The sequence below is a fragment of the Buteo buteo genome, chromosome 4 (assembly GCF_964188355.1).
Source record: "Buteo buteo chromosome 4, bButBut1.hap1.1, whole genome shotgun sequence".
NCBI lineage: Eukaryota > Metazoa > Chordata > Aves > Accipitriformes > Accipitridae > Buteo > Buteo buteo.
Genome location: NC_134174.1, coordinates 15,241,884 through 15,313,972, shown reverse-complemented (window position 1 = coordinate 15,313,972; position 72,089 = coordinate 15,241,884). Strand labels below are relative to the sequence as shown.

The 72,089-nt window shown below is 41.9% G+C and overlaps 1 protein-coding gene across 1 annotated transcript; it reads left to right on the top strand.

Moving 5' to 3' along the window:
* Window positions 1-35,181: 35,181 nt before the first annotated feature.
* Window positions 35,182-65,627, top strand: NAMPT (nicotinamide phosphoribosyltransferase). The gene is made up of 11 exons (XM_075024847.1): window positions 35,182-35,340; window positions 46,340-46,496; window positions 47,796-47,899; window positions 50,440-50,568; window positions 51,059-51,217; window positions 51,578-51,714; window positions 53,733-53,958; window positions 55,148-55,267; window positions 60,516-60,656; window positions 60,807-60,941; window positions 62,711-65,627. The coding sequence occupies exons 1-11, from the start codon at window positions 35,281-35,283 to the stop codon at window positions 62,822-62,824; spliced, it is 1,482 nt and encodes a 493-aa protein (XP_074880948.1). The 5' UTR covers window positions 35,182-35,280; the 3' UTR covers window positions 62,825-65,627.
* Window positions 65,628-72,089: the final 6,462 nt, after the last annotated feature.

Here is a 72,089-nt window from a genome sequence, read left to right as displayed (position 1 = left end):
TGAAAGCCATCTGGATTCCTGCTGATGTCCTGAGCTCGGTATGGGGGGATTTCTTGAACAGGAGGCACTCAGAAATTTGGTGTGGCTAAACCCAGTGCCTGTGCTTGAAATTGAACCCTGACAAGGAAACGGGATTAAACTAAGTCAACTTTTTTTTGGCATATCACCTGGAACCAAATATTAATTCTCACTTAAAAGTTGTCTGCCTACATGTAGATAGTGCAGAAAAAACTAATATTGGACTACAGGTGGGAAAATACCTCTTTGCATGATATTTATTCTGCAACAACAAACCTGTCTTTCCCTCTCAGAGCACAGCCCGCTATGTCTGCACAGGGCTGCAAAGCAGGGAACACTCTTTTACTCCCCAAATCCCCTCTCCTTTCCCAGTTGGAACATGCAGCAACTTCTTCACTTCAGCTTGGTTTGGTGGAGGATAATACAAATGGCGAAGTGGCAAAAGCTACTCGTGGCCAGAGGCTCTGTGGCCATGTGGTTCAGGTAGCCTGGGCAGGCTCTAGCCAGCCAGAAGCACATTTGGGGAAGGAGGACGGCAGCTCACCCCCCTCTGTTTCCTAGCTGATGGCAGAAGCAATATTAACTTGAAGACTGTGTATCTGGGAGAGTCAGGGAACAAGCCTGGAGCTTGCTCTCGTGCAAGGCCATGTATTAAAAAGAGACACCCCTATTTTACTTTCATAGTACCTAACTGAGCAGGAGGAGTATGAACCTCAATCAGGTGTTGAGAAACGGCGGGTTGTTATAAAGGAGAGGTAGTAAGTGTTCGCTAGCTTGATAGGATGAATAAAAACAATTCTTAATTTATTCCTATCTTTGAGACTCAAGGGCCTGAAAAGTTGGGTGTAACCTTTATGATCTCTCGAAACCGACTGTGATTTCCCAGGGTTCGAGGAGAGGGGGGGTATCACCCTCTGGCAGTCTAACAAGCCGCCACGAAATCCCACCAAGCCAGCATGGTGCCTGGCTGCTCCTCCCTGAGCCCTTTTGTGACCCTGCCTGCTATCAGGGCAGGTCAGCCCATGCTGAGCTCCGTGCTGCCCATACCCATCGAGCACAAGCCCATGCCTCAGCACAACGCTGTCACCATCGTTTCTGTGCCACTGCAGCATGGGTTGGCCCTGAGTCCTGTTTACTTGTAAGCATGAGAAAGGGAGAGGATACTGCTATATTTGAAAAATTAAGAAATTGGTTTCTTTCACACCATTCATTGTTCCAGCTCCTGATTCGGTTCCAGGAGCTTGTCGCCCCTCAGCAGGGATGGCCCTGTGACAGAAACAAAGTCTCTTTGTTTGCTGTGGGTCCCTGGGCCCTTCTAGGACCCATCTCCCACTGAACTGGCTCAAATGCTTTTTGCTGCAGTAAGCTTTGAGGTGGTTCCATTTCATCCCACTTCCTCAGGGAGTTATCCTGCATAAAAATGCTGTAGCTCTTTCCCTGACAGGTCCTTAAGATATATTATAACTGTATTTCATACAGATGCAAAGAGGCTGGCAGCATTAAATTCAGATGGAGCCATTCGTCACCAGAGGTTAGCAAGGGTGAACATAATTTAACAGCTTGACAAAATACTTGTTCTGTTTTTGCTGGAACCCCAAAGCTGTGGGTGAGAACATTCCAGGCCTGAGATCCAGACCTTGTCACTCCTGAGTAACGGTGGACACAGCCCTGGGGGCACTGCTGGAAAGAAAGACTGATGTACAATGCTAGTCTGACAATTCTGGGGGAAGCTGTTATTTTCTGAAACTTTTGCATCTATTTTATTTTATGCTGATTAGGAAACCTCTGAGCTGAGACCAGATGGTACTGATTCGTTCAGGGTTACTGCTGGTCAAAACTAAGCAGTGCTGCACTCCATTCCCACAGACAGCTATTAAAATGGAGATGATTATTATTTATTCATTGGTATTTCAGTGGTGTTCAGTTGGGAGTGACGCCACACTCAGCTGAGCACTATTCACTTACACATGCAAGGGGTTACAGTTCTTCATCCCCAGAAACCTAAACCTGAAGTGAAAGTCCCAGATGCAGAGTGCCCTGACCTCAGGCTGTTATCAAATACTTCTCTCTGCAATTTCAAAACCCATTTCTCAACAATATGTTTCCGATTTTTCCTCCCCAACTTGAGGAGACTAGATGTCGTATTACAGCAACTGCTGACCGGACTGGCTGAGAAGACGCCCTTCAAGGCACTGCTGAGGCTGCTGCAGCTCTACTGCTGGGGTTTCTGGGAACGTCTACTTCTCTTTTCTGCATCAAAACATCCTCTGCCACGTTTTCATCCAATCTGGGCCTCCTGCACCCATTTGAGAGCTGTTTGATTTGGCAAAACATAGGCTAAATTGCCTGTGGACTCTCTCTTGGAGCTGTGGCCCCTGGGCAGCTTTTTTCTCCTTATTGAGGGAAAGAGAGACTGCATGAAGTAGTGTTGATAACTGAAACATTTCCCTGAAGCAGTTCTTGACAAATCCACTAATCTTCTCAAAGCTGATTCTGAACACTATGGTCTGGCATTGCTCAGAGGACCTCAGCAGCTCAGCATCCCATGTGGCAGGGCTGGGCCAGTCCTGGGCAATTCTTGGCAATGGGGGAAAACAGCACTTCAGAAAGACAAAGTGTCTCTGCGGACCTGGAGAGCAGAAGAAACAGAGCCATAATGCAACCTCCATTTACCTTTGCAAAAGAAATCAGCAGAGTGTAATCTCAAGAGGTTTTGCGAGGCCACCTTGCTTTCTCTGTTTAGCCTTGACTGCTTGATGAACGTATCTGTTGTGCTCCAGTGCACGACAACATGCAAATAGTGCAATCCACTGATGGTAAATATCAAGATGAAGAAAGGCTTGAAGTCAATGTAATGGTTGCCATAATAATTTACACCCAATTACAACTCATTATAAGGTTGTCTTGCTACAAATGTGACAGAGGCCAGTGATTCCGTTAAAATGGTAGAGCTAAGTCATAGGTTCGGATAAATAAAAGCTTATCTGCAACACTGATTGACTGTTTTAGACAATATTACAATTTTTCTTGGGAAGTTTTATGATCCAGAATGAATTGGAATTGTGTTCAATTTGAATAAGTTCTTTCAATCAGTAATCCAAGAACGGAGATTTCCAAATTTTGAAGACCAGGAAAATCTTGAAGTGGCAGGAGCTGTCAGACTTAAGTTCTAAGTATGAAACTCAGGTCTGTCCCATAGTTATAACTGTGGCAAAGCTGGGTATCAGGGCCGTGCCCATCTGCACACCCAGTGCACTAAAGTCATTAATTCCCTGGGTGATCCAGGAACACCCCATCTTGTCATCAGCACAGATGAGATGGTAGGGCTAGTTTGAGACAACAGACTGCCTTGAAAGCAGGTCTGAACCCCTTGCCACTTCTATAATTAAGTAATTGACACACAGGAACTCTCCAGGTGGAAATTTTGGACAGTTCTACATAATCCCCCAGGTAGCTCCTGCTGTAGCTCATCTCCTTTGTATGTCTAAATGTGTATGTGTTGATTAACATCCTGGGAGGAGTGGCCCTGAGATTTTCATACAGTTCTGCTGCTTCGGCAGTTGCAGGAAGGATCAAATTGTACATAGATAAGACTTTTGCAAACAGTCAGTACAAACTGTTCCTGAAGATGCAAAAATACTCATGTAGGACAGAATTTTATACACAGTTAAGACATTTAAACTAGTTTTGTATGTAGCTGCCACGGACAAAACAGTCCAGAATCAGGAAATTTTATTTGAGTTAATTTATTGCCAGGCCACACAAGCTTCTGATCCCTGATTTGGATATCGAGGGAAAGAAGAACACAAACAGCTAGACAATCACTTACATGAAACTCCATCCTCCCTCCTTCCCAACCTCAACTTCCCTTATTTTTGACGCTGTTACAACCAGTCTTTCAAAACTCCTCTGGCAAAGGGATGGGCGGCATAGGAAGTGGAAGCAGTGCATGTGATGGCTTTCTGTTGCCCTGCGTATAAGTGTGTCTGCCGGGCTGCAATTCGTGATTCCTGACACACTTTGTGTAATGGTCTCCGCCGTGCTGCACGTCATGGCCTCTGCTGCTCTCTTCCTCAGTGTCCCCGCTCTGGCATGGGTTGCCCACAGGTGTGTTTTTTCACCATATAGTTTTCACTTACTTCAGGGCAGGCTGGAACCATTTTCGACAGACGGCAGGTCATGGGCTCACCCCAGGCAGGTCACCACTGCAAACCGATGCTACATACAGCCTGCAACATCTGCCCATTGCAGCAGGTACGGTAATAGGGATGGATTATGCGTGGTCATGCGGGATGGCTTGCAACTGAGAACTTCTATGATCATTGCAGTGGGGAGTCCTGCTGGCACAGGACAGTGAGCAACCATTCTGAGAGATTTGATTCCCCCTGTGAGAGTTACCTTATGGTAAGATTAAAAAAAAAAAAAAAAAGGTTTTATTTTAAACAAACACTCTGTCATTGAGTGTCTATGCAACATTGGGCTGCATGAGAAATGGTTATTAAAATACCTTTATAGCACTTCCTCTGAAAGATGTACAGCTCAGCATCTCAGTATATCCCCAAAAGCATGAACATGAGGGTTAACTCTACCTATCAGCAGTTGGCTCACTTCAGTTAGAAGCAGTAGTAAGCATCTTAGCAGTAGAGCCAAAGATTATCAGAGCTGAGTCTTTTGTTTATGCTGCCAAATGAAGGGAGTCTGAAAAGCGGCTGTCTGTCCATCTCTCAGAAAGCACTGCAAAGGAGGAAACCTGACAGCCTGATGTCTGCTGAGTAGCATTCCTGCTTTAGGATGAGTTTCAGTCCTATAATTGCCATGTGTGTGTGTGTAATGGGAATCTGCTGAGATTGCAGAATGGAAGTCAAAGCCCTACCCGCAGTCAGACTGCATGTAGCTACCACCCTCTGTATGCTTTAAATAGAGATCTGGGACCACTGAAGCTTACATAAAGTGTCTCAAACAATTCCTCTGGGTACTTATACTCCGAGCTGGGAAAACAGTCTCCTCATACCATGTAAGAGCTGTACAGGCCTGCTCCAGCCGTGCCCATTTTGGGGAAGGATTAAGAGAGGTTTAAGCGTGTGGGAGCAGCTGCAGAGCTGGTGCATTTGGGTGGACTCCATCCTTCTCACTTCTGCTGACTGACTTGGAGTTTTCACGCTTGATTGTTTTTCACACCAATGCTGCTATATCTGAAGGTACAATGATTGCTATAATTCAATCACTTTATTGATCTAAATAATTTCTGACAGCTCTATCTGTACTCATCTAAATTTATAAAGAACAATGTCAACTCTGGTAGCAGTTATAAAGTCCTCAAATACCCTCAGATATTGCTGTCCATAATGAGTGCACTGTGAAATCTAAAGATTCTCTTCAGAATATGCTTTTAAATGAAGAAAGCCATGGCAGCTTCTCAAGGAGTGCTGTTTGCAGTGGCCAGGCACTTAATTTTAATGCTGATCCCTAATCCTACTTCAAGTAAATCAAAAGTGGAAATAAAATTGTACTATTACACAATTGCCAAGGCAGTCAATTCTGCTGTCAGCAGATGCGGTGGCTGAAGATCCCCTTAATCACAGACACAGGATGTCTGAGTGATACACCCCTAAATAAAAGAACAAATACCAATGTGAAAGTGAAACATTGGCAAACATTTCACGTAAAACCTAAGTTATGTAGTGTGCAAGAAGGTCTGAGTCATAGATACATTACACTGTAATATTACATGTTGCAGACTGTGAAAATGTCACCATTAGTACAAGTTCTGCCCCCCTCATCAGGCAGAAATAATATACATAGGTCAGTTAACCTGCCACATATTGCATTTTTTTACTATTATGGCAATAGTATCTCCACTGAATTCCTATGTGTAATTTATCTCAGGAACAGGTAGATGAATAAATATATATTTATTTTTTAAAAATTTAAAAAGCTATATTTAAAAATATATAACAGTATATTTCTATTTTGCATATGCATCTCACTTCTCTGGGCAGTTGCAAACTTCTACAATCACACCACAAAGATTTCTCAGAAGGACTCACAAATTATTGATGTTTACCCCAAGGTAATTACTGTCACTCTATGTGTATCTTTCATCTGTCAGATATAGTAAACTGAGATACAGTCTGCCAAATGATGAATGCCTGTTTTCTCAAATCCCTTTAAAGATGCTCAACCTTTAACTGTTCTTCTCAGACACCAGATGAAAGCAGCATTCAGCCATTCAACAACTGAGTTTTGCTGCATATATTCTCCCAAGGCCATGAGAATGAAGATTCCTTAAGGACATAGGAAGGTGATCTCTGACAACGCATTCTCAGCTGGCAGGTACTTCAGCACATAAAAAATACCTGGAATAAATCCAACTATTTTGGGGGGAGTTGTATAAAGACTAATCAGATTCAGAATTCCTGTGCAAATGTTGATAGGTAAAATGGCATAAGATAATTTTAAATACAGGCTGTCTTCCTCATTCCTTCTGCACTCCCCTTCTGTCATTTTTTTCCATAAACTTTCTTTTGGCTTTGAAATCCCCAATCACATTTTCATTGCACATGTTTACATATGTAAAAACCTGGAAAATGAAGGGTTGTTTAATTTCAGTGTATGCATATGGGCTACACTAAAGTCCATGTGAGTTAATACATTCCTCCTGGAAGTGCTGGAAACAGCAAAGGGCAATATGTTACTGCAACTTGTGAAAAGCTGCAGCTGTCTATTTAATTAGTCTGAGATTGCATTTTTCCGGAGTCATTTGAGTTAAGAAGCTGTGAGCTGTGGACTGCCAGCTGACAAGGCTGTCATACCATGGCTTCAAGGGATTTGAACCTCTGCATGCCCCGAGAAAGCAAAGCATTTTCAAGGCTGCATATGAGTAATGTCCTGTTACAAAAGAACACTTAACAGTAGTGTAGGTGGAGCCCTTATCTCCATCATCCGCAACAAAGCATAATTTTCTTTAAGAGACTGAGTGTCCAACAGTATTTAGATACTTCTCTGCTTAGTACCTGATGAGTACAAGTACCCTGTCCACATTGATTGTACTCTTGTTATAAGGCATGTGCTGCAGAAGATCTGGCTCAGATTTTGCTTAGTGCCCAATTTCCCCACTACAGACTTATCTGTAGTTCAAAGTAGGTTTCAGGCAATGTCAGGTCCCTCAGTGTTACAGAAAACAAATGTTCAGCTAAACATACATTCTTCTCTGGGTATGTGTCCTGGTTTCAGCCGGGATGGAGTTAACTGTCTTCCTAGTAGCTGGTACAGTGCTATGTTTTGAGTTCAGTATGTGAAGAATGTTGATAACACTGATGTTTTCAGTTGTTGCTCAGTAGTGTTTAGACTATGGTCGGGGATTTTTCAGCTTCTCATGCCCAGCCAGGGCACCTGACCCAAACTGGCCAACGGTGTATTCCATACCATGTGACGTCCCATCTAGTTTAGGAACTGGGAAGGGGGGGGGGCAGTGATCTGGCCGCTCGGGGACTGGCTGGGTGTCGGTCGGCGGGTGGTGAGCAATTGCCCTGTGCATCATTTGTACATTTCAATCCTTTTATTACTTACTGTTGTCATTTTATTAGTGTTATCATTATCATTATTAGTTTCTTCTTTTCTGTTCTATTAAACCGTTCTTATCTCAACCCAGGAGTTTTACTTCTTTTCCTGATTTTCTCCCCCATCCCACTGGATGGGGGGGGAGTGAGTGAGCGGCTGCGTGGTGCTTAGTTGCTGGCTGGGGTTAAACCACGACAGTCCTTTTGGCGCCCAACGTGGGGCACGAAGGGTTGAGATAACGACAAACCTGACCAGAGCTCGTTAAAACAGATTTGTTCTAAGCATTCATTATGTTGATTTATGTATTAGAGTTGTTGCTCTGGTTTTTAAGGCTCTGTTATGTATCTCCTCGCTTGCTGTATGTAGTTCCTCTTCTACTGCTTATCATCCGTGGGAGGTGGATTAAGGTTTTCGCTTTGATGTATGGTATAACTCTGGTTTATGGTATGATAAAGTCATCAGCTGTGGGATTAATCCGGTATTTGCACTTAGCATTGTCACCTTTATACTGTGGGAGCCGTTTGTGGGAAACTATTAATAATTATACCATTTACCTTTCCTCCATGGAAAACCAGTCTATGGGTGGGGTACCTTTCTTCCCCTCTCCTTTCTCCTTCAGTCCAGTTACAATGGTGTTTGAGAACTTTGAGAAATTTGAATACTCCTGGAGTGTTGGGACTAGCACGGTCCTAGCCCTACTGCTAGGAATTAGCATACTTCTGAATGTGGTTCAGCTCTCGTTTAAGGTTAAACAGCTATTTAAGAAGATCACCCAGAGGTGTGCCCCAAGGCTGGATAATTATGAGTGGCAGGGTGTGTGGGGTAGTATGGGCAGGTACCTAGAAAAGTGGGCACCTCCAATGTTTTGGAAATTCACCCCTGAACAAGTGCAGGATCCAGAAGAACTAGTAAAATATTTGGAAAAGGTATGCTGTCACCCCGGCAGCTCCAGAGAGATACAAATCACTGCAACGTGCTGGGGCCTGGCCCATGCCTATCGAGCCCTGTTCGACACCATTCAGTACCCTCAAGGGGAAGAGAAAGTCTCTGGACCTAACAACAAAATTATGAGCACCGCGGCCACTCAAACCTTGGCAACAGGCGCTGCGGCCTCTCCAGCCCCGACAAGGAGCATTGCAGGCACCCAGACCTTGGCGACAGGCGCCGTGACCCCTCCAGCCCCGGCGATGAGAACTCGGGCTACCCAAACCTCAACAACAGGCACTGCAGCCCCTCCAGCCCCGGCAAGGAGCACAGCAGCTACCCAAACCTTGGCGACGGGCACTGCGGTCCCTCCAGCCCCAGCGACGAGCACTGCTGCTACCCAAACCTCGGCGACAGACACTGCGGTTATCCAAAACCTGGCTAGCGATACTGCAACTGAACCAGCGGACCAACCTGCACCAGCATCAGTTGCCCCCGTACAGAAAAAGAAATATACAAAAAAATCAGTTCGCTTAGCGAAGGATGAAGATGAACCAGGGTCATCACGGGAACCGGAGGAGGAGGCAGAACCAGAGGTAATAACCCGGTCCCTATCCTTGAGTGAGCTGCGGGATTTGCGAAAAGACTTTGGCCGCCGTATAGGTGAGCATATTATCACCTGGCTCCTCCGATGCTGGGACAATGGGGCTAATAGCTTGGAATTAGAAGGTAGGGAAGCCAAGCAACTGGGATCGCTTGCCAGGGAAGGTGGCATTGACAAGGCAATTGGAAGAGGGACACAAGCCATCAGCCTCTGGAGGCGACTCCTGTCAAGTGTGAAGGAAAGGTACCCCTTTAAGGAAGATGTTATATGTCAATCAAGCAAGTGGACCACCATGGAAAAAGGTATTCAATATCTGAGGGAATTAGCTGTGCTAGAGACGGTTCATCATGACCCGGACAACCCACAATTACCCAAAGATCCAGACGAAGTCCAATGCACACGACCCATGTGGCGGAAGTTTGTACGGAGCGCACCATCATCCTATGCCAACGCATTGGCAATAATGGCCTGGAAGGATGAAGAGGCACCGACAGTGGAGGAAGTGGCTCGCCAACTCCGTCAATACGAAGAAAATCTCTCCTCCTCCCTACAAGCTTGCATTGCGGCTGTGGAGAAGCTGTCTGAGGATTTCCAGCAATTCAAAGAGGATATGTCCTACTCCACACGTGTAAGGACCAATGTCTCAGCTATTAGGAGTGAGCGTTCCTCTGCCCAAGAGAGAGAATATAGAAGGTACACACCGCGAGGTGCCCTGTGGTTTTACCTATGTGATCAGGGAGAGGACATGAGGAAATGGGACGGAAAACCTACCTCGGTCCTAAATGCACGGGCACGTGAACTGCGAGGAAAAACCACCACAAAAGGGGATTCTACCAGGAAAAATGCCGCTCCAGTTTCCAAACAGAGTAGAAGGGCTGATTTTATTTCCGATCCTCTTGAAGGGACTTCTGAGCCAATTTTACGAGAAGTGAATACTGAATACTCTGACCGGAATTAGAGGGGCCCTGCCTTCAGCCAGGTGGAGGAAAGGGATAACCGGGTCTATTGGACTGTGTGGATTCGATGGCCTGGCACGTCAGACCCACAGGAGTATAAGGCTCTAGTAGACACCGGCGCACAGTGCACTCTAATGCCATCAAGTTATAAAGGGACAGAATCCATTTGTATTTCTGGTGTGACAGGGGGATCCCAAGAGTTAACTGTATTGGAAGCTGAAGTAAGCCTAACTGGAAATGAATGGCAGAAACACCCCATTGTGACTGGTCCAGAGGCTCCGTGTATCCTTGGCATAGACTACCTCAGGAGGGGGTATTTTAAGGACCCGAAGGGGTATCGATGGGCTTTTGGTATAGCTGCCTTGGAGACGGAGGGCATTGAACAGCTGTCTACCCTGCCTGGTCTCTCTCAAGACCCTTCGATTGTGGGGTTGCTCAAGGTTGAAGAACAACAAGTGCCAATTGCTACTACGACGGTGCACCGGCGGCAATATCGCACCAACCGAGACTCTCTGATTCCCATCCACAAGTTGATTCGCCAACTGGAGAGCCAAGGAGTGATCAGCAAAACTCGCTCACCCTTTAATAGTCCCATATGGCCAGTGCGGAAGTCTAATGGGGAGTGGAGACTAACAGTCGACTATCGCGGCCTGAATGAAGTTACACCACCGCTGAGTGCTGCCGTTCCAGATATGCTAGAACTTCAATACGAACTAGAGTCAAAGGCAGCGAAGTGGTATGCCACAATTGACATTGCTAATGCGTTTTTCTCAGTCCCTCTGGCAGCAGAGTGTCGTCCACAATTTGCCTTTACTTGGAGGGGTGTCCAGTACACTTGGAATCGATTGCCCCAGGGGTGGAAACACAGCCCCACCATTTGCCATGGACTAATCCAGACTGCACTGGAAAAAGGTGAAGCTCCGGAACACCTGCAATACATTGATGACATCATCATATGGGGCAACACAGCAGAAGAAGTTTTTGAGAAAGGGAAGAAAATAATCCAAATCCTTCTGGAAGCCGGTTTTGCCATAAAAGAAAGTAAGGTCAAGGGACCTGCACAGGAGATCCAGTTTTTGGGAATAAAATGGCAAGATGGACGTCGTCAGATCCCAATGGATGTGATTAATAAAATAGCAGCTATGTCTCCCCCGACTAATAAAAAGGACACACAGGCCTTCTTAGGAGTCGTGGGGTTTTGGAGAATGCATATTCCAAATTACAGTTTGATTGTAAGCCCTCTCTATCAAGTGACCCGGAAGAAGAATGATTTTAAATGGGGCCCTGAACAACAACAAGCCTTTGAACAAATTAAACGGGAGATTGTTCATGCTGTAGCCCTTGGACCAGTCCGGACAGGACAAGATGTTAAAAATGTGCTCTATACTGCAGCTGGGGAGAATGGCCCTACCTGGAGCCTCTGGCAGAAAGCACCTGGGGAGACCCGAGGCCGACCCCTGGGGTTCTGGAGTCGAGGATATCGAGGATCCGAGGCTCGCTATACCCCAACTGAAAAAGAGATATTGGCAGCGTATGAAGGAGTTCGAGCCGCCTCAGAAGTGGTTGGTACTGAGACACAGCTCCTCTTAGCACCCCGACTGCCAGTGCTGGGCTGGATGTTCAAAGGGAGGGTCTCCTCTACACATCATGCGACTGACGCCACGTGGAGTAAGTGGATCGCCCTGATCACACAACGGGCTCGCATAGGAAACCCCAGTCGCCCAGGAATTTTAGAAGTGATCACAGACTGGCCAGAAGGCAAAGATTTTGGAATGTCGCCAGAGGAGGAGGTGACACGGGCTGAAGAGGCCCCGCTGTATAATAAACTGCCAGAAAATGAGAGGCAATATGCCCTGTTCACTGATGGGTCCTGTCGCATTGTGGGAAAGCATCGGAGGTGGAAGGCTGCTGTATGGAGTCCCACACGACAAGTTGCAGAAACCGCTGAAGGAGAGGGTGAATCGAGTCAGTTTGCAGAGGTGAAAGCCATCCAGCTAGCGTTAGATATTGCTGAAAGAGAAAAGTGGCCAGTGCTCTATCTCTATACTGACTCATGGATGGTGGCAAATGCCCTGTGGGGGTGGTTACAGCAATGGAAGCAGAGCAACTGGCAGCGCAGAGGTAAACCCATTTGGGCTGCTGCACTGTGGCAAGATATTGCGTCCCAGTTAGAGAATCTGGTTGTAAAAGTACGTCATGTAGATGCTCACGTACCCAAGGGTCGGGCCACTGAAGAACATCGGAACAACGAACAGGTGGATCAGGCTGCCAAGATTGAAGTGGCTCAGGTGGACCTGGACTGGCAACAGAAGGGTGAGCTATTTATGGCTCGATGGGCCCATGATACTTCAGGCCATCAGGGAAGAGATGCAACATATAGATGGGCTCGAGACCGAGGGGTGGACCTGACCATGGACACTATCGCACAGGTTATCCATGAATGTGAAACATGTGCTGCAATTAAGCAAGCCAAGCGGTTAAAGCCCCTGTGGTATGGAGGGCGATGGCTGAAATATAAATTTGGGGAAGCCTGGCAGATTGACTATATCACACTCCCACAAACTCGCCAAGGCAAGCGCTATGTGCTTACAATGGTGGAAGCAACCACCGGATGGCTGGAAACATATTCTGTACCCCATGCCACTGCCCGGAACACTATCCTGGGCCTTGAGAAGCAGGTCTTGTGGCGACATGGCACCCCAGAAAGAATTGAGTCAGACAATGGGACTCATTTCCGAAACACCCTCATAGACACCTGGGCCAAAGAGCATGGCATTGAGTGGGTGTATCATATCCCCTATCATGCACCAGCCTCTGGGAAAATTGAGCGATACAATGGACTGTTAAAGACTACATTGAGAGCAATGGGGAGTGGAACCTTCAAACATTGGGATACACATTTAGCAAAAGCCACCTGGTTAGTCAACACCAGAGGATCTGCCAATCGGAGTGGCCCTGCCCAATCAGAATTTTTACATACTGTAGAAGGGGATAAAGTCCCTGTAGTGCACATGAAAAACATGTTAGGGAAAACAGTCTGGGTTACTCCTGCCTCAGGCAAAGGTAAACCCATTCATGGGATTGCTTTTGCTCAAGGGCCTGGGTGCACTTGGTGGGTGATGTGAAAAGATGGGGAAGTCCGATGTGTGCCTCAAGGGGATTTGATTTTAGGTGAAAATAGCCAGAATTAAACTGTATGATATTAGTTGCTATATAACCCTGCTACTGTATGTTATCATTACTATAATTGTTATATGCTATATCCATAGTACTATAGTAAGAATCACTTGGATCAAGCAAGAAAGAACTGTGATAAAACTGAGCAAAGCGCCGTAGAGGTGGAACCAGAACTGACTCCAGCATACAACAATCCAACGGTGCACACCATCCTCCTGCTGCATCAAATGTCATCTGCTCCTCACACCACACAGAAGCCCAATTCTGCTCTACCGACTGAGAGGACTTCGCACCATCCCTCCTGCCCAGACAGACTGGTATGACAGATGGAGCCCAGAGTCGGAAACTAAATGAACTCAACAAACATTTTATGAACATAACCCATGAACTAAAGAACTGATATCTCTGTGTGTATATACTTTTTTATATATATATATCATTGTTCATATGTCTCAAAGGGATGGAAAGGTGGTGATGATTGATCAGAATGTAACTAAAGGTATGGGAACTGAGCATGACGTCAATGGTATAGAATAAGGGGTGGATACTGTCCTGGTTTCAGCCGGGATGGAGTTAACTGTCTTCCTAGTAGCTGGTACAGTGCTATGTTTTGAGTTCAGTATGTGAAGAATGTTGATAACACTGATGTTTTCAGTTGTTGCTCAGTAGTGTTTAGACTATGGTCGGGGATTTTTCAGCTTCTCATGCCCAGCCAGGGCACCTGACCCAAACTGGCCAACGGTGTATTCCATACCATGTGACGTCCCATCTAGTTTAGGAACTGGGAAGGGGGGGGGGCAGTGATCTGGCCGCTCGGGGACTGGCTGGGTGTCGGTCGGCGGGTGGTGAGCAATTGCCCTGTGCATCATTTGTACATTTCAATCCTTTTATTACTTACTGTTGTCATTTTATTAGTGTTATCATTATCATTATTAGTTTCTTCTTTTCTGTTCTATTAAACCGTTCTTATCTCAACCCAGGAGTTTTACTTCTTTTCCTGATTTTCTCCCCCATCCCACTGGATGGGGGGGGAGTGAGTGAGCGGCTGCGTGGTGCTTAGTTGCTGGCTGGGGTTAAACCACGACAGTATGTCTGCAGTACGTGTTTACCACCTGTTCTGGAGTGAACTAGTGGGCCCAAACTGCTGCTGTCAAGTTGCTATGTGTCACTGGAAGTTAGTGGGAGATTGGGGATTGTTATTTTGGTCTGGAACACTATCCAGATCAGGCATGTCTCCACTGCACAGTAGCTCAAGAGTCCTTCCATGAGCATTGCACCCAAATGGCATGGACACCTCTAATGCACACCACAAACCTCATCCATCTGCTGCACGTGGGTCTTAGTGGTGTCTTTAGTGGCATAGGATCTAGAAGTTGCAATGGGGTCCCTATGGAATAAGTGACTTCTCCAAGACAAAAAGTGGGGCCTCTGGAGCAGAAGTGTGAGGAAAGTGTTCTTCTAATGGCAGAAAACTCATTGGCTCTGATGGTTACTCCACAGAAAAAGGAAACCGGGCTGGAGGCTCACAAAGCGTGCTCTTGAATGGTCTTAAAGGATTTTTCAGTCCTGTTCCCTTTCTTTGGACTGCTGGTGCTACTCCATTAGGAGTGGCTGCTCTGCTACCCAGTTCCTATGTGGTCAACAGGCACACCCTTAGTGGAAGAGGTGCTCCCACGGCAGACCAGGTGCGAGTCAACAGACCAGTCCTGATTCAGGGTCCCTGACAGGGTAGGGTCACCAGTCTCCGTTTATCTCTAGGCCCTGGGCAGCATGGCAGACCGCAGTGCCTCTCCACCTGAGAACCTTGTGGAGAGAACACGTGTATCAATCCCTGCAGACTTCTGAAAACACACAATACAATGCACCGCTCATCTCCGCTCCCTACCGTGCCCTCAACACTGAGGTCTACATTCTCAGCAGCGGAACGAGAAGCCTCAGAGAGACTTGTTCATTTGTTGCCTGTGTTGTAAGAGGATTAGGCCATTGGGTGGCAAGGCTCTTTCAACACATTCAGCTCAGCAGCAGCCTATGCTTCAGATCACAGAGAGAGGAGTTGAGCAAGCACAGGCAAGGGGAGGGAATGGAGGAGTCATTTTATGCACAGTATATGAAGGACGCCACAGTAAATGCCCTCCTCTGCTGGTACTTTATAACCACCTCTAACTAGTGAGTGAACTGAGCACCTCTTGCTGATTCAGGTAATCCTTTCGGAAAGTAGATGATGTCTTTGAGCACAGAGACAAAGCCCTTCCCACACTTGCTGTTCACCTGCTGTATGCTATGCTGTGACCCATCCAGATGGAGAAGTGGTCTGGTCCAGTATGTTTCTGAACACTTTAACCAACCCTTATTGCCAGTCAAGCGGGGATTTGACTTTTAGAAAGGCAGGATGTTATTGGAGGATTGAAGACTGCTGGGGAGTGACAGGATATACCTGATGAAGTGGGGCAAGAGCACGTTTGTCAAAAGGCTGGCAATCCTGATAAGAAGGGCTTTAAACCAGAAAGATTGGGAAATGGAGGTTATGACCCACAGTTAGGTGAGGCAACAGAGGCTGGTAGTGGAAAGCAAATTATGCAAGTGAGTGGGAACAAGAGAGATGTCAGGAATGATAAGATAGGGCAAAAGGACACCCATCTCAAGTGTATGTCCACAGCCTGAAAAAAAAAGCATGAAGACTTAGAGCACTACATGCAGAACTGCAACATCACTGGAAAAACTGAGATGTGGTGGGACAGCTTGTATGACAGCAGTAATGTGAGAAGCTCTTCAGGAATGACAGGAGGGAAGGGGACAAGAGAGTTGTCCTCTATGTGAAGAGGCAGCTTGGATGTATGGCGCTTTCCTATGGGATAGATGACATACTAGTTGAGAGCTTGTGGGCTGGGATCAGAAGACAGGCCAATAAAGATCATATTGTGGTGGGTCTTTGTTACAGACCACCTGATCAAGGTGAGAAAGTGGATGAAGTCTTCTTCTAACATGGAAGTCTCTGGATCGCAGACTTCTCAGTACTTTTGGGGGGTTTCAGCCTCTCTGATATCTGCTGGATGGGCCACGCAGTGGGATGTAAACAATACAGGAGAATTTTGGAGGATGCCAGGGATAAATTCTTTACACAGGAACTGAAGGGGCCAAACAACGGTGACATACAGCTGGCTCTGATATTCACAAAGAAGGAAGAATTAGTTGTGGATGTGATTATCAGTGGCAGCCTTGGCTGTAGTGACCATGAAATAGCCAGCTTCGGGATCCTGAGGGGAGTAAGGAAGGTAAGTAGGACAGTACAGATCCTGGACTTTAAGAGAGAGAACTTTGGCTTTTTCAGGCAACTGACAGGTAGAATCCCATGGGAAACAGCTCTGAAGTGTGAAGTAGCTCAGGATAGCTGCCAAGGCCTTAAGTACAGCATCCTCCAAGCACAAGTGCAATATGCAGGATGTCAAGTAGACTTATCAGGAGACTTGATAGTATAAACAGGGAACTCATGACTGAGCCCCAGTGCAATCAAACATCATACACGAGGTGGGAGCAGGGATAGGCAGGAAATGAGGAGTTTAGAAAGATTGTGCAGGCACACAGGGATGGGCTTAGGAAAGCCAAGTTCAAGTAGAGTTGAAACTTGCAAAAGATGTGAAGGGTAATATGAAGAGCTTCTACCACTACATTAGTAGTATAAGGCTGAACAAAGAAAATATGGGACCACTGCTGAATGGGGTAGGCTATTTAGTAACAGTGGACTCAGAAAAAGCTGAGGTACATAGTGCCGCCTTTGCCTCTGCCTCACTTACAAGGTCTCTTGGGCACCTGTGTTGAAGAGCAGGGTTCAAGGAGCAGAACTACCAGCAATCAAGCCAGGAATGATTTGCTAGAATTCAATCCATCTAAGTCCATGGGACCACACAGGCTGCACCCAACAGTGCTGAAAGTACTGGCTAATATTGTAGTGAGGCCACTGTAATTTTTGAAAGGTTGGGGAAAGTCCCCAACAAGTGGAGAAAGGCAAACATTACACCCATCTTCAAAAAGGGGATGGCCAGCCTCACTACAATCCCTTGAGAAGTCACGTACTGCGGCCTCTTGGAGCACATTTCTGGGCACATGAAGGAGAAGATTGTGATTGGGAACAGTCAGCATGGTTTAGCAAGGTTTTTGACATGCCGTCTCACAATAATCTTGTACCCAAGTTGAGACGTTACAATCTGGATAGCTGGACAACTAGATGGAAAAAGCTGGTTGGATGGTCTGTCTTAATGGTTAATGGATAGTACTATACCTGGAGGCAAGTAACAAGTGGAGTACTGCAGGAGTCTATCATGGGCCCTACTCTGTTCATTAACTTTACCAGTCATCTGAAGGAGGGACTGTCAGAGAGTTTGCAGGTGACAGCAAATTGACAGGGCAGGAGGGAGAACCAGACAGTACGGTCAAGGGCATAGCAGCCATTCAGAGGGACTTAGGCAGCTTAGAGGAATGGACCAGCAAGAACCTTCTGAAAATCCACAAGGACACATGCAAAGTCCTGCACCTGCAACTGGAGAACCCCCTGCAACTACACAGGTTGGGCACTGTTTGGTTGGAGAGCAGCTTTGCTGAACAAGACCCAGAGGTCTTGGCAGAGAGCAAGCTGAACATAAACCAACAGTGTACCCCAGCAGCAAAGGCTGACAGCCTCCTGGGGGGGATTAACAGGAGCAGCGCAAGTAGGATGAGCAAAGTGATTACCTCACTTGGCATTCATTAGACCATGTCTGAAGTACAACATCACTATGGGGCCCTCCAACACAAGAGAGATGTTGATTAACTGGAATAAGCTCAGTGGAGGTTCAGGATGGTCAAAGGGCTACTGCACATGCCCCATGAGGAGAGGCTGGGCTTCTATAGACTGGAGAAGAGAAGGTTCTAGGTGATCCATGGCAGAAGAGCAAAAGATAACAGGCATAAATTGAAATAAGAGAGGTTGTACCAGACTGGATACTGAGAAAAACTTTTTCCCCATGAGGACAATCAAGCATTAGAACAGATTGTTCAGAGAAGTTGTGGAGCCTCCACCCTTTGAGGATTTCAAGACCTAACTGAATAAAGCCCTGAGCAACACAGTCTGATCCCATAGATGACTCTGAGACCTCCTGAGGTCCCTTCTAACCTGAATTATTCTATGATTCTATAAACTTCATGGAGTTCTCACTGCTGTTGGAATTTGCCTCTGTGGCCCATTCCCAGTGAGCCTGGTGACATACCATGGATTCTGTGTTCAGGTAGGGACTGGAAGAGTAAGTTCTAAGGGCTTTTAGTGGAAGTTATCTCCAACATAAGCTGGTCTCATGCTGATTTACAACTGCCTGTGTATCCTGGGGGTCGTTTATGTGAAGAATTAAGAGGTTCCTATCTTGCTTTGTTTTACCAGAAAGTACCTTTTTCTTCCAGCCTTTCCCTCGTCTTTTAGCATACCACTAGAATGGTTCTGCTCATGATTGCTTGAACTCTTGGGAATGCCAGTGTGGCCTGACAGCAGGTAGACATTTTCCAAGGCTAGTGGAAGATGAAGAAGGGACACTGTAGCCCAGGAAGTTCTGTAAAAGGAAAAAGGGGGTGTGCAGAAGACAGTGCTGCACTGATTTTTCCCATGTAAGGAGAGTAAATGTAACTGCAATAGCACTTTGACAGTAACACCATGACACCAGGCCAATGGCAGGAAATGAAAGCGGATGCTGTTCAGAGCAATTTTTCCTCCCAGAACTGCAATCACAATGTACACAACCAACACAATTATTGCAGATGGTCTTAACCAGAGTGACTGATGTGATGTAGCTGGCTTCTGCGCAGAAGTCGTCTCCAGCTGATGTCAAACAAGGGAAATTCCTGTTTAACAAACCCAGCATGCTCTACTGTCTGTATGTGGTCTATAGCGGTAAGAATAGCTGGGACAGCTTTGGAAAACACTTGCATTCACAGTCTGTTGCACTCATGCTCCCTTGTCCTTTTTCTTAGGATTGAAGCAACTATACAAAGCAAAGCAGTCACAAATTTAGGCTTCTGGGTAGTCAAGAACCATGGCATGAAGACTGAGGATGGTGATGACAGAGGAAGGAAGCTGTGTCCTGATTCCATTGGACGGACTTCACTTAGATCACTGTTCTTGACCTTGGATGGGAATGACAAGCCGGTGTCCCAGGTTTCCTCTACCATGACAGGCCTTATATGAAGGCCAAACTACACGTGGCACCATGATGAACTCTTAGTCAAAGCTTTCATCTTGATCATCTTCAGTGAGATTATTTTTGACAAGCCCTTGACCATAGATTTACTGCCCTAAATCTTGAACCAATATGCTGCCAATAAGCATCCCTTCCAGCACTGATGCTAGGAAATCCTCCTGACAGCAAAACCTGACGCCCTTCTTTCAGCATAGCCTCACACGAACAACATCATTTCTAGACCCAGTGTCTTCCTTCTGTAAGAGGATGAAGTCTGGGACATCTACCTTTGAGGAGAAGGAAGAAGCAAAAAGTAAAACCCTAAATTTAAACTGGATAAAGAAAAGGATTAAAGATAGCAAAAAGAACAGCAAAAAAAACCCAGAAGGAATAACAGCAAACAAAACAAAATGCAGTGTCCATGCCAATGGGCCCTAGCAGCAAGCTGCTGAGAGGAGGGCTTCTTTGAGCTACAATACAGGTCATGGAGGAACACCAACAAAGTGGAGTGATCAGAGAATAAGGTACACACAGTGATGAAGGCACCACAAAAAAATGCTAATTATTCCAGATGACGACATGGAATTGAAAATTCAAGGGCTAAACACAATTAAATGCCATAAACTGTTCTGAACCCAGAGCCTGGGACAAAGTCTGTCCCCCAAAAACCCAGTGGACATTTAAAAAATGGTTACACATTTGTATGCCTTAATTTCCCAATTTATTAAATGAAAATAATAAATTACCTACTTGATATTTTTTATAGATTTCATTCCTTCGATGTTCAAATGGCTCTAAGATCTTGGGAGGGTAGACTGATATAGAAGCACAAAACATATTCTTTTTGATTACCACCTTATTGATCAAAATTTCTCATATATTTGGAAATTCTCCCTGAATTGAAGTGACTTTTCAAAACCACATAGCAGTGTTTGACTATATGTGAAAAATAACCTGAAGACCTTTGTTCCAATTAAGCTGAAGAGATGGGAAATATATTCAGAATGTTGGATTAATATTCTTACTATAAAAAAAAAATCTGTAAATCTCTGTGAGATAATAAAACCTTAAAAAAACCACAGAGTATAAATTCTTCTTATCTCAAAACTCTTTGGGCTTCTGATCTGGCTACAGCAGGAGACAGAAAAATGTAAAATTTCAGTTCTTGGGGAAATAACCTATTAAAAAAAGCCTGTGTGAGGTATATAAAAAGGCATTTACCAAAGAATGTTTGTAATCAGCCTTCCATTAAAGAAAGGTATGTTTTCAAAATCTAACTGCATTGATGGCAAAAGCAAAACCTTCCAAAAATATGTACGTGACAATATAGTGATGTGGACACTTTTAATTTCATTCTATAATGCAAGACCTGCTGATAACAGCATAAATAATCAGTGACTGATACTTTAAAAGAAAAAATACAGTCCATTTAATATGAGACTATACCTTTCATCTTGTCCACTGGCTAGTCCATAGAAGATAAGAATCTACTAGTGCTCCTGATGGTGTTTTTAATACTGAGAAACCCAGTGCTTGTGAGCTTAATAAGATTAAATGTGACAGGCTTGATATTGATATGATATACAGTCACGCTAATGTGACATACAGCAGTTTTATTCATTATTTGAATATCTGGTTTTATCCAATAAGTTGAAAGAAATTTGTTAAGAGTACAGGTCTTTATTGATCTTTGAAGGATTGAATTGTTATGATTCAACCAAACTTGAAACGGATCAGAAAAAAAGACATTTTGAAGTGTTGTGCTAATGTAGTCTTATGCCTTTGTTGAATCAGAGTTCACATCTGATAATCCATTTTACTTAACCCAGAGGAGGGGAAAATATCTGCTTAAATTTGCCTAATTCTGTAATCATTACACCCATTTTACATAGCAGTAACTACTACTGATTTCAGCATGTTTATGCCTATTTTATACCAGGGTAACAGAGAATGAAACAAGGCCCAAGGATTTTAACTTGACTCTTCTTAACCTTCCCTGTTCACACAGCTAAGTTGTATGTAATCAGTATGTATGAAATGAGTAGAAGTTTATGCTCCAGCAGTGCCCTTAAAAATTGGAGCATCTGTACTTGCATGATTGCCACTAAATGCCAGGTAGAGCTGCACAGACCTGAGCTGTAGAAGATTAAAGCGCTTCAGGTGCACAGCTTCTGTGTTAACTGCTAAGTGTTGCTCAGAAAATGTTAAGTGAAGTCCAGGTTTTCCCTAGGCACTTATAATCAAGAGTATTAAATCTATGCAGGAGTTCACTATGATATTCTAGATAATCCAGCTGTAGATCAGAAATTTCACAGAAGATAAAATACAACATAGTCTTTTATACATTAATAAATCACAGTAGTATTTGCAGAAGTATTAAGAGGAGTACTGGAAGTTCTTGGCTCCTTATGACGAATTTACAGACTTTAAAATCTTTCTCAAGAAGTACACAGAAATATCTATATGGAGAAAGATTTCAGTATGCGTTGCTTAAACAGACTTGTCCCACCATCGTGAGCTCACCTCCTGAACCAGAACTGTTCTGAATTACTTTCATCTGAAGTCGACAATCAGAGCAAATAGTGGCTACAGCAATTGCTCAAAGGCATTTCCATCGCTTGTAGTGTCCTTCATGGGGGACACCTACAGTTGCAATCTACATTCCTTATTCTGATGGGTCTTTCAATCAGCTCACTTGAAGAAGAGAGTCATCAAGAAGAGTCAGCTGTCTTCATGAAGAGGTTACCATCTGTGCACAGTAAAAGGGGAACAGCTGATTCACATACTGCACTTTAGCCACCTTCCTTCACGGTCGGCATAACATTCAGGGTCTTCCATAATCTCTGGTTGGGATGACAGGGACCACCATTTCCTGGGTTCCCAATAGCCTGCATTATCTGAGCAACAGTGCCGCATTATCTGAGCAACCGGTTGGGGAATTTTCTGACTTAACAGGTAGGAAAGACTGAGTAGCTAGAACTAACACATCTCATGAATACATATAGGCTTTAAAGAGTTTCTTATTAAAAAGAGAAGCTCAAATAAAACCTTATCTTGCTTGTTTCCAACACTTTTATTAGGCTAGAGCGTGCTTGGGCTTCCAGGAAACCCCAAAGGTATGGATGACCCAGCTTTATTTAGTGCTCTGACAGAGAGTGAGGAGCCCAGAAACCCTGCAGCCGTTGGTTCCAAAGCTTCCAGGTTCATTGACTCTTCCCAGGGCTGCCACCCTGCCAGTTCCCTTCATCCTGCTCAGGCTCCAACCAGAGCATCCAAGTTGTGCACTGCAGTTGAGGCACGTGTCTTGAAGCTGAGCTCCCTGCCTCAATTTCAACATTTTTTAAGACTGTGTTTCATAAAATGTTTGTGTTTATCTTAAAACCATTATTAATAAATCCTTCCACAACAAATATTGACATTTCTACCTTTGTTTCTAACATAAAGAATTTCATCACACACACAAGTTTCCTAGAAGGCAGATATTTCTCTTTTCAACCAGCTCTGCTCCCAATTATTTCATGTATTTATCATTATGATGTGCTGGTAAGACAGAAGAGTACAACCATCCCCATGTTACAGGGAATGAACAGGCAGCAGGCTTGTTAACTGGTAAAGAGGACTTCAAACAAGATACACCATCACAAGATGGTGAGAACAGCTTGCAGTTAAGCAAGGGAGGTCCTGGTGGTAAGTAGCTAAGACAAGGTGACGGGAGAAAGTGAGCCCTTGGGAAGGATAAAATAGGTGTAAAGGGGCTACCTCAAATGCCCATACACAAACACATGTAGCCAGAGAAACAGGAGCAGCTAGAGCTCTGCATCTGGATACAGCGCTATGACATCTCTGGAATCACTGAGACGTTATAAGACCAGTCATACCAGCAGAGTTCTGGGATGGATGGATGGATGGATAGATGGATGGATGGACAGACAGACGGGACAGACAAAGGCTTGCAAAGGAAATATTAAAACATTGCCCAGGCACTCAGGGATGATGCCAGGAAAGACAAAGCTCAGCTAGAGTTGAAACTTGCAAAGGACATCAGGGACAACAAGAACTTCTACTGTTACATTAGCTTTAAAAGAATAAACAAATGTGGGCCTGCTGCTGAATGGGGCGGGTGATTTAGTGACAGTGGGCACAGATAAAGCTGAGTTCCTCAATGCTTCCTTCACCTCAGTTTTCACCTGCAAGGTTTCCTGGGCTGTTGTGCCTAGAGAGGGGAGCAAACAACTATCTTCTCCTTGGAAGAGGATTGAGGCAAGTATCCCTTGAGAAATCTTGACCCATCCAATGTGATCAGATCACACATGCCCTGTGAGGTGAGGCTGAGCTTGTTCAGCCTGGAGAAGGGTTCAGGGAGCACCTCATAGCAGCCTTCCAGTGCCCACAAGGAGACTGAAACACGGAAGGTTCCAGCTGGATGTAAGGGCAGGGGGGCAGGAGAATCACTAGGAGGATAATTAAACATTGGAACAAATTGTCCAGAGACATTGCAGAACCTCTGTTCCTGGAAATTTTCAAGACCTGACACAACAGAGCCTTGAACAATATGGTCTGAATTCCTTATTGACCTGCTTTGAGCAGCAGGCCAGACTAGAGCTCTTCCAAGGTCTCTTCCAGCCTGGACAGCTCTATGAATTATCACAGAGTTTTTGTTGCCTGAGATCCAACAGGAAATGGTGGGAAAAGAAATGGTCTCAGGATTTGCCAAGACTTCAGCTCACCTTTTTCCCTTCCTGACGCATCTCCTCTCTCACCAGCTCAAAATAACATGTTTAGAGAGTCTACACGTACACCATTGCATCCAGGAATATCCTCTAATTTCCAGCTCTGAATCTGGAATGATACCACCTCCTGACTGCATCTGGAGGTCTCATATGAGACTGGAACTTCACAGCCATCCTCCTTGCCCTAACCCTGCCTTGCGTACCATACTAAATAATTTCAGGTACACCTCTTGGAAAGCTGATATGCTAGAAGAGATGCTCAACTGGATAACCAGCAGCCAGAACACCACTGTACCAACAGTGTGACTCAACACATAAATTAGGACACAATTCCTCTGTTGATTTCCTGATCTCGTGGACTCCTGAGAACCTCCCCATAGCCATGATTCATAGGAGGGGTGGGGAGGATTACTCCAGCACTGTTTGCATAAATGGGGACAACTGACCATTTCTTCTACATATATATTTTCACTGTTGTCTTCTGGATCGTTTATTTTCAATCTTTAATTTCATTCCCACTCTTTTCCATTGCTCCATGCTAATTAGTTGAGCCTCACTGTCCTCTCAGTTTTTCCCTTTGGGAGGAAAAGTTTTGACTCTTTAGTACTTTAGCATGAAATAGAACATTGTTTCTTGAGCTACACACTCAGACATTCCCCCACACACACATTTTCAGTGTTGCATTTCCATTGTCTCTGTAAAATAGACCTTTGGGATTAACAAATATTGCACAACATTTATTAGTTAATTGTTATTTAAATTTTAAAAGTCTTCTAAATTTAAATCTTTTAATTGGAATCAAGTTATTATCAAATGGCAGATCTTTGTGACAGTATAAGTTAGGTGACTGGATAATACATAAAAACTAATAAATATAAAGTGACACGGAAATAAATCCTCTTAACAGGAATATGGATTGATTTCCACTACTATGATCAGTTTATAAAAGAGAGAAAACATTACTATATAAACCACAGAAGAAGGTATCTGCAGAGAAAAACTACATCAGATACCTTCTGCCTCCCCGGCAAGAAGAAAGAAACTCCTGCCAGAAGCAGCAAAATGGGTGCTTTAGATAGAAAGACAAAATGAATGAGAAAACGAAAACATAAGGAAGGGGCTGGTTCAATATAGTAAAATTAACAGAAGCTATGGAAAGGTTCACATTTTGTTTGACACCAGGGATTGTCACAAGCCAACTATTCACCTCACTGGGTTCACTGAACCACAAATTTCCCCAAATATTTGTGGAATGATTATTACTTGCTACCCGATAAGCTAAATGCTGGATTTTTAAATTTTTTTTCTAAAGATTATCTCATTTCCCTGTTTAAAAAGTAATACTGCTGGAGATCTGATTATTGTTTCATCCCAGCTCCAGTGCTCTTTTGACACAAAAATCATACCTCAAAATCAGCAATCTAAAATCTCACTCCTGTTTCCACTAACTTTGAGATCTCAGGATCAAATTTACAGAGAGAGAAATATAAAAGACACCTTGCTAATGATCCCAGAGGAAGGACTAGCTATAAACAAGTGTGGATTTCAGGGGTGTGTTTTAATTATTTGGTTCATTTCTCAGAGCATTGAGGAAGGAATGAGACTATAGGCAGGAACTGAATTCAGGGAGCTTGGCAAAGCAGGAGGAGAAAAGAAGCTGGCAAGAAAACACTGTGTGCAGGGGGCCATGCTGTATTTCAGTTCAGTGCAATTTACCAGATTAACAAACTCTCCAAATGTCGCCAGAATGAAAGGGTAAAGCCAGACCCTACAGGTATCTGTTGGGTAGGTGCAATCCAAATCAAATAGCTCAAACTGGGATCCCACATTGATTCCCGATGCAGCACAAGCCGTTACACGGTATGCCTGCCATCTCTCTTCCTACTAGGCTCAGGCAGCTTTTCCTTCCACTTCTCAGCACATCTTGTAGCCTCATAATTTGAGGTAATGTGCTTTTTTAATTTATGCATCAGTCTGATCTGTATTGAAATTGATGCATAAATTTCATCCTTGTCTCCTCTTCTGCCACAGTAGGCTCTGATCTCCAGTTTTCATTTCATGTTTAATTACAAAGCACTAAATTAAAACTAGGACAAAGGTGAGTAAAGTAGAATTTAATGGGGAAAAAAAAGACCTAAATCCAAACATACCTTTCATAAAAAATTCTGAGTAATGTAGTAGGTGCCTATTTGTTCAGCCCAAAGACCTTCCTGGTGCCTATCGGTTTGCTACTGTGCATGCCCACAGCCTGACTGCTTGGGTGCCTTCCCCTCTTCAGCCCGTCAGCATCCGCAGACAACATCCCTCTGCTGACATCCAGAGAGCAGTTCCAGGCCGCGCTTCGTGCACACTAACGGGATTAAGCTCTTCGCAGAATGCAGCTGCAATCTTTTTCCGTGTGGAAAGTGAGAGCAGAAAACTGCCCAGGCGTTTTAAACCGCAGCACCGCAGAAAGGGGCCGTGCGGATGCTCCCAGCCTGTGCCCTCCAGCTGTGGGTCAGCCTAGGCTGCGTGCCAACCTAGGGAGAACTGAAGATGGATTGGGTCTGAAAGACAGCAGGAGAAACCTACATCTCACCTACATGGTAAGGATTGTGGGGCACTGCTCCAGGAGGGTGCCTGCTGCTCCAGTGACTCTGCATCTCACAGAGTAAAATCAGTCCCCAGAGATCTTGGGAAGCACAGTGCCCTGCACAGGGCAAATATTGTGTAGCACCACTTTGTTTTTAAAAAATAACACTTTTTCAGGGATCATTTCTGTTTGAGACATCAAAAATAAAGATCTCTAGCTCCGCAAATGAGTGCACACACACACTCTACTTCATCACTTCTGCAATTATTCACCAAATCTGCTGATTTTCATCCTGCTTAAGTCAATAAACTGCTAACATCCTAAATTTAAGCACCTGAGGTAGTTTTTGCTGGTTATGGGCTTAGGCTAATATTCTAAATTCAAGTCTTTTCCCTTCATTGTTACCTTAAGAAGCAACAGAATACAAACCGAAATATAAATTTCCATGAGAATTTCCCTGGTTTCAAAGGTGTTCTCCTAGACAATTCTATTTCCACCTCTGCTCAGGAAAAGCAAAAGCCATGACACAGTCCAGCAGCAGTTTGCATGCACCAGCACTGAGTGAGCAGAAATGATCCTGCATCTGTATGCCGGGTTTTCTTACCTACAGCTAGGATGACTTAGCAGAACATCCCTGCATCCTTATGCAGTATCACAGCTCCAGCCACAGTTACAAATACCCTTGCTGACTGAATGAAATGGTCTTAATTTGTCTCCTAGTCAAACTATAATCTGTGATGAACTGCTATGAAAATGGACAATGCTTGGGGCTCTGTCCTGATCCCTTTATAATCTAAATATTCACACTCCTCAGAAACAGCAGGAGCAAGGTCTTTCCCTGATAAACCTCCCAGTTCCCTTTTAGAAAGGGTGCAAGGGAAAAAATTGCATTTCTTGACACTTGTAGTGCAACAGATTTTGTAACCTTGTGATATTTTTTGCCAGAAAACTGTCTGTTCAGTACAGCTTGCCCTCCATACCATTCTTTCAGAGAGCATAAATAAATTATTCCTTTTTTTCCTCTCTTTAAAGAAACAGTATACAAGATCCTGAGTGTACTAAAGTCAGTGGCAGCTCAGAGGGCTCACTGGAGAAGCACTGCATGTTACAGGATCAACCCTAAGAAGAAAGTGTCTGAGTATGTTAACACAACCCCAGAGAAAAGACAATTCAAGGCTGAAGTTCATGTGAGGGGAACTGGTTGATGTCATAAGCTGTGAAACTGCAAGTCCTCTAACTGATGGGTTGTAGCAAAAAGCTGAGTGTCTGGCGCTCCACTGCTTTTTACAAATGTGTTCATTTATCTTGTTTTGCTTCAGGTATTCTCCTGCACAGACCAGCACGAATATTACAGAAACTGGGCAATCAGTAAATATGTATAATCTTTCATGTTGCCTACACAGTGAAAACAGAAATTCTGGGCAAGCAGCGTTTCTAGGGGGTTCCAGGTTTTTTTCTTTTCTTCCCGGGTAGGTAGAAATCAAATTAAGAGAAATATAACCTTCAGCTTGCTAGAATGAACATGGAGACCTGGATCATTAGAAAGTCATCTTCTGTCTTTCCAAACCAGACAACTGTCATTTGGTCCTCAGACAACCGTGGCAGTGTGGTTGAACTTTGCATGTTCTGCTAACTCAGTGGTGTAGTGAGTGTTGTCAACCTTGTATTTTTACCTAGATACACAACTGTACATCTCTCTCTCATATTTGAATACATACTGTGTATTGTGAAATACTCAACAAAAATCAATCAGTTTAGCTTCAGGTCTCCTATTCCTCCACCATACAAAGCTCAATCATGCCCCACAGACACTGTGTTAGTGCAGAGGCTCTAGTTTGAATCAGTCCTCACCACATCAGGTGACAAACAAACATAGAACTAGAAATGGTCTCAGTTCCAGAGGACTCACTATTTATTGTTTTACTCCAGAGGAGTAAAAACTGATTAAATTACAAATGTTATTCTAGACAGACAGCAGTAAAATCGTCACACTATGTCATAACATCGCAAATTCTCCACTGGCCAAACACTGCTGAAGAAACTATTTACAAGTACTTCTGAATCTTGAAATATATTTATTGGAAATATTTCACTCTTCTTCCTGTAAAAGCCTGATGCATTCATTATGATGAACTGCCTCAGGGCACTGTAATGAAGTGGAGGAAATTTGATTTGGGAGGCAAAGAAAATACTTTGTGCTTACTTGTTTTAAAAGAAAAAGAAACCCAGCTGTTTGGATGTTTGGGAACCTTGATGTGTGGGCAAAGCACAGACGATCCAGTCTCATATTCATGTCAGGTCCCTTCTTGCACTGTCCCCCACACTCCACAGCCATAACTTAAATGGCCGTAGAGGGTTATTTCAGTTGCACATTAACTGTGCCATGGACGTACTGAGGTTATTAATACAAAGTTTACTGGTTCAGGCGCAGCGCTGCACAAACAAGGTTAAACAGCCTTCGGTGTTGGTTCAGATCTGGAAGTGGTTTAGCCATTTTTATATGATCTGGAACATGAAGAATAAGCTCTACTGACCTAAGCCAGCTCCATTCACTGTATACCCAGACCACAGTACAAAACCAGGAAAACTCAGAAGGGCAACACCAGCACCTTTAACTTCATGGAGCCATGTTAGATTCAGCAAGCTCCTGCTCAGGTCTTTCTTGATCCAAGCTGGTACTAGACAGATGCACTCAAATATCCATGCGCAACACTTACTTGCCATCCAGCTCACGATGAATCTTAAAATGCAGAACAGATCCGCTTTGAGCGCTTCTTTGTGGCGGGAGCCTCAGGACTCAGCCAATGCTGGTAACCTGTGCTGGATCCACAGTGACTTTGGAGAACCAGTCAGGCATCCCTGTAACACAGGAAACTTCAGGGTGTCCTGTGGCATTCATTCACCTGTGTGACAGCATTTTCGTTATCTTAGCTTCACATCACTCCGAACAATGAAGTGTTTGAACTTCTGTTACTCTTTGAAGAACATGCAAAAACCTCAGTACTGGTTATGCAAGGCATGCCAAGAAATAAAAATTTACATGCTGTGACACAAAGCCATAATAACAATCTGAAATTCACCTCTTCCAAAAATCAAGGCAAGAAGTCTCACAGCATGTCTGGATAGCTAGTAACCCAGCTCCCAGCAGAAATGCATGCATTGACTTGCAAAGATAAGACCTAATGGCAAGATACAGTTCTTAAGAAGGTATAAAGAAAAACTGACTTGCTGTGACTCACACTCAGAAGCACAAAACCTGACCAACATTTGAAGGTAGCTGGGCTGAGGTGTGAGTCTTGCTGACCCAGGTTCTGCAGTCATATAAAAAACCTCTTGGTAGCCGAGTTCAAAAAAGGGCTGCTATGCCATGGACTGAACAGGAACTTCAGTAGACAGACCATCAAGCAGTATTTCAACAGAATATTAGGGGTTTTATATATATACACACACATGCACAGACAAAAGATCTAAATATCAAATTACATATAATCTAGTGTGACTGTTCACCAGAAGAATCTGCCATCTCCTGTAAAGAGAATCTTGCACTGGATTTAACCTCGTCCTATATAATGCATAAAGCAATTTCTCTTATTTTTCATACATATCATAGTCAGTTATTTAGACAGTCTGCATAGCACATAATTTTTAAAGAGAGACTTCTACACAAGCCTTTGGATTAACTACAAAGCAGAAATACTAGGCTTGCTTCATTCACTGAATATGACTTAAAATGATGTGTCAGGATTTTTTTATTCACTTCTATGCAAAATAATCTACCTCTCCGTGATTCCTTGTGATTGGGATACTATTTAACAGGACTACTGATGGATACTGTTTAGCAATGAGAATTAAATTCTTGAGCCCACTAAAATCTACTTAGATGATCTTAACCAATTACATACTGATTAACTCTGGAGTCCCAGCCAGGTATCCAAGGTGAAAGAACGCTACAAGAACGCAGAGGAAACCCTGAGACACTGCAGAATGGTGTAGGATGGGAAGCTTTAGGAAGGATAAAAGGATATTTAGGAGACTTAGCCTTGAAAAAAAAGTCTACAGGCTCCACTCTCTTTTCCTCATAGCTCCACAGCAAAGAATTGTATGCACTGAGGTAGAGAGTGAAAGATGTCTGATAAACTCCAGCAATACCAACCTGGCTGTCAGGCACCGAGGGACTTCGTGCCAATCATTATAAGCTTAAACACCACCATAAGTACTAATTGCACCAAACCTAAAGCACAAAGGAGTACAGCTGAAATTCTGTTCTTTCACCAGAAAAATAACAGTATTAAGAGATAATGTTGACATTTAATCTGTCAGTATGCCTTGGAATTATCACCAAGATAAAAGGAGCATGGGGGATTGGTTCAGGCTCAGAATTATTGACCAAAAGAACCAGAAACTCTTTAGGGGGAAAGCATTCAGCCTCTGTGCATAACCACGGCGTGTACAGAAATTTCAGTCGCATAGATCTTCTATGCATCTGTGATGGGACTCTCACAGCTAGATGAAATAAATATCAAGTTTTGCAATAGTGATCGAAGAATGAATGTAATATCCATCTCAATTTGGCTGTCCTTGTATACCTCCTAGGACATCAGGCTGAGAACATATTTGCAGGATAGCTTTCCTCCAAATACAGCAGCAGACTACATTATAGACTTTATATACATAAAATGCTGACTGGACACTTCTACCATGCAGAATATAATTTCTTATCAGAAATCCCTGGGGAACAAAACATAGCCCTGGAGTAATATGAAATTATTAAACCTTTGTTTATTAAAAATATCTAAAATGAGTACTTCTAAAAATCTCTCATATGCTGAAGGAAAAAGTTAGAAGATAATTATTGAAGAACACTGATTCTATCAGTAGGCTAAATGGTGTCAAAACAAATTTAGCTGAACGTGCATTTAAATTGAACAACATGATTTCTTGATGTGGTTCAACTGAAAAGAGAAGTTAAGCCCCACATACACTACAAATCCTGGTTTCACTATGCCAGATGAACAGTCCAAAGTTGGTTTCACAGATAACAGATGACAAATACAGCACAGGAATCAAGTGTTTGAGGCTCCTGGGATTATTTCTCTCTTGCCGTTGTAACTATACTCCCACCATCTACTGCTGCAAGAGTTGTATTTCATTTTTTCCAAACTTAAAATATGTTCTCTTCACCAGCAAACTGATTTAATATAGTTCTGTTTAGCATAATACCATTTTCTATTAATACTCTGAAGTGTCCTAACTTTACAATATTTCATTACAGATACAGCTTTAGATATGTTCATATGAGCTAAATTAAACCATTATTCAAGTTCTGGCACATCGTAAGATACAAGAAAGAGCCAGCAGGAGGAGGAGGAAGATGCTGACAATTAAAAATTCTGTCTGAGCAAATCATCATTAATTATTCTATTGAAGGCTTGAAGATATATCAGCAGAATTCTGTTGCGAGAAATGTCATTTTTTTTAAAACACAACAAGCCCTGTAGTATTTCTCCAACTATTCTAATTTCTTGCAACAGTTAACATAAAAGACTGATCTGATCAAATTATTTATTTTTTTTTACTAATCTGCCTTATATTAAAATAGACTTTCCAAACAAAAATGAAGATTTGTCCTTTGCGGCAGAGAAATTTCCCCATGAAAAATACACAGATAAAGGACGTGATAAGGGGGGAAATTCTGATGTAAACAACATTACAGAAGAAAGTTTTGGGACAAAATCAGGGAGATTTGTATATAAAGGTAATTTCAGATTATCCCACAATCATGTTGTCGCATTGATGGGACACTCCACAAAAGGAATCCTCAAAAGGAATTAAGGAGGAGTCAAGTCCAGACAACTTCAGAAAAATCATTTTACATTTAAGAGGTATGTGGAAAAATGTAGAGCAGCTTTCTAGACTAGCATGTAAATAGCACCTTAAGATAAGTTTTGCGAATTTAACAGGGCAGACCAAGTTGGCTATGCAGCAACAAACAAGACAAAGAGGTAAGAAGGGGAAGAGCTACAGAGCGCCCTGTGAAAGAAAATGGAAATTTCAACTTTTTTTGCTGTGATGGGGAACTAACAGTAAGAAGATAACTTTGTGTCCATGGGACTAAACAAGAGCAAGAGGAAAGTCTAAGACAAGAAGAGGTAGTTGCAAGTTCATGGTGGATAATAGCAATAATAGCAATTACCATTGCTACTTCCAGATTTTGTTGCAGAAGAGCACACAGACAAGCTGGCAGAGGGAAGTGTACAGGAAACTCCTGATATACATACTCTCTTAATGTTTCCAACTGCTTCATTGACTTTTTCTTGCTCCATGGGAACCCCTTCCCTCCTGAGAGAACTAATGAAAGTAGTTTCGTATAGCTTGATTATTGTTAGTAGCTGTCAGTGTTTACCTTCTTTCTTTTTAAACAGTAAGTAAATAGTAAGTAGTCACAATTAAACAAAAAAACTGGTGCTTCTCTCACATGAAATGGCATAAAGCAAGAGCACACTAAAGTCTAGAGGGGCACACAAGCGTAATCAAAAGGAGAATGTGGGTCACAGTGCAATTGTGGGTCAATTAGGACCGACGTAGAATCAGGCCCAAAATATCTGGATCCCATCCCTGACCTTATTCTTCTCAGTTTTCTTGGATATTCATATTTCTGTGAAAATCTTGACTGGTAAAAACCATCCTTTCTGAATCATCTTAATAAACAGTTATTAGTTATACAATTTTGGGTTTGGATTTGTATATATCAAATGTCAACCTAAGTGTTAATTGACCAATGGTTTTACAGAAAAGGCTAATTAAGCAGCTTTTTTAAGGCAGTACTAATCAGTAGTATGGTCAATATTTAAGGTTATTATTTTTCCATACATCTAATTAGCAGAGAGCAAGAAGACCATCTTCCCATCACGAAAGAGCCACGATTGCACCAGAAACCGTATTTGCTACTTGCTCCAAAGGAAGCAATGTCTCCTATTGTCACAGAACAATTCAAACAATAGCTAAATATGATTCAAAACGATCAAGTATTTACACAGATTAGAAGGCCAATTACAATTATGATGAGTATAAAAGACAGCTTTTGGAAGGCATATGTATCTTTACATGTCATTTCAGATCAACACGGGCTTAAAAGAGGGCTAGGAAGTATTGTGCTACAGAAGAGTATCTTATTCTTCCACTGGAGGAACTGGTTCTGAACAGTGGAGGTAGAGACGGAGATTTTGATGCTCTGGAAGGCCGGGGAGTCCCTTCCGATACGGCAATCCCAGCACTGAGTAACGGGAGGCCTGACTGGAGCAGCAGCTCCTACGCTTCGCCAGTCAGCCATCGTTCTCCACATGGCGGCAACTGCAGCTCTTCCTCAAGCGCTCACGCGTGCTTCCTCCTTTCCCCCAGTTCTCCACCGTGCCACTCCACCTCCTTCCCCAAACTGACCCCAGGTACACGTTGTCCCCTTCTCCCTTCTCCTCCTCGGGCACCCCCACGGGCCCCGGCCCAAGCTTAGACATGGCACCCTCGACGGCTGCCGCAGCCGTCCTCTCCTGGCAGGAGAACGCTGCCCCCGCCGCCCCTCGGAGCCACCCCATCCCACGGAGGACCCTTCGCCCCAGGGTGAAGCACGCAAGGCCAGGCCGCGCAGCCGTCCCCGCCGGCCAGCCCTGCCCTCGCTTCAGCAGTTGCCCGCCACCGCTGAGGTGGCCGGCACCTTCCCCCCGAGGCGGCTCCCACAGCCCCGCCGCCGGCCGACACAGCCCGGTGCGGCACAGGGCCCCGGGGCTCCTCGCAGCCCGCGGGGGCGGAGGGCGGGCGGGAAGCCGGCCGGCCCTCCCTCACGGCCGCCTCCGCTGCCGCCGGAGCGGCTGACCCTGGGCACGGCACCCCGGGGTGCGCCTGGGCAGGGCCGGCCCGGGCCGGCCCCCCGCAGGAGGCCGAGGCCGCCGCCCGCCTTTTCCCGTCACCGCCGCCCGGAGGCGGTGGCCGCAGAGAATCGAAACCGGGGGCCCCCGCGCCTGCGCATGCGCACGCCCCTCCAGCTGCCCCCTCTCCGCCCGACCGTCGGCCGCTCGGCCGAGCACGCCGCCGCGCTGCCGGCCAATGGCGAGAGAGTGCGCACCGGCCGCGCAGCGGCGTCACCGAGCCGGCCCCGCCCCCCCCGCCCTCCGCCCGGAACCCAGTGAAAGAGAACGTGCGGGCAAGGGGCTCTTCCCCGCCTCCCGCGGTGTCACGGCCGCCTCCTCCCTTCCCCTGCACCGACCGGGCGGCGGGCCCAATCAGAGCCTGCCTGGCGCCCTGACCCCGCCCCACCCGCCCTGTGACCTCACAGCACCGCCTTCGGCGGCGGAGACGCGCGGCCAATCAGCGGCGCGGGAAGCCGCGCGCGGTCCCCGCCCCGCGGCCGTAATCCCCTCGTCCCCGCCCCGTCCCCGTCCCCCCTTTCTCCTCGCTCCCCCTCCGCCCCCCGCACCGAGCGCCTGGCGGCGGCGGCGGCGCGGCGCAGTCCTGTCCGTGCTGGCGGCGGCGCCTCCCCGGGCTCGGCGACATGGAGTGCGCTGCGGCGGGGGCCGAGTTCAACATCCTCCTCGCCACCGACTCCTACAAGGTGGGCGCGGGTGCGGGCACGGCTGGGCGGGAGGGGGTCACCTCTGCGGGCGCCCTGGCGCCGCCGCCGCACCGGACCCGCCGGGCCGGGCCGGGCCGTCCTCCGTCGCCGCCGGCTCCCTTCCCTTGCGCGGGGGCTGGGACGTCGCCCCCCACCCCTCCCCTCCCCGCCCCGCGGCGTGAGAGAGGGTGCCCGGCCTCGGGGGGGCGGCGGAGGCCTGGCCGGGGGGTGGGGGAGGCGGGCTGCTCCCCCCCCCACCTCCCCGCTGCCCCGCGGGGTGCCCGGGGCCGCGCCGCCGGGGGCCGGCCGAGAAAAGAAAGTGAAAGCGGGCGAGGGGGGCGCCGCCGTCCCGCAGGCGCGGAGCGGGGCAGGGCAGGGCGCGAGGGGCGGCCGCGGCGGGCACGGCGGAGGCGGGGGGGGTTGGGGGGGCCTCCCGCCTCCCGCCGAGCATCCTCTGGCCCGCGGTGGCGGCCGCCGGGCTGCCCGCCCTCGCTCGCCCGCTCCTTCCCTCCTTCCCCGGCCGGGGACGGGAGCGGGCGCACATGTTGCCTCGGCGGGAAGGGTGGAAAGCGGGCAGAGCGGTGACTCCGTTTTTCCGTCCCTCGTTTCTCCCGCTTCGCTCAGCTCGGGCGGCGAAACGGGGCCGGCGGCCGGCTGCCCGCCTGCGGCTTCGTACCTGGCTGTGGTGCAGAGCGCTCCGAGGCGCCGGCTGCCCCAGAGCGCCTGTTCTGTGGTCCTCGGCTTAGTTTCTGGTCATCGCGGCGTCGGATTTGCTAGGCAAGGTGTTCGTCCGGAGCAGGGAGCCGCGCTTCGCAGCCCTTCCTTCGTTCCGGGAAATTACTTGAGAACGGCGTTGCCTGATGGCAACGGCCAAGTGCGGGCGCGCTCGCTGTCCGCGCTCCGATCCGGTGGTTTCCCACCCAGACGCTCTTGACGTGCCTCCCAACGTGAGTGTGCCCAGGCCCGAGTCCTCCTGCGCAGCGCTGCGTTAACGGGAGCCTTAATACGGTTTCTCGGCACTGGGCAGAGCCAGCGTCCGAGTCCGGTCCTACGGATGCACCCTGTGGCTGTCTCCCAGGCTGAGAAACTAACTTTTTTCCCGTCGGGAGCTGCGTTGCAATGCCAAAGAGGTTGTTGGTGCCCTCAAGAAAGCTACAGTAACGGTCCTGATTATAAAGCATTTACTGTGTTATAGCTCTTTAAAGATTTGACCCCTCAGATGGGTTTGGGGGGGACATACTTCTAAATAGAAGAGTTGAAAAAAGCAAATATGATGTTACGACCAGGTCTTGTTACCAGCTAACTACCAAAGTACAAGCCTCACTGTGTGCTCCGATTGCTGACTTGTGCTGTTGTACCTGTCCCAGCTCCTCTGTGATATTATTATATGATGCTACATAAAGATGCTCTTTTTGTAAAGAAATTCTTAACGTTTGTTGTTGCTGTTTCTGGGAAGGTGTGTTGGAAGACCGGAAGACGCTGATAGATCTTGGAGCAGCTCAGTCAGAGCTGCTGTTGAGGGCTCACAAAACTGCTTTCGTTAAGGGCTTAATCTAGCTACAGTGCTCTTTAAGAACTATGTTTAAGTGTTCGTTATCAAACTTAAACATGGAAGATCCACTTTTCTTCCATGTCTGAGACTAATCACATTAAATACTGTAGGCCTGGGTTTAAATGGTGTCTATTTTAAACCTAATTTGCACACTGCTTTTCCTAAATTCACTGGATCTGCTCTAGGATTAGTGGTAGTGAGGAACGCTGGGATGACAGATGACCACTTTGCTTCTGGTTTGCTGTTTCATAGGAAAGATGGTGTGGTAACGTTCCAGGAGTGGTAGAAATCTTAGAGGTCAAGTAAAGGCCCAAGTTGGTTTTGGGTTTGGGTTTGGTTTTGGTTTTTTTTTTTTCCCAGTTGAAAACTGAATTTGGATGAGGTTTTCTGTGGCAGCTAGGAGCATTTTGTATTGTATTATATTAAAAACAGTTGGAATTGTCTACTTTGCTTTGCTAGGGCTATTCAAATTATCTCCCCTCCTGTATGCTTTTTTCAAAATCTTAGGAACTCAGGCATCTTTGAACAACAACGCTTAAACAAGTAGCTTCTTTTATCTTGTTAGGTAATATGAGCAAACATCACTTATCTTCTCCCTGGACGGTACTGGCATTTCCTAATCAATGAAACACACTTAGTGAGAGCACTTTCATTAACAATTGCACTAAAATATCTGGTAGTTTGCAACATTAAGCTTTTTACAGGAGTTACCAAACACTCTTACTAGCAATTAAAACAAAAATGAGAATTGATCTTATGTGTGTGTGTTAGGGTTTTTTAAGATATTTCTGCTGTATCCACAATTGTAGCATCTGTTTGTGTGCAGTACTGTCCGTATATAACATTCAGACTCTGAGAAAAAACATGTATCAGTTCAGAGGCTTACTTGGTGATCCTATTGCAGTAGATGCTGATCCATACAAACTAATGTTGTTGACAAAAGTCACGTGGAAATAAACAGCTCCGGAAAAAGAAAAATAAATGTGCAGACCACCCTAAACAGTACAACCCTAGCTTAGGCAGCTGTCCGTGAGTAAAAAGTTCTGGTGTCTCAGGGTCATATCTGTCACAACTCATTAGTTTGAGTGTTAGCTCCAGTGTCCCAGTTCTCTACAGCTGGAAATTTGGCGTGGAGAGAAAACTGGTTACTGGTTTAGTGCCTATGTTGACAGTTAAGCCGGCCTCCCCTCCCTCTAAACTGTTTCCCTGTCTATGTGCACATCATAGGACACTTCCTCTTAAATCAGAGAAGATTACCAGATATTCAGTTTCAAAATCTCAAAAGCTGTTTTTGAAAAACAGCCGAGTATCATGCTAATTTCTAGTATACTGGGTATTTCTAGGTAGAAATAGTTCCCAGTGGGTGAATTTCAGAGACTTGCTACACGCTGGACCCAGCACTGAGTTTCCATTATGATCTGGGGCTTACTGAATTGTACAAGCGCTCCACGATTTTGAAGCTGGCCTTCAAATTGTCCACTTTATCTCTAACCCCCATAACAAGATAAATGTTTTTACATCAATTAGGGGTTTTTTTCTTCCTGTGTGTACTTTGTTGCGTATTCGTGAGCTCCTCCAAATCCCCCAAGAGTATAATTCCTCCTGTGGACTGGGTATTATATGCCATCCCTTCAGAGCCTGGGTGTGGGCATATGGTATGGTATGTGTGCATCCTGCTGATAAATAACAGCAGTCTTTTTAATTCTTTGGATCATAAGACTTTCAAGAGATTCATCAATGTGGTGTTATCGGGGGAACCTCTTTGTGTGAATGTCCAGTATAGCAATGATGCTTTTAATAGTAAAGTTTTCTGCTAGTGACTCAGTATTACTGAAAAAGGGAAGCATTGAAGTTAAAATCCTTGTTGCTAGAAAGCTGCGAGGGGCCATCAGCAGGCTCCTTGAAGCTCGTGGTTGATGCTGCATGACGTGTCTATACCAAGAAGTCCCTGCAGTCTTGTCCCTCTGTGACGGTGAGGGTTCTGTTCACTCATTGCGCTTCCCAAGGAAAAAGGTCCATGCCCTTGAGTTCCTCGTTCGTCTGATGTTGTTGACACACCACCTCTCCATTTTCTTTCTCTTTGATTCCCAGTGCTCTGTTTATCCCGTGTTTATTTCTGCACAGACAAGAAATCTTCCGGGGTGTGTGTAGTCTGAAGCTGCATTGGGAGGATCAGCTCAGCAGTCGGAAGACACCAGTGACTGGCATGTGCCAGGCCTGGGTGGGATGGACCATGAGCTGCAAGTGGGGAAAGGCTGTCAAAATGAGGGCTGAACCTTGTTCGCTAAAGTAATAATAGCTTATTTTGCTTTTACCAATGGAATATATTACTGTTGCTTGGAATGTTTCATAATTAAGCTCATAGCTATAATAAACTGCCACGCAATTACCCCATAGGAGGAACTGACTTGCTATCTAGACTGTAAATGAGATCTGTGTCAGAATTCAGTTCTTTCTGGATGCCTCAAGCAAGCCTAAAAGATATGTTTTAACTCTGTATGCCTTACATGTTGAATTTTAAGTATTTGTCATTCAAATGACTTCTTTTACTCTGCATGGATGTAGGAGAGCAGTTACTTCTGAATACACACACCTGAGTGTGTGTTTATTGCAGGCTCTGACAGCCTGTATATTCTTTATTTAGAAGGCTAGAGGTATGCAAGGAGGAGACGTGAGTACTCTTTAGGTTATTGATTTCGACTAGTACTTAATGACTCCAAAATATTCTTTTCAGTAGCCCATGTATGTGTATATATGTTGTTGGGTTTTTTTAAGTTAAAATCTTGTGGTGGGGGTATGAATGTGTTCTCTTACCTCCTGCAATTCTGTCAGTGGGAAAGCATTGCAAACTTCTGGCTCACAGCCTTTATAAGAAGCAATCTTCGCTCTATCTAGGTTTGTTATCTTCCAAGTTTTGATTTGCAGTCACACGGTCCTGTTACAAACCCCGAGTCATCATTGCTCTAAAGGAACACTGCAACTATACAGCATTCAGCCAATTTTTAAATTAATGGAAAGTAACCCCTTCCAGAATCATTGCAACTTTAATTGTTGAAAAGGTAAATGTTTTTCTTTTTTCCTTAAAGAACAGGAAACTTGTAGCAGTATGTGAGGCAGTACAGCTGACTATTCGCAAATGTGTAAACAGTAAGCATAAGGCATTTTGTCATCTTCTTTATTATAATCTTGGATGCAAAACACACAGAAATTTTTAGTGGTAAAGAAATCTGCTGTGAAGTGTTACCTTTTCTTAAACATTGTATTGTCTCTGAGCAATTTAGAATACATTCAGTTCTAGTGCTTACACTTGACCTGTTTTTTTAAATGAATGTGGACGTGGTCATTTACAGCATCTCTGCTGATAATGTGCAGCTTCCATAGGAATTCAGTTGCTTGCATGTGCTCTCCTTAGTTTCCTTAGTACTGACTGATCTCTTTTCTTTGCTCACCTCTGGTCCTCTTATTTTTCAATACACATATAAAAGATGATGGATGAACTAGAATAGAGACATTAAAAGTGGTACAAGATCAACCTTCAGTCATAACCTGCATTAGCTTGTCCCTCTCATCTCATAAGAGCAGATATCTCCCAATATTCTCACTTTAGTTCTTAAATACTATCTTAATCTGTATTATGCTTCACTTACACATTTTTAATAAGGGCTCTGGAGTCTCTCTAAGGCTACTTTCCTATGGTAATCTGAAGCTCATGTGTAACTAAAATAGTAAGATTGTACTTGACTCTTAGAGATTTTTTTTAAATTATTATTATTTTTAACTCGCTTCAAGTGTCTTGCACTTTACCAGCTATTGTCGGATGTCCTTTTTGTTGAGTTATTGAAGATTGATTCTTCTGATGTTTTCTCTTTTGTTCAAATAAGCTTATCATTTAACCACACTGACTTTTGGTTTGGTTTTCATTTCCACCTTTGTTTGTGGTGTGCATTCCTTTTATGATTGCTTTGAAAGCTGCAAAAGCATCCTTGTTGAATATAACTGCTAGTCACAGTTGTGGGTTTTTTGTGTTGTTGGGTTGGTTTTTTTTCCACCTGAAGGGGGTCAGCACTGCCTTATAACTGCTGTTAGTTATGTCTCATCCCAGTGAGGTATATCTGATAAAGCATTTCCTTCGTTCCCAAGTACTAGTTCATCTCCTCATTGTTGTTAATGATGTTGTTTTCCATATAGGTTATTGGCAACCTTTGCTTTAACCTCTCCATTGGCTAAACCTCATAAAGGTTTAGGTAAAGCAGTCTTTCAAATCACGGCCTCTTTCCACAATGTTCCGTAACTAGTGGGGATCTCAGAGGTGCTTCACAGAAGTCTCCCCGCTGTAAATGCCAGAAGCACCACTGAAGTCAGTCATCTAACTCAGTAAGTTGTCTGTGGGGGTGAGGATCCCCCAAATATATCTCTTCCAGCATCAACAAGCCATTCTGACACTGTACCCTACAACCATAGCTCTCATTTTTAGTTGTCACGTAAACCAGGCTACCATCAGTTTTCATCCACAGTGGGAAGGATATAGATCCTGCTGGCTAGATATTTGGGGTTTTGTTTGTTTCCTTCACTGTAGGCAGGGCTTAGAAGCATCTTTCCGATGGCTCACGTTAGCACCCATCTGACCTAGGTGAGCACCAGGAATAAACCCCGGATGGGGAATTTGGTCATGCCTCACTTCTCTACTCGGGTTCAGACCTAGTTTTCTCATGTTTTCAAATGGTTGAGTTATGTAGACTTAAATAACCTTTTAAAGTCATTTCACTGCAATTTCTTGTCCAACAAAGATTGTAGATTATGAGATTATTTGGCTTTATGACGAAGTTTTTCTTATCTAGCCTATAAAAATGCAGCTTTTACCTCAGTCATCCCTGTTTTATGATGAATACCTGTTAATTCCTTTTTCTTAAAATTTAACTCTTAATGTTTGGGGTAGTTTTTTGGATGGCTGATCTAAATGCAATTTGTGCTTCGTGGTTTTTCTCAAATAGCTGACTTGATTTAGTTAAGTAGATGTAGTCCTTCTGGAGGTATTCTTTGTTCAGAATGTACCTTTATTTGGATGAAATTTAATCACAACTGGAATAAAAGTGCTCTATTTCAGTCATAGTACGTAACCTTGTTGTAGGTGGTTCTTCCAAGGCTGTTTGTCATGCTTTTTGTTGACAAAACCTAAACCATAGCCTTTGAACTAAATATCAAAAGGCCTTTGAAGATATTTTGGGGTTTTATTTTCTTGTAAGGGTCTCTTAATCCCAGTAGGGGCTTTTGTTTCGTTTTTGGTTGGGTTTTTTTTTTTCTTCTGTAGAGAAGGGGTTTCCTACTGGCTTCATAGTCACTCCTACTTATCAAGAGCCCGCCTGTACAAGTCCTGCTTCTGTCATCCCCTAACTGAAAGCATAGATTTATCAATACTGTCTTGATCTGTAAGTCACCTAAAATAAATTTCAAATATTGTCACTGCTTCTTCTTTCCACTCTTCTTTAGAATACAGAAAGATGCAAAACTTCATCTGACAACAAGGAAAGTTCAGGCATTTTCTGAAGCATAGTTTTCATTGTCCAAGTCTCTTGTAGTGTTGTCTTGGGTTTGGGGTTTTTTTGTTTGATTGTTTGGTTGGGTTTTTTTTGTTTTCAGTGGCATTCTTTGTGTCTCCTGTGAACTGTTCCTGCTCCCTAGAGCTTGATCGTTTTTCAGACTGGTTTTTACCACCAGGCTTTTCACTACATGCTAAACCTCCTGACCACCAAAGGTGGATGGATATTATTTCCCCGTGGCCTAGAAGTCCAGAAATGCCAGCTAACGGTCAGAGCTGCCGTGATGTTTTGTGGGCAGATGCTCCTGCTAGGTATGGTGCCCTGCCTGAGAGCTTGAAAGCAAAACAGATGGCCAGATAAGTGAACAGGGGATGCAGGTCTTGTGTTTAACTTCTCACATACCTATACAGCATGCTGGTAGTAAGCATGTGCTTCTTGGGAAGTGTGGTACTTTAAGATTGCAATTGTGTCTTTAAATACTGAGTAGTCTGTGAGAAGCCTTGCAGACACCCAAAGGGTGTTTCAGCTTTGTAGATAAAACTAATAGCTTCAAAAGAAGCACAAGTTATTTTAAATTACAGATGTAAAGTTTGCTTAGATGTAAATACCTTCATTGCCAGGGATGTGTATTTTTCACTGTTTAAATGGATTCTAATGTGCGAAGAATATAATTGAATGTTACACATGTCACTTGTAAAATTAGTTCATTATCTCTTTCAAGTACTTGAAGCAATTTAATTGATAAAATCACATTTCTATCATACACAACATTTTTATTTCAGTTTGAATCCCTAGAAATAACTATTTTCTGGACACTAGCCAGCATATATTTTCAGGTTAGGATTCTAATTTAATGTCAGAAAAGTTAGCTACACCTGTGTTTTAATGTTTGAGGAACTTGAGTGGGTTTTTTTAGGTTGAAACTGCCAGCAAGGTAGTCTGGAGTAGCTGTTTCCCCAGGTATGCTACATACAGGATAAATCTGGCTGTTAGCATTCCAGACTGACTTCAGCCCTCAAGTTCTGATTTGCAGCCAGAGCACCGTGTTTTGTGATCGTGCTTCAAAGCAGGGCTAGAATGGGAGGTCCCTAAAAAACCCCTGTATTGAAACGCAATGGGAAGAGGTGGCACCACCTCAATGTGTGCCCTGTACACCTTAAGCTAACTTGGGCCTATAACCCGTTTGAGAGAGAGAAGCGTTTAGCTGGAGGAGATGTCTTTGAACTGCAAAAGTCAAATTTTTTTTTTAAGACCGTAGCTGAAGATTATGCAAATTTTCATTATAATATAGGTGTTGGCTTCAGCAACCTGCTCATAGTCAGTAAGTTGGATAATTAAACTTTTTAAAAGAAATCTGAGTAGGCAGTCTCACACAGATGTAGTTTTCTTTGTTTTACTTGAACCGTTGTGGTGAGAACAACAGTGTTACATTGGTTTGCTCTAGAGCTTGTCACAAGGAATTCAGATATTGGTTTGGGGAATTGTTCCTGAGACATCTGCTATGTACACTTGAAGCTGGTGGGTTCTCTGTTGAGCATTTACTCTGAAATCATGAAGCTGTAGCATGCCAATAGGATGAAGAATGGAAATAAACAGAGTTCCCAGGTGATAGAATCAAATCATAAAGAAACACCAACTTAAAGTCCAGTCCCAGTCATAAAAAAGAGCAAAATTTTTCATACAGTTGCTGTAACTTGAGTGGCAAAGGTGTGAAGGAAGGAGTTTCTATGCTCTGTGCTTTACAGCAAATGAACCTTCTAATGATTTGTTACATGGTCTTTTTCTCTGAGTCCATTTAATACAATTTTTTGTAAGGGAGTTGTGTGTGTGTGTTCATATTCCCCTTAGAAAGACATGTAAAATGGAGCATATTTTTTGACTGCTGCACAGTAAGTGGAGGGGAGTTAGGGGCTGTTTGTGTTTTGTTTTATTTGGGTTTTTTTTTCCTTTAAACATGATGATATTCTGAAGAGAGTTTTCTGTGAGCTGGCAGTGCGATTTACGTTTTTGGAAGTTCTGCGTAGAACTAGGAAAGGACATGTTATAATTTGTTAAGACATTTATTAACAGCTAGAACTAAATCTAAAAGCCAGGTTTTGTCTTTGGGTCTAACATTACTACTCTTAAACATTCTGCTTTTGAGTGGCTGTGGAATTGGAACAGAATAGGTTAGTGCTCCATTAAATGCCTGTGTTGCAGTGCTTTGTTTGAAGTAAAGGCAGAAAACTTGCAATGACAAGCTTGGGTTTTATTTGATTGGCCCTGAAAACTTCATACAAATAAAGATAATGGAAAGATCTGAAAATTGACCTTTTCATTCTTTGAATGTTTCCTTGCAGCATTGGAAACACAACTGTAACAGCATTGTGCTGGTATAGGAGAACTGAAAAACTCAGCTGAGCAGTCTAGTTCATTGTCCAAACTGAGTGAAATACTAACTATAAATGGCATTTTAGAGGAAAACAAAAACTGTATTTTTAAAATCCTTTAATATACAGGTTTAGCAATACAGGTAAGGGAAACCTTCAAATATTTTATTTTGAAAGTGTCAGAGGTACATTTAAAAACCCAGGACAATGAGGTAGAAGTGGTAAAATTATCCCTTTTCCAATTCCTTGTGATACTATAAACAAACATTTTTAAGGTGATTTTAGAGTAAGAAGTAACAGCGAGAAACTTACAATGAACTCATGCTCTAACCTATAAATCTGGGTTTTTTTGGAAAAATTCAGACATGAATTTCACACCTGTTTGAGTTTTGTTCTGATGTATGATGGTGCTTTACTTGGCCGTAGGAACAGTTTTCCCTTATGGAATGCATAGGCTTGTTCACAGACTTTTCATCATAATCTAAGAAAACTTTTGATAGCTTCACCTTTGGAAATGCCTTAAGCTGATTTATGTATCCTATAATTTATCACTGATAGTATGAAATTTATGTCATTGTGTATTCTTTTTGTTTAATGTGGAATTATGGATTTTGCATGGAGTTTGCTTTTTACACATTAGGAGATAAAATTTTGCAGGTTTAAGTTGTTAATGTTTAGAGTGTAATTGTTTCAAATGATATATTACTCAAATTTCTGGGTAGATTTACTATCATTAGCTAAAAAAAGCTGTTATGGTTGAATCCAGCATAACATGGTATGTTCATATGACCAGTTTCCGTGTGATACACACTTACAGGCTGCAACTTTTCATGCTTCCTTTATGCTGAACATGACCTTTTTCAAAGACTGGAAAAAAGCCCATCTAGCAAACTTTGTGGGAAGCTACAGACCTCAGGTAGATTTTAACAGCATAACTGACAGTAACAGTTTTGTAAGCTGGCTTTGATGTAACCGGGGCTTGAGAAACCCACTCTGCTCATGGTGAATGAGATGCTTGGGTAAAGGCCGTCGTCAACGCCTTCTTGAGTCTGGGTAGCGTTTATTTGAACTACGTGACTATCGCCTTCAAAACTTCAATCAAATACAAGCAGGTACCTCCACTTTGGTAGTGGCAGGCAACTTAGTGCTGCCTGTAGCTATTTGGCTTGGCCGAAGTGCGGGAGAGTGAAAACTGACCTGGCACGTCGGTGCTCAGTGCTGCTCCCAAAATCCTAACCAGTGTCTTTCCCAGTTAATCAAAGCGAAGTCATCAGGGAGTGGAAAAGCTGACTGTGAAGACTACTCTAGGGGGAAAGGCTTGACACAGTAGCAAAGAGTAAGATAGGGAAGACAGTCTTTTGAACTGAAAATTGAAGGCACCTAAAGAAGGGGAAATCCCCTAAATACCTACTGCGTGGAATGTGAACGGATAAATAACAGTAGTCCAGAAGCATTGGGAGTTACTCTCAGCTTTAATGTACAAATATGATTGTGTTTTGCAGTGATGTTTTGAGCTCTTACTGAAGTTTTTCTTAATGTAGGTTACACACTACAAGCAATACCCACCTAACACAAGCAAAGTATATTCCTACTTTGAATGTCGTGAAAAGAAGACTGAAAATTCCAAATTAAGGAAAGTGAAATACGAAGAAACTGTTTTTTATGGTTTGCAGTACATTCTGAATAAATACTTAAAAGGTAACTGTCTCAAATTCCAGTAAAACTTTACCTGTAAATAAATATCTTAATTTTTCTCAAGGCTGGAGCCTTACGGTTGAAACAATTCCAGGTTGGCTTGGTACAGCATAGGTAGTGACATGCATAAGATCTTATTTATGTGATTCTGAAAATGAGATGTCCACCCTCATAAGATGGTATTGACTTCTTAATTCAGACACCTCTCTACTGTGTTTATTTATACCAGTGGTTTATTAAAAACAAAGAGGTGTTCATATCCCAGCTTCAGTGGGCTAAATTGAAATGAATGGAGATAGAGCAAGACTGCATAGAATCACAAGAAGATAGAAGATTAGAGGGAAAACACATTTCGCATTTTGAACATAAATGTTAGCCTGTATTTGCTGGTTTATTTACTGTGTAAACTAATAATGTTTTTAATTTCCCTTAAATTTTGGTTGCCATTCAGCTTAGATCATTGAATATGGCAGCTACATGTGAAAATGTTTTCAATATTGACAACTTTAAGAGTAACAACTGAAAATTCCTTGGTGCACGTTTAAGATTTTGTTTGCTTTTTTGCATTATGTGCAAATATCACCTGTTCTGACCTGAATGCAAGTTGTCTTCTCCCAAGCTTTAGAAGGAAAGCTTTAGTCATATGGCTTATATATCTTTGTCTTGATCCACAATTCATAAATATGTCTGCCAATTCTGCCAAAGATTGGAATTCCACTATAATCAAACACTTGATAATCTTGTTTCTTTTCTCTTTAGCCATCTGAGGATTGTTCTCTAATGTTTCCAGTAGATGACTGGTCCTACAGCAGTAGCAATGCTTATTCAAATAACGTGGTTAGTCTGTCAGTTCCTATCACAAGGTGGTCAATCAAAGATTGGTTGTAAGGCCTCCCCACAGGGATTCTCCCTGGAGCAGCATAGCTTCACCCTTGTACTAGTCTGGTTATGTCTTGTTGCATGTGCCAACGTGCACAGTTGTCACATTCCTCTGTGAAAAGCACTGCTACTAAAACTCATGATGGGTTTTTGACCGTCATAAAAGAGTAATAATTGCAAATTGTTCCTGAGTCACCTGCAAACCACAAGTGTATTTTATTGTTGGTTTCTTGGGCATCCTAATCTATATAATAAATGAAAGTAAAATTTGGTTTTAACATAGCTAGACTACTGCATTTGACAGGTTCTCCATGTCTTTGTTGGAGGCAAAGTGACTTCTGTGTCTGAACTTTTTTGTTGTTTATTTTATAAATTGATGAGTGTTGTAAGTTTCTAAGCTTTCATCTGTTTCTGAAACCACAGGTAAAGTGGTGACCAAAGAGAAAATCAGGGAAGCCAAAGAAGTATATAGGGAGCATTTTCAAGATGATGTCTTCAATGAAAAGGGATGGAACTATATTCTGGAGGTAAAAATTTATGAAAACAGTATGAGATAATGAAGGATTTATGAATCATCTGTAGAATAAATACAGCAGTCTCTCCTTTTAACCATGTGTCATGGTTTATCCCCAGTCAGCAACTAAGCACCACACAGCTGCTCACTCACTCTACCCGCACCCAGTGGGATGGGGGAGAGAATCAGATGGGAAAAGGTAAAACTTGTGGATTGAGATAAGAACAGTTTAGTACAACAGAAAGGAAGAAAATAATAAGGATAATAATAATAAAATGACAATAATAAAAGAGTTGGAATATACAAAACAAGTGATGCACAATCCAATTGCTCACCACTTGTCGACTGATGCCCAGTTAGCCCCCAAGCAGCTATCTGCCCCTCCCGGCCAACTCCCCCCAGTTTATATACTGAGCATGACATCACACGGTATGGAATACCCCTTTGGCCAGTTTGGGTCAGCTGCCCTGGCTGTGTCCCCTCCCAACTACTTGTGCCCCTCCAGCCTTCTTGCTGGCTGGGCATGAGAAGCTGAAAAATCCTCTACTTAGTCTAAACACTACTTAACACACTGATGTTTTTAGTTGTTGCTATCAACATTATTCTCCTACTAAATCCAAAACATAACACTATACCAGCTACTAGAAAGAAAATTAACTCTATCCCAGCTGAAACCAGGACACCATGATAGTAAAGACTGGATAAGTTTAGCTTTTTATGTTCAGTGTACAGGGAGTAGCAGCTGTCAAAGAATAATCATATAATTGCAGTTCCTTAGAGAAAAGTGATTTTCATCCTTTCAGATGCCAAATACGGCTTTGCAGGTAATAAGGATTTATGGCTGCCGTCAGCCAGCTATGTAAGTGGGGGCTTGTTGGCAAGTCTCCATATGTAATATAGTGCTTAGTGGTTGCCTGCATCATTTACATTGCTATCTGTAACTAATCATAACCATTTTTATTCTAATGCAGAAACCATTACAACTTCCTGTGTGTGTAAATAGTTCCAGAAAATACATCTTTTGTTCCATTGTTTCCTAAATTTTTCAGAGCTACTTACATTGAACTTTATTATGAAATACAAGGCTTGAGCACTTCTGACATACAAATACTTCCAAATTAAGTCCTTCCACAATTATCCTCTTCCCCTTTTGTTTAAAAAGGTGTCAGTCTTCAAGTAATTGCAAACATCTCTTCTTAGTAAAAGCAGCAGATTCAGACTAATAGCATTCATCAGAGCTGTTCTAATCTCTGCAGATTAATTAAAAGCTAAGTTTCATTGTGGGTTCTAGTGAATGGATATTTTTGGCGCTTGAAAACACAATTTGTAGTTCTTTGCATTTAATTTTCCCTGGATACCCTGACTGTATTTTATGGTGGCATCTGTCTGTGAATATGTCTGGATGTCATCTTGCAACCAGGGTGGACCATAAGGTGTGCAAGAAAAAAGTAAATTTCAACTAAATCTTGCAAATGACAGCAAGGTAAATAAAACCACTGTTTTCTAAGAGGGAGTTACGGAGAGGTCTGTAGAGGACTTGCATCCATTTCAAATAACTACAGATATGAATTCAATCCATATTTTTGTTTAAGCTACATTATACATTGTGAACTGCTCTCATCTGTATTTAAAGTAATCTTGATCCCTCTTTGGCTAAACTGAACTAATACACTTTCAATGCTGCATGTCTCTCCACACTGAGTTTTAATGTGGTTTAACTAATTCTGTTCAATTTTGGTTTAGTCAAAAGAAGCCTTCCTGCATCCCCCCCTCTGAATTAATGCAATTTTTGTTGCCTTTAAAGAATATCTCATGAGAAGCTTTCTGTCAAAAAACATTAATATACAAAACATTTTAACTATTATCAGTTCAGCTTGCAGAGCTCTGTCAGAAAGTTGTAATTACTCTTTTAGAGTTGCTGATTGCAACTTGCTCTTTTTCAAAAGGCATATTTCACACAATTTTTAGTCCTTCAGGGATGAAAGACTGAATTTGACAAAAGAATGACACTTTAAGATTAGATTTCATGTTTAGTGAATAATTGAGATGATAAAATATTATTTAAAATACATATTAAATGGATCCTGCTGTAATAAATTAACAAAGCACACATCTATACTAAGCAAAACTAGGGATTTTTTTGAAGGCCTAGGTAATAGCTAAACTTTTTTTAGCTTACTTCATGTGAAAGCACTGAAGAAAACTGAGTAGCAAACATTTCTTGTTCTGTGAGTAGAACTTACAGAATATTTAAGCCTTCCTGACTCAATTTGCACAAGGAATACAACTGATAACCATCGTTTGGTTTGATAAGGAGACTATTTTTTAGGTTACAGGATTTTCCTCCTTTTTTGATAAATGCAGATTTTTTTATTTATTTGGGCTGGTGGGTGGGTGTACAAACAAACCAAGTTATTTTTAGAGTTGAAAGAAATTAAGAAAAAAGCTTTATCAGTAAACTCATAGACTGAATTTTATCCATTGCAGTAAAATAAAGGAGAGGTAGGTCCTAATCTTTCCTGTCATCTAACAATATTACTGTTTCTTACACAGAAATATGATGGCCATCTTCCTATAGAAATAAAGGCTGTTCCTGAGGGCTCTGTAATTCCCAGAGGAAATGTTCTTTTCACAGTAGAAAACACAGATCCGGAGTGCTACTGGCTCACAAATTGGATTGAGGTCAGTTTTGGAAAGTTAACGTGTTTTTTCTAAGTAAATATTAATGCACTTAAATTAAAGGCTGAATCCCATATTGCTTTAAGGGGACTCTCTGGCAGCTTTCATTTTCTGCTTTAAGTAAGCCTGGTTTCTTTTTTTAGTGCTCTCACACAGACCTTTTCCCACTGCCTGGCAAGAGATTGTAATAATTTTACAGGAAATTCACAACAGTACTTTCATCCACAAGGAAAAGAGGTTGGGGGGGAATCATGTGTCTCTAGCTTGGGAGTGAAAACTCCTGAGATAGTCAATACCTGGCCTACCTTATAAAGGTATTGTAAAGGCTAATTACTTTAGCCCTAAAGCAAACTGCTGGAGGCATCAGGACTTTCTGAATGGGTGATGAAAATAAATAGACCTTTTTGTGCCTGATTGATTGATTAAAAGCCAAGTGGGGATTTTTAAGTCCTAAGCAAATGTAAACCTAATAATGTGATGGGTTTTGTTTTAGACTATTCTTGTGCAGTCATGGTATCCAATCACAGTGGCTACAAACTCTAGAGAGCAGAAAAAGATTTTGGCCAAATATTTGCTAGAGACTTCTGGCAGCTTAGAAGGACTGGAGTATAAACTGCATGACTTCGGCTACAGAGGAGTTTCTTCACAAGAGGTAATGCTACTTGGCTAATGATTTGAGAAGTCTAATTGTTCTTAACTATAACGGATTGTAGCATGTATCTGTTAACAGTTGTGTCCCAGTTCAGCAGTGAAATTGTGAACGCATAGAGCACTGTGTTTGGACTTATTGTGGAGGGGAGAGATCTGGGGTGGGTATGTGTCTGAACTGTTAGCACTAGTCCAGGAGAGCTTTTTTCTGTATGGAAGCTGTCTTTCCTGTGTAAATGCATGCAGAGGGTATTGGTGAAACGGGAACCAAGTCAGAGTTTTGCTGTTACAAACTAGTGCTAGGCGGTGACTGGATTTAGGCTTCTATATTTGGCGTGGCAACTGGAAGTTGTATCTTTTTCAGACTGCAGGAATAGGAGCTTCAGCTCATTTGGTGAACTTCAAAGGAACAGATACTGTAGCAGGAATTGCGTTAATTAAAAAGTACTACGGTACAAAAGACCCAGTTCCAGGATATTCTGTTCCAGCTGCTGAACACAGGTAAGATATTGGGCTATTGAAGCCTTTTTAAATATAGTTTAATAAAATGTAGTTTTTTCTTATCCATCTTTGTATCCAGAAATATTAAGCTGTTTCACTTATATAGTATTAGCCATGACTGATCCAGCTGTTGAGGCTGCAGTTCAATACTGATGCCTCTGTATGTTCTAGGGGCACAACAGTGGCATGGTTGTTCTTAACTATAAATGTGTTTTAAATGTTTTTAACTATAATCTTCTTATCAGCATCTAAGTAAATTTGGATGATTCTTTTTAGAATGGACTTGAAGGCTTGCAGGTTAAAGTAGATATTGAGGATTCACATTATGAACTTTAAATTTTGTTTTAAAGATAAAATCTTAAAATGGAAAACCATGTAAGTTGCAATTCTGGACTCTCCCAGAACACGTTCTTCCTCCAGAAGAGGCAGTTGCTCTAAAGCTTCCCATCAGTATAACTAATTCACCCAATGGTAAATCCTTGATCTCTCACTAAGAATTGTGAATGAGTTTTTTGAGAGTAAGGAACTGATCTCAAATAGGCGCTCTCATTTTTTATATCCAAATCCTGTACAAGGTCAGGAGTGAATGCAAATCCTTGGATTTCACTTGCATGTCTGCATACTGAAATGAGCAGAATATAAAGGAAGGAATGGTTGGTTATTGTCTTATCTAGTACAAAATCTGGTGCTTTTAAGTAGTGAATATTTTCACTTAGGATTGCAAGACAGATAATAGAAAGGCTTACATGAATAGTCCTCGTAGGCTGATCATAGTGATCATCTTTAAAGGAACACTGCTTCATATAACTTTCTGGACCATTGCTGTAGTGCTGTTCTAGAACTCCTGCTCTATCAGTAGACAAAGTTTGTCTGAAACATCTTAGCTTAATACCACAGTTAAATCCAAAAATGATGGCCCAAGCAACTATAAAACTTATTGTAATGGAAGCAAACACACAGAGTCAGAGAACAAGCATCTTTTGCACAGCATATTGAAGTAGTGGGATGAGAGCAGACAGCTTAAACTGCCCTAGTTAAGTTCTTATTGCCAAATACAGGCTGCAGTCACCCCTTCCAAGTTAATACACGAAAAGGGTTTCATGCAAGAGACCTGAATCTTTCCAGAATTGTTCTACTGTTCCACAACCTGCGATGCGAGGTTGTGTTGTGAGTGTGATGCTTGCCTCTGGCACTCCACCAGGGTTGTTCCTCGGACTGCCCCACTCCTCTGAAACAAATTTTGTTTTTTATCTTCACTACTGTGATCTGGGGCTTGTCTACACAGTACTTAATGATAGCATTTTACGGTAAAAATTCAATGCCCACTAGCTCTTACTGCACACCTATGCTTTGCATGAGAGCGTTATTTGGTGTTCACACGCAAGTTACTAAAGTCAGTGACAGCTACATACAGAACAGCTACTGCAGATCAATTGACATTCAGTAACTTATTACCTCTCTGAGCAACTCTGTTTTATGTGCTTGGCTGTACCCTTGTACCAAGGGTAATGCCCTGAGGTTCCTCTAGAAGAATGTTTGTATGAGTGAGCATAATGGTTTTCTATCACTATTAACAAAGAAAATAGATGTGTTTTCTTCTAAGATTTTTCTAACATAAGCTGCTAGTTCTCTACTTCCCATTTTGTAGTCTGAAGCTGCCAGAGCAGATGTTCTGTTCTTGGATCTGTAGTTCCCTAACTGTCTGATTTTCAGATTTAAAAGAGAAACTCTCTCACAAATGTTTAAAAAAAAAATAAAAATTCACATTTACATGTGAAAGAAGTTTAATGTGTCAAGTGTTTGTCTGAGTTGCCAAAGATAAATCCAGGGTGCTGTTTATTTAGTATATGGTATATTTACTATCCATGCAACACAGAGCTGATAAACACATAGTTTATGCTGTCTTGCAATCATATTGCCTATCATTATCTTGAACTGTTGCTGGTAGGAAATATAGAATGTGTGATTTAACATATATAAATGCTGTTCTAATATGGATTTTTCAATTGAATTTACAGTACAATAACAGCTTGGGGGAAAGATCATGAAAAAGATGCTTTTGAACACATAGTGACACAGTTTTCTTCAGTGCCTGTATCTGTGGTTAGTGACAGCTACGACATTTACAATGCTTGTGAAAAAATATGGGGTGATGACTTAAGGCATATAATTGAAGCCCGAAGTCCAGAGGCACCGCTTATTATTAGACCAGATTCTGGGAATCCCCTTGACACTGTTTTAAAGGTAATACTTTCTTCAAGTCATTCGTAAACAAGGTTGGGAAGGGCAATTGTTTGTCTTGTAATAACCAGCTAACAAACATAGGAAACATAATGCTCTAACTTGGTATGCATGGTATGTAGTTGATGCTGGATAATTTGGACCTATGAAAAATGTAAACATTTATCTCATCTCAATATAGATATGGAAACTCTTTTGCAGTCTGAATAGTTTAATCTTTTTCATCAAACCTGATCTTGAAGCTTTTACAACAGTTACCAGTTTTGCTGGCCTAATAATGCTGGAATGATTCTATAAAGAGAAACTTTCATCACTTGTTTCCTATTTTATTTGTTATTAACTTGAGTGTTAATAAATGCCAGGCCAATAAGACTTCTTACCACCAAGTTTAGGTATGTTGATGTCCTGTATTAATGTAATGCACTGGTTTATGCTGCATGTTTAGCATTATTCTGCCTTTTGTAAGACATGCATTTAAGTCAGTGGCACACGACCTCCAAGTTGAAAAATGTGTCTTGCCTTGTAGCTCTTAACAGAGCATAATGATTGTTGCAGTTCTATAATAAAAGCTGTTGATACCTCTGAATTTGAGTAGCTGTCAGTACTGTTTTAATGAGGAAGAGTAGGGCAGACTTTAGTTATGTTGGTACTCTATCAAATTAGATCCATACAGTTTTAACACTTTTTTTTTTTCCTTTGGGATAAGTGACATATCACAAATAGGAACTTTGAATAATCTTTATCAGAGCTGATAAGAAAAACTCCTAACTGAAGTGTTTCATTTTAATTATTGATGGCTTACAAAATTGTAGAAAACTGAAAGCCTCATCCACCATCTTAAGGGAGGTCAAAAGAAGAGTAAAATCTTCAATTGCACATTTAATAGCAAAAACTTGCAGCAACCAAAGAAAGAAGGGAAGGAAACATGGTTCTGATTAGCTTTTGGGTACAAGTTCATAAAGGCCAAATGGTCTGTGACTGCTTTAATCTAGTGGCTTCCACCACAACGGCTGGCATGCTTTTTGTTTGTGTGCCTAATGTGGATAGATCTAGACCAGGATATGTGGGTATATTTATGGATTCTTCTTTTTTTTTGGGAGAGAGGCCATGACTCAAATGTGGAAATTGTTTCTTTATTGGAATGGCAGGTTTTTATTTTTATTTTGAACTGTCTCCCTTCTCTTTTCAATAGGTCTTGGAGATCTTAGGGAAGAAGTTCCCCATTACAGAGAACTCAAAAGGCTACAAGTTGCTGCCACCATATCTCAGAGTTATTCAAGGGGATGGTGTGGATATCAACACATTGCAAGAGGTAGGAGATCCTGTTCATGTGTCAGGGTGACAGTGGCAATGTTGATATTTAATCTGGACTCTGTTATGACTCGTCAGATATTGCAGCAGAGACTGCTGACCCCACCCTGCCCTTCATTCCAGACACTGGCAGCGATATCCTAATGCGTAAAACAAATTCATTAAAACTCCACAGGGAATTATTAAGATGCATAAAAAAACTAAAAGGCACTTCCTAATCCCTCTGTTGTAACCCTTCTCCTCCCACTGTCTCTCCTTTTGTTTGCTTTCATCCTGCTTGTCAAGTCTAATTCAGATCAATGTCTGGCAGTGTTTGGTCCTTCCGTTGATATCTAAGGCACACTGCTTGATTGCTATGCTATATCAATAGTAGTAATTAACTGGTTTGGCTCATTAGTTATGTACCATCTGAAGTGTGCTTGCACTCAAATATTGAAGGTGTAGTTCTGAAGGAGACTTTTTAAAAACAAGGGTAAGGGAAGTGAGTTCATTGATTTGGCAACTAGTGGAATAAGGATTGTTGAAAGCCCTGAAAATATGTATAACAGATTAGACTGTAGTCTGAGTCAAAAGTGCAATTTCATCAAAACAAAAATTGGTTATTTAGTAGATGCTGTGTGCTTGAAACTAGTTACAAATTCACCACTATTGACTAGATGGAGATACTAAACAATATAATGTGTTTACAAAGGTACAGGCTGCAGTAACTACAGATGATGAGGGGCATGTAAAAGGAGGAGGACTTGACTTTATCAGCTTTGTCCTGGATCATTAATCTTCAGCTGTATTCAAGTTCAGAAACAGAAATAAGTTGGATAAATTTAATTTAAATTTTGCTTTTCAAAATTAGGAGTAAGAGAGACATCAGGCTTGTTTTTTAGTTAGTCTGAAACTATCTGCATATCTAACGTGGGCACATAATGTGAACCTCAAAGACAGAACTCAAATTTGTCACACAAATCCTTAGAGAGCAGTTAACATTGAGATTTTTACCTGATATGCCAATTGTAGTGCAGTCACGCACTACAGTTTTGTTCCTCATCCAATAGCCTTTAAAGCAAATTTTATTTTACTTCATCTTTTTTTTTGTCCCATGTGGCTTTTTGAGAATATACAACTGTGCTAATGTGCTTAACAGACAAGCATGAGAGGTTAATAGCTGGAAAGAAAGTCTTATCATTAAATACTAGGGGAAGAGACTCTTTTTTCTTTTTTTTCTTTTCTTTTTTTTTTTTTTTTTAAATAAACCTCTGCTTGTTCTTGACAACCATTTGACAGAACTGATGCCTGTGTTAGGCAAAGTATGTTGTGGTTGAGATTTTCATGAGTCATGATGGGAAAGAAATTGGACTATGAATTCTTTCTTGTAAGGAACTCAAAGGTTCCTTTCTGAAAGTAATACTGGACAAAATTCAAGGATGCTCATAGCATCAACAGTAATCAAAATATTAAAACTAGTATTTAAAATCTTTACATTAGAGGAAGAAATGCACTGCTTTCTAAGTTCTAAATAGAGCAGGAAAATAATTTCAGCAGCTAATGGGAGAGGCTAAGAGGCAGAAGGAGCAAGTCTTTGTTCAGATGATCTGCCTGTTTACATATTTTCCTCATCAGACTGTAACTGATGATGAGGAACAGTCTACCTGTAATACACAGTAGAAGAGAGCTGAAGATCCAGTTCCACAAGACATACAGAGCAGACCTAACTCACTGCTGCCTGGTGGCCGCCTCCTCATCTCACTCTGTAAGCTTGCTGCGCACCTTGTGTCAGCTTTGGTCATTGAACCGTGCTGGTCACTAAAGTAATTTAGCCTGCACATGTAGCAGCAAACTAACTCAGCCAAAAGTGATCAAATTTGTGGTTTAGTGAATTACATTGACCCCAAAAAGGGGCCAGTACTCACGAGCACAATACAGGAGAGAAAATAAACTGTTGTTTTCAGCTGGAAGAAGCAGGCAGGAGGGAAAGAGACACTTCTGATTTGACAGCAGCAAGTTATGTTGGAGCAAAAAGACAATGATCTTGCAGCCTAATTTTAGTCATGTTTAAATTTCATGGATCTCTTTATCCTCTTATGCTAGCAAAACCAAGGTTACCATGCTGACTTTTGGAAGACTGGGTAATAGCTTGCCATTTAAAGAAAAAAAAAAAAACAAAAACCAGACAAAAACCCCACACAACCCTCAAGTATAATTCATCCTTTTCAAAAAGGAGCTTACATGAACAAATATAAATATATTATTGTGACCATCTTTTTTTCCCCCTCTCATAGCCTATGCAAGTCATTATTCTAATTACTCCATATCAGTCTTAGATTCTAGGCATGATTTATTGTTATGGATCAGGTGGAAGGTAATGGGTACCATAGGAGAATCTAGAATGAGTAATGACCAATCAATCTTATTTAACTATCCAAACTAGCTGAAACAACAATATAGAAAACAACTCGGAATATAAACTGGATTTTAAAATTCTTTGTTTTAATAGGGGATGCTGGTAGAACAGGTAAGGAACCTTTTCTGACTTTCTTCTAGCATTTTCACTTTTTAAAATCATTCCAATCTGCTAACTCCACAATATACTACACTTTCAAAGGATTTTCTTTGAACATTCAATTTCCAGATGTCTTTTAAATTTTTATTCAAAGAAAATCCTCTAATCTGGAGTCACAGTTGATGCATTAATCATGCTCATAATGGTCAGAGGAAGCTGGTCAGAACCTTGACATCTGAACTGTTCTCCCTGCATAGGTTTGAAAGTGTGAGACAAGAAATTCTTCTGTATTGCTTTCCTGGGGGGGGGCTTAGTCATTTCAGATCTCCCCCTTTTCTTCTTCCCTGTTACTGCTGCTGCTTGCCATCTCTTCCCCATACCTAAGGATGGGTCTCTGCTGTACGTCACTGATACAGTCAGAGCTGTCTTTCAACTTAGTCTCGATGTCCCTTTCCTTCCACCCCTCACTAGCCAAAGATTAGTCAGAGTAAGGAAACTCCTTGGGAGAGAGTGGAAAGGTGGAAGCCAGTTCTTCACCCAAGGTAAGTGAGGAGTTGTGCCTGTGGCACAACGTGAGCAAACTGCCTGCAAATGAGAGCAGGAACACTAGCTGAGAGAGGGTTCACCTTTCTTCTCACCCAGGCAAGAAGGTTAAGCGGCCATGGCCCAGCTATACTGTACTTGTACTAGCATCTGTTAACCTACAAGGATCGGTGAACGTGAAGTCTAAGCATCGTGTGCCTTGGTAGGATGTTGTTTATACCAGGTATTTTGTGCTACATCTTGTGGGCGTGTTCAAGGGAGTTCAGTGTCAGACCTGATCTATAAAAGTGGATAAGGAAAGGAGTAGAATACCTTAGCTCAGGCTTGGTCAGCATCTGGACAGAACTTGATTAGAGTCTCGGTGGAGTTTACCTATACTTGCCTTTTCAAAAGACAGCATAGATAAGCAGAGTCCATATCCAGGCCCAGTCAAGTCTGGTTTCTTATGGTACTGTTAAGCCTTATGCTTAAGGAAAGGGTATACCAAATCCCTTTTCTTACCCTTCCTTTGTCTTCAGTTACTTCTGAGTTGCTTAAGGGAGAATTTAATTAATTTTAATCCTTTATCCTCCCTGAGTACCCCTTTTAACTGCTTCCAGGAGAACCTAATCACTTGAAAATACAGATTCCTTTTGTGCATGGTCACTGTCTGAAAGGATATGATGACCACTGCTAAAATTCGCAGGATTGTCACATATTGAGGGGGTATTTGTTCAGGATACAAAGCTTCCAAAGGGTTCCCTTAAGTGAAAGTCATGGTGGTAGGACCTGAGATTCTTTTTGCTTGGCTTCTTGGATGAGGCTGAGTAAGCTGGTACCATTAAAATGATGGAAACTCACTGATGAGATCTCTGCTGGGGAAGTCTCTGCTAAAAATGTGGTGGGAAGGTGTTGAGAGCATGCCCTCAAAAAGTTATGGCTCTGCAGTCTACCCCTCCTGTTGGCTGGCCTCTTGTCAGGCATTCCGACTGAGAGTATCTGTGAAGAGACAGTCTGCATGTGACTAAATGGATAAAAAAAATACTAGTATGCTCTTTTGTTTACACTGGCTACCCGTTTGCCACTGTCTGAAGTTGGAATTATCTCTTTTTCTTTTTCTTTTTTTTTCCCTAATGAATGAAACTTTAATTTTGCCTTAGCTGTCCCTTAAAAAAAATGGCTTGACAACAGTAACTCCTGAAACAGTCTTGTTCAGTGTTACTTTGGCATTTCTTTTTGATGCAGGGGGCTGAGACTGCACAAAAGATTGCCAGATTTCGATTATGTTGATTTTTTAAACTCTGCACTGTTCCCCATAGATTATGTCCTTACATTCTGCTTCTCACTTGCCTTTTCTCTGGATGGATGGGATTTTGCCATTTCACCCACTCTGAAGTTTTCTCGCGCACTTTTGTTAGTAAAATGATTAGGACGTAGGAGTTCAAACACTTTCTTATTGGAGCTATTACCCTCATTTCAGGCTGTCATAAGGGTAACGGGTCAGGGAAACAAATCTCGGCCGTTTATGAGCATGACTAAACTAGCACCCATTACTCCAGGCTAGAGGATGTCAAGTTTGTCTGGATAGAATGAGGGTGGGGGGAAATGATATGGTAAGTTTTAACTTGACTGATGATAGCAGTGCAGTTCACATTGATCTGTACTTGCCTGAGAAGGTGGCAAAGCAAACTTTTTGAACAGCTTTATGTGTTTCCATTACCCATCTTTGAAATTGCTAACCTAATCCTAGTCAATGTGATTTTCAGGAGAACTGTTCTCTTGAAGTCATTGGTCAAAGTGGGTAATAACTTTCTGGAGTTGATGAGCAAGATGACTGCTTTGTGTCAGGATATAAGCTATGCTTTGAGGTCTTCCCATAATTCTGAGAAAATGGAAGGCTCTACAATATTCCCGTGAAATCTTCTATTTTCTTTAGAGCTCTGATTGTCTGGGCATTGCATTACTGTGCTACCCTAGTTTGGGAAGTATATATGCTGGCATGATAATAGTTTTACAGCAAAAGCTTTCTATAATTATGCCATGCTGCAATCACAAATAAAAATGCCAACAACGTGCCAAGTATTGACAGAGTTGTTATGTACATCTCCTGGAAACTGAATGTTAGTTGGTTTAATTGTCTGTAAAAGCATCTTGTTTAAGTAGAATAATATTTTTATGGAAAAATAGTATGGCCTAAAAGTATGCTCCATCATAATTTTCTTTTTCTTATTAGATTGTGGAGGGAATGAAGAAGAATAAATGGAGTATTGAGAATATTGCCTTTGGATCTGGTGGAGCTTTGTTGCAGAAACTAACCAGAGATCTCTTAAACTGTTCCTTCAAGTGTAGTTACGTGGTGACCAACGGTCTCGGGGTATGTCTTGGTACAACTTCTAACATTATGTTTTCAATAGAGGCCTCCCCACTTGAAAACCTGTTTGACATTTCCTGTTCCACCATCTGCATTAGGTACACAAGCCCCACAAAGCCCATTCCTTTTTAAAAAATACTCTCTTCATTTTAGGTAAATGTCTTCAAGGATCCAGTTGCCGATCCAAACAAAAGGTCAAAGAAAGGACGACTGTCGTTGCATAGGACACCTGCTGGAGATTATGTGACACTTGAAGAAGGCAAGGGAGATCTTGAAGAGTATGGACAGGTATGAATTCCAAAATGTATTACATCATCCTTGGTGCAAAAATAGACCAAGAAAAAGCAGGTTATAACTTAATTTCAGAATTTATTTTTGATTGACTTTTTTTTTTTCAACTCCCATCTTACTACCTCAGAATTGTCCCCAGTGCCAAATTCAGTAACAGCAGAATGTTAGGATGCCAGTAGAATGCTCAGGCTTTACAATTAGGGATCTTTCTCTTTTGTTTGTCTCCAGAAACAAGAGAACATTGCTGCTTTTTCCCAAAACTAATGTGTCAGTGTTGCAGAATATATGCTAGCCAAGTAGTTTTGTGTGGGCTATATTGCACAATTTGAGTAGTGACCTAAGTTGGAGGTGGGAGAGGGACAGATGTAACTAAATTTGTTTCTACTTCCCTACTGAGATTTTTAAATAGTTCCTTCAGGTGTTAATGCTCTGTACGTGGAGTAGTTGCCCAATTGTCAAAGAGGTAAATATAAAACAGGAATTCAGTTTCCCTGTTAATTCTTCACGATTGTAAAATGAAAAGCTATTTCAGTAAAATAAGCACAAACTTTATGCCAATCTCAGACTTTCAGTGTAATACTTCTTATGTTCTCAGTGTGCAAGCAATTAAATGTTTAACTGCATGTTGAGTCTCTTCGTGAATTAAGAGAACTGAAAATAAGTTATTAAATTACACTTCAGCCTTTAAAAGCTGGAAGTTTCTTGAGTTTTCTGGTATACAGAAGCACATTTCGGTGCTACTAGGCAGAGAGGTACTACTAGGCATACTGTTTTATGCAACAGTAAGCATAAAACTGAGATCTGAGATAACTCAGTCTGTTTTCTGTCTTGAAGTATGTACACTGTAGATAATGTGCTCTGGATGCAAAGATCTAAGAAAAAAGACTTTCCGAGTTATATATACACATCTGCATGTATATATGTTTGTGATGAACATTCATGTATATATATATATATATATATAATGTAGAGAGGGAGGGACCTAATGGTGAGAAATCTCTTCAAAACAAATCACAAGACTTTAGCTCTGAAATTAGGTGATATATAGTTCCTTCGTTTTTGACAGGTGAAATAATTAATTAAAAAATTTTCTGTCCTGGGATATTAGAGAGGGTTATTTGTGTGGTACAGATTCTGGGGCTTCCTGGAAAATGGCAGGGAAATGTACTCTTTCGTGGGTCCATTTCCCTAAAGCCATAGGTTCTTGCAATAGATCAAGCAGAGCAACCGGTCAACATTGCTTTTGTGCTAACTTTTCTGTACAAAGCTGTGCTTATTGCTCTTTGTGTGTTCTTTGCAAGGACTTCGTGATACGCTGTTTTAAAAAATATATGTACAAAGGGTACTGTGAAGAAAGATTTGTAAAATTTTTAATTTTTTTTTTTTCACAGTTCCTCTAGAGGAAGTAAAGATTTCATTTAAACCTCTGTAATTGAATTGTATTTAATTGGTTGAGTGTCGCCTTTCTTACTAGCTGCTCTAGCAAGGTATATTTAGCATGTGTGTATTTGGCTTTGGCCAGATGTGGACAGGTAAGGACCACTCAGTACAAAGCTTCTGTCTGTGCACGGCATGGCCTAAATCCTTTCTTCTGTCTAACCATTAGTGAAAGGTGTCAGAAGAAGCTGTAAAAATTTAGTATCTTAACAGTCTAAAGCTTTAGTCTTACCAGGCTTGATTTGGGTGCTTGCTTTTGAGTTTGTGTAACCTATGTTGTTTGTTCATTTGCCAAATCACTCTTGCTAAAACAGCGGTATTTCTTGCAGGATCTCCTTCATACAGTATTTAAGAATGGAAAGGTAACAAAGTCATATTCATTTGATGAAGTAAGACAAAATGCCAGGCTGAAGAACAGTGAACTAGAAATGGCGTCTCACTAAGTTTCATTCCATGTCTGTGTACGTGTGTGTGTAACAAGTATGTACTGCATAGCTACTGGGTTTATTGTACAGATTTGTGTGTTTGTGTTTTATGACATTGTAGCCAAATTATTTGTTGGTTTATGGACATACTGCCCTATCTTTTGCCAGTCTTTAGAAAAGATGAAATCAGGAAATGGTACTTACATTGTAAAACATATTTAATGCTAAAGTGTGCTTTTTAGGGCCCTTTGCCAGTAGTGATTCAATCTGGTATTGATCTTTTCACAAATGAGACAGAGCTGAGAAACTTTTTTATATATAACAGAATATCACAAAATGGATTTACATAAAATTATCATGATTGCTTTATGTTTATATTTAACTTGTATTTTTGTACAAACAAGATTGTGTAAAATATATTTAAAGTTTCAATAATTAAGTCTTTCCAACTTTTCATGATTTTTATGAGCACAGACTTTCAAGAAAATATTTGGGGGGGGAAATCCATTGCCTTTTGTCCATTAATCAGCAAATAAAACATGGCCTTAAAGTTTATTGTGACATTGTACCATTTGATGACTAAATCAGGACTCGTATCTACTTAAGAACCCATAGAATTGCTGACCTCACTGTTTCTTGTAGTTGTCTGTATTAGTAAATCTGCATTGAAGAAAATGACTGTTCTTACTAGAAGGTTTAGGTACTACAGACCTTGCTGGCACGGTAAGGTATGTAAATGAAATGCCAAATTTGAAAGGATTCTCTACTGCAATTTAACTTGCCAAGTCTATCCCACTTGGCATATGCACCTCAATATTTTAAGAGTAAAGTTTTTAAGAGATCTCCTCTTCCACTATAGAATATATGTGTAAAATACTGAAATATGGAAGCGGTGTATTTTAAAGTAATTACACTTCTGGGTTTATTTTTCATATACTGTAAGTGACATGACTTTAAAGCAAAATACTGGACTGGGTAGTGCACTTTTTTACTTTTTTGTATTTTTTTCATTGATTTGCCTTTTGTCAGACTGGATGTTAAATTGTAAAAATGTTTAACTATTTTTGTTAACAACTTTAATAAAACTTTATGCTAGCCAAACTCCTACATGAATGGCAGACCTGTTTCCCCTTCTCGCCCTATCTCATTGAGGTGAGGAGGGGCTTTTATTTTGCAGAGGGTAACTATAAAACAATATGTTTGAGAGATACTTTTGAACTGTCTGCACTTGATTGTATTTGCTCTCTGCATATGCTTGATTTGAATATCTGCTGGAAAACAAAACTGTTGAGGATTTTATTTGAGAAGCTATGTAGTAACCTCTGAAATGTTTGATAGTACTGTAGGATGGCTCTCACTAGAAAAGTACCTCCCTTACTTAAAAACAACAGCAAAAGCGAACGGCTCCTGTGTTATGCTGGTGATCAACTATCCACCAATGGCTTAATATACTGATGTAATTAATGCTTCTAATTAGTAAATGATGTTACAGAAAATTGTTAGGGGTACTTTAAAATAATTTAAGCCTACAAAATTTTATAAACCGTTCTTTTAAAGGAAGACTGAAAAGCCATACTTCATTGTTCTTATTCTCTCACCAAAAAGGGCCACATCAAAGCACCCATAATATTTCCAGGGTTTGTGGTTAAGATGTTTATGCCCAGTCTCAATAGTTCTTGTTAATAAAAACTTGTTTTCCACTTGTAGTGTATGTAATTATACATTTAAGTGATGTATTGTTTCAAAAATAGTGCTTTAGTAAGACTCTAAATGCTGACCTTTCACACTGAGGAACTGCCTTCCCTTTGCTATTAATGATATTGTTTGTATTTGGCCAGGAAAGATTTTAAATCTGGACCTAGGATCAGTAGCAGGTAAATAGTACAGAGCCTATTTCACTCCTCCACATGTGTACTAGGGAATTTTATGATGTATGGTTTAAAAAACAATAAAGTAAATGCTGCTTTCATTCTGTACCAATAAAAAATTTTGATAACTATTGACTATCCATAACTGATATTTTTGTACTTGAGAACTGAGGATATACTGTGGAAGCACTGTTTTCTTGTGTACCATGAAACACATTAGTAATTGTTCAGTATTGTCTAAAACTTTTAGCTTATTAGTTGGAGACTTGAAGCAAATTGTCTACTTGTGCATGTCACTTTCAGAAGGTTGTCACATCACTCATTTTATTAAATGTTAATATCTTTAAAAGAAAAAGAAAAACACCTGGTGCTATTCAGACCTGAATACATGTCTCTGTGTTTGGTGGTTTGACATTCTGGGCATCAAGGGGTTGACAGAAATTACTGCAGTGCTTGAACCATACAATGTCCTAATTCTTCCACATGAAAACAAACAGCATGTTCAAGTTTGCTTTAAATTACTAGATTTGTAGTCATTGATATATTTTAATTATCCCCATTTCATAATATAAATACAGTATTTGTATTTAAAAATAGGAATTGGGAGTTTTGTGTTTAATACTGTTATTTGTAACCATATTTAGCATAAGAAATGGATTTTATAAGACTATTTTTTTCTTCAGCTGCATGACTATGAAAAGATGCTTTTTTTGGTACTTTGGAAGATCTGAGGAGAGAACAGAAGAGTACTTAACTGTTTGGTTTGCCAAAATCAAAACAAAGCTTAAACGGATTTTTTTCTTATAGGTTTTTACATTCCTTCTTAACTTGTTTAGTGAAGAATAAATATTCCTCACTTAAATCCTCTGTTAAAGTAATTTTAATGTACTTGGCATCAAATACCAGTATGTAATACACATGGAAATAAAGTTTAGTTCTGGCAGTGAAAATAATAGCCATTTGACTGTGTCTTAAAGTTGTGATGTTGGGCATCAGATTTCATTCCTGTGCTCTTTGTTGCCAAACACGGACCAGAGCATAGCTGTGTTGTCCTTACGGTCCTCCGTAGGAGAGCTGCTCCGTTGGCTTGCATGCAGTTTGTGGCTAAGTGATTGAATTTACAGTCAGCTCAGGTCTAGAGAAGAGAAGGGAAAGTGGGCTCTCTTTGCTTTTTTGCTTTGGTTGTTTTGGGGCACGAGCACATCTGTGCTTCAGCTTCTTGCCTGTTTGTGCTTAAAAATGAACCGCTTGTAATTGAATTTGATGTAAGGAATTATTCTCTATATTTCACATAATCCTTTCTCAAACAAAGATTCATTATTTAAATTTTACCTCTAAAGCCACTAAAAATGCTTGTTTAAAAGCAAATTAACCAAAGATGTTGCAGCCTTCAGTTGACTTCAGTATCTGTCAAAAAATAATGTCAGCTCTTCAACAGCGAGAACCTCTCATGTCCCTTTGGACAGGATTTTCATAATTAGAAGTTGTTACACTTTTAACTCCTACGTAACTTTAAATTCCAGAGTGTACCTTACAAACAGAGATGCTGTTAGTATGGGTGTGTAAGGCACCTAGTGTAAAGATTATTGATTGTCCTTTGTTGCTGGTCCCTTCAGGTCACACTATAATGTAAGAAAGGGGCTCCTGTAGCCTACAGTAATGGCCCTTTAGCACTTGAATTCAAAGTCTCTGTTACATGATCTTTACAGAGAACATGCACAGCCTAAGTGGTAGGCAGGTGTATTCCTCCTCCTTTCCATGCTGGTAAAAACCTCCAGCTGCAGCACTCCAGCTTTTCTCACTAATCGGCCTTTATGCAAGTTAAGAGCGACTGCCACCGGTGAGCGTGCCACGGTGGGCTCCCAAAGGAGTCTGCAGGGAAATTCCAGGCCTCAGACTGTGCAGGAGAAGGCAAGGGACTCACAAATGTGTCTCTTCCTACATCCTCCAATTCTACTGTAATAAGTAAAATAGTATCTGTGCTGAGCTGCTGAAGGCAGGACCTGTTGAGGATGCGTTTGAGCAATGGTAATTGTGTCTCAGCCTGGTCACGTACGGCTTTTTTTGTCCATGAGAGCCCCATTAGGGTCCTGTAGGTGCACACCTTCTCTGTGAAATTTGTAAACACTTGAGTGACAGAGATCCTCTTGTCTTAAGCCTGGTGGGTAGAGGCACCTTATGTGAAGAGCTGTATGCCTTCTGAATAACCTGATGCTCAGAAATAAGGAAATACTGAGATGAAAGATGCTCTGTAAAGTCACACTGACTGAAATCAGTTGTTAACCATGGATGTTATGTTTGGTTTTTTCCCATTTTACTAGTAGCACAGCTGACCTTGTTAATGATTTTAAAACACCCTTGACAGTTATATGGAGATGTTTTGTTTTTAATTCATGGTCAGGGATGAAAAGCACTTAACAATACAGCATTTCCAAAAAGTATTTTCCTGTGGCACAGTATGTTGTAGAAAGGTACCCTGATTTCTGCTGTAACATAATCCGGACCAATTCAAAGGATATGGGAGTACTTCTTCTCAAGTAACATATTTTGTTCCATATCATTTCCTTACTAATCTTTATCTGACTACTCCTAACTGCTTTTTTAATAGAATTTCTAGCATTTTCAGTGGTGAGGCTTCCTGGAATCAGAATTGCTGTCCTCTCTCCTACTCCTGGCTGGAGCAGAGAGGTCTCTTAAGGACGGATAGGGAGCCATCATGCCTCCAGCAATGTTTTTACTTCCCTCTTACACAACTCTTCTGAAGTAGAAGGGCAAGTTTATCGTTTGTTTACCTTTGAGCCAAAAAATCAGAAAATTTGGGTTGTATAACTCCTTTTTCCAGCAATTTAGATTGCATCTAAACCAATTCAAGCTGTTCCTAGATCACTAGATAGATTTACACAAGCATACTCTGATTTACTAATATATGTAACTACTTACATTTTCTTATGCTTCATTGATTAATATTGGTCTATGAGATCTGAGGCTCTGATTCTTTGTAGTTATTCCAATGCTTGTGTCAAATAAACATATTGTATGTAGCCAGCTAATTATAAATTATTGAAAATGGCTTCAGAATTTTCTGTAATTATAGTACTTAAGAAATTCAAGTGGGTAGATAAGAATGCATGGAAGGATCTGAGGGCTCGACATTCTTACTTCTTTGTCACTAGTTTAGGTTATTAGTGTAGCTATTTAAAGCTTTCACATCAGCCCTTTTATACAAAAGGAGATTAGGAAACTTATAATGGCTGATTCATATCACCAAAATATTAATAAAAGTAATACCCACTCACATCAAACCAACTATATAGACTCTAAACCTTTTATCTTCTAAGGTAAAATGAAGAACATCGGTCTGAAACTTCCTTCCCTTTCCCACAAAAGGGAGAAGAAAAAAGCTGTTTTCTCGGAGCGTTTGGGATGCAGTTTCCTCAGCTTTCTGGCTGTAAAGAACAAGGCTGGCATGGCCTTCCCTTTCAAGGAAGTGTTCCCTATTCCAAAAGATGCTACCCTATATTAAGCATAAGGAATTGTGGCTCGTTGTTGGATGTGTCAGAAGGATGACATACCCCAGCAATTTAAGAGGATAATCTCTGGGCGAAATGGCTTTGGGTAGAGATATGTCTGTAAGTCACAGAAAGGTCAGAGCATGACAACTAATCTCCCTCTGGTGAGAGTGCCTCCCTGTGATTTCTGTCTCAGCTGAGCAGGTTCAAGTCTATCCTGTAATCTGCTGTGAAAACATTGAGGCTGTTCAACCAAAACAGAGTGTAGCCGTGTCCCTGTGATAACAAAGCAGTGGTCTGTTAATGTGCCCCAGTCTAACCTTAATCCATTTTTCAAGGCTTGTAGCTACTTGTTAAACCAAATGCCAGTGACAAACCTCATTAAAGCTACTGTTCTTCCCACACACTGTGGTTTCTGCAGCTTCACCTCCAGCACTGTTGCTTGAAGACCATTATTTGCTGTTATTGCAACTATAAATCTCAGAAGATAAAAAGGAAGATTTCGCCTCTGTACAAGGTTTTGCAATCTTTACACCTTCAGACAAAAGCAAATAGATTCACACACTAAAACCAAAAGAGAAAGCTGTCCCTTTGCTGGCTTTCACGTCCTTGGTTGTGACCATGAAAATGTTAATAGGCATGTGAGAATCTGGCAAAACTAAGAATTTGTTCCCTTAAAAACTGGTTTCCTTAAAAAAACCCATATAGTGAAACATACACGTATAATCTTTATAGTAATTAATAAAACACAGCTGAATACTCAAACACTTTAGACTGGTTTCTGCAGTTGCTTCTTGAGTCACCGGTCCCAGCCAGATTCCACATGGTTTACACACAGGTAATTCCATCAGACGGAGGGGCTGCACTGGCACACAGAATAGCTCAACAAAGTACTCAAGTATATAGAGACCACAATGTTGGGTCTTGCATCTGCTGCTGGCAAAGTCCAACACTGTATGAAATAATCCATCCTGCTGCCACGATAAACCCCAAAGGAAAAAATGCATTTTTGATGGGCTGGGTGAGCCTAATTCAACTCCATCTCTGCTTATAGCCATGGAGACTATTCCCATAGCTGTTTTGTTGCAAGAAAGCATGCATGTGTTGAATCCCTGGTCTATCTTTCACAGCCCGTACTGGATTAGGCAAGACCTGGAAAGAGTTTCATTAGTTTCTTCGCTGTTACAACGGGGTGCTGCCCAAAGGCATTTTGAGACAAGAACTCATGGTTATTGAATATGTGGTGTGCTGTAACCAGCATGAGAAGAGGGAGTGACTTTGCAGGTTGTGATACGATTGTATATAATAATTCCTTCCCACGTCAATTGATAAGACATAAATGCTGTCACTGAGATGGTTGTTATAACACTGCAGCAAAGGCAAGGATATCAAGATGCGTGTTGGCTAAGGCTGTCTCTGTTGCTTTTTGAAGTCACTCTCTTTATCCGCTACTCTCTTAAAACACATGGAATTTGGAAAGTACCACTCTCACCAAGCAGCCATGTGTAAGTTTCGTACAATGGGGTAAAGCTCTGTGTTACAATCTCTGTTCTTGCCTAACATTTGAATTGCCTGGGTTTCTGGTTGGTTGGTTGGTTGGTTGGTTTTAGTGCTACTGAGCTTTGTACTGACATTTTTATGAAGCTATTTTTTATAACCCCTGGAATTTGTATTTAAGCGGTAGTAGATGAATCATAATGCATCACTTCATGCGTGAGGTTAGGATTATTTTTTCCTGTACACATCTGTTTATGCTGAATTTCATCTCCCATTTTAATTTGCAGTTGTTGTGTTTCATAAGGTCCTTTTGCAGTTCTTCACAATCAGCTCCCATCTTTATTACCCTGAGTAACTCAGCATCTCCAGCAAACTGTCACCTACTTACTCATCCTTCTCTAGATTGTTTAATAACATGTTGAGTAGCATGAGTTCCAGCACAGATCACTAAGTGGAGTTTCACACTCTCTGTGAAAGCTGAGTATTTTTCCTACTCCGTTTTCTATCTTTGATCAATGTTGTATCTATGTAAGCACCTCCCCTCATGTCTCAAACCTTCTTAGCTTCCTTCAAGACTTGAATAGAAACCTTGTTGAATGCCTTTTTGAAATTAAAGTAAATTATATTAGAAGGGTGTCCCTTATCCACACACCTGTTGACTCTTTCAAAGGACTTCAAAGAAAGTGCCTTTCTCTTGCACATGTCATGCAGAGTCTTCCCCAGGAGCTTAAACTCATTCCTTCCACTGTAATTTAAAAGTTTGTCCACCTTCAATATCCAGTCCCTTGGTCTTTCTGTGCCTTTGTCCACAAGATCGAAAGTCTTTTGAAAATTTGGAAAATCTGACTCCAGACAACTCAGGGAATTTTTGAAACTGATACTTGTTCTCCTGCTGTCTTTGCCATGGTGCAATACAGTTCTCAGTGGTGAACGGCACAATGCTGGCAAGATTCTACAGTCTTATTTGTGTGTTGACAGTCATCTATTTCAGTGGAGTACCTTGGGATAAGAAAACCAGCTAGCCATTAGGACAAATCTGCTCTTCAGGTTTGAATTAAAGAGGAACAGTTACCAAGTGACAGACCAACCTGTGGGAGGCTTGTCACCTGGTGATGCTTCTCAGGGACTTGCATGAACAGGAAAGCTGGGCATTATAAAAGAGACAGCCTCACTAGCCACTTCACAACAAATTTGATGTGGACTAGAGGCAGAGAGAACCTAGTTTGCAAAGTGCTCATCCTTGGTCTCCAAAAAAGTTCTTGTAGTCAACAAGGGACTCTGAACTAAACCAGATACCAGAGTACTTCTGAGTAAAGAGCCATTTGTTTTAGAACCCCATGCAAGACTCTGTGGACATGTCTCATGTCCCGAAAAAATACATAGATAAACCTGGTCACCTCTATACTTGAAAGGAAGGTATATTGAAACTGCTGAGGTTCCCCTGGCATATTTGCTGGGCATGAAGTGGGCACTGGCAATTGGTATTTTACGTATACTGACTATACAGGGATCATGCATTATACTGTGCATATAAGTATGTGTACATATATATATATATATATTTTACTGACACAAAGATGCAAATCTATCTATGAATAGACAGATGTATATATTCTATCTATAGAAGGAAATGTCCATAAAGACTAAAGACATTCTAATAGTGATCTTTCATAGGCTATGATCTTTCACAACCTCTGCATACAGGGATTCTTGCCCTATTTCTTCTGGATAGTTTCATCTTATACGTGAAAGGGTTGTGTAAGCAGCCTTTTCAGCTACCACCTGACTGGCAGCTTATGCTGAAATGATCATCTATGATTACTCCTAAATCTGTCTCTGAATTACTGCTTGCCAAGACAGTCTGCGTGTCTTGTCTCTGGTGTTGTGTAAGTTGGTATTTAGCTACCTGCCAGTGGATGTCATGGGACTGCGACCAGGCGAGTCAGGTTTGCATAACAGTAACCTGTCTTTGTCCCTCTTTATTACCCTTCAATTTACGTCTTCCACAGACTTCATCAGCAGAAGTTTCATGTCATTGTCTAGTTCACCAGTGAACAAACTGAATTGTGGCAAAAAGACCTCAGCCCTTTGGCATCGCTGCTAGATGTGGTCATGTTTATTGGTGACTCCCAATGATCAACATTCTGAGATCAGTGAAAGAACCAGGTTTTAATCCATGTAGTTAATTATCTGGCAATTACATATTGCACAAGTTTTTAAAACCAAACACAGTGCTGTACTAATGCCTTGGAGCAATTAACATTGCATTATGATTGTTTTCTTTATTCAACGGACCTGCAATCCCACCAGTGAAGTCACAAGCCCTATTTATTTCCCTTTGTTACTGCTAGCCGGTAAAGTGCTCTGAACTGCAAGGTTAAGGACGATCTCCTTCTCCACTTGGGACGT

What these genes read in the sequence shown, in the direction of transcription:
- NAMPT (XM_075024847.1), top strand. Translation starts at nt 35,281, where the DNA reads ATGGAGTGCGCTGCGGCGGGGGCCGAGTTCAACATCCTCCTCGCCACC. An exon ending in GGCTCACAAATTGGATTGAG is followed by an intron (nt 50,569 to 51,058) that starts GTCAGTTTTGGA and finishes GTTTTGTTTTAG; the next exon opens with ACTATTCTTGTGCAGTCATG. An exon ending in ATCTTGAAGAGTATGGACAG is followed by an intron (nt 60,942 to 62,710) that starts GTATGAATTCCA and finishes TATTTCTTGCAG; the next exon opens with GATCTCCTTCATACAGTATT.